The 72,089-nt window shown below is 41.2% G+C and overlaps 1 protein-coding gene across 1 annotated transcript; it reads right to left on the bottom strand.

Annotated features, from left to right (window-relative positions):
* Positions 1-14,505: 14,505 nt before the first annotated feature.
* Positions 14,506-68,994, bottom strand: LOC128058061 (signal-regulatory protein beta-1-like). The gene is given in 7 exon segments (XM_052650433.1): positions 14,506-14,606; positions 18,319-18,648; positions 19,290-19,605; positions 19,840-19,847; positions 27,846-28,199; positions 35,066-35,419; positions 68,907-68,994. Coding segments are annotated over 7 exon segments (1,551 nt in total).
* Between the last annotated feature and the right edge of the window lie 3,095 nt (positions 68,995-72,089).

The raw sequence follows: 72,089 nt of genomic DNA, 5'->3' as shown, positions 1-72,089 counted from the left end.
GCTTTATTTATACTTGCAAAAACTTGAAAACAACCCTGATGACCTTCAGTAGATGAATTGATAAAGAAATTGATAAACCCAAATAGTCAAATATTATTCAGAACTAAAATAAAATGAGCTCTCAAGCCTTGACATAATGTGGAGGAATCTTAAACACTATTAATAATTGAAAGCAAAAACCTACATGCTTCATGATTCCAACAATGTGACATTCTGGGAAAAGGCTCTACTTTCATGATCTAATTCTTTCCCAAAGACACACTGCTGAGCACCATCACCTCAGGGATCATATCTCAATATGTGAACTTTGAAGGGACACAAACATTCAGCCTATACCTGACTTCCTTAAGTTTTCCATAAGTCCTTGTCCTTTCCAACATCCCATGCTGGATACTGTACGCATTTACTTGTCATGTCTCCTTAGGTTATTCTCAGTTGTGACACCTCTGACTTTCCTTGTTTTTGAATGAATATTATTCAGATGTATTATCAGAAATTTCTCTAGTATTAGTACAATTTGTCCCATGCATTGCTCATAATTAAACTAGGGTTAAGGGCTTTAGGGAAGAAGATCCCAGAGGAAAAGTGCCATTTTTTATCAAATCTGTATGATTTATGCCTATTGATATTGATTTTTGATTGGTGATGAACTCTTGATGACCTGGCTAACTTATTTTTGTTAGATTCCCTACCTTGAAGTTACCTTTTTACTCTTTTCTTTCTGTCTTCTTTGAAAGGGAGTTACCAAGTGTAGCCCATACTTCTGGAGTGGTGAACTTGATTTTCCCTTATTTAGACTGAAGTATCTATTTGTACATAAATTTCTTGGGATTTTCCTGCACAGAAAACTTTTGGAGAGGGAGGTGGGGGGGGCGTTCAGGATGAGGGGGACACATGTATACCTGTGGCCGATTCATGTTGATGGGTGACAAAAAAATCACAACATTGTAATTAAATTTACAATTTAATTTTATAATTAAAATTCATTAATAAAATTTCCTTCATTTATTAATATATTAAATTATTTATTTATACCAACATGGGCTCATATATATTTCTTTTATAATTTGGGCTATAATCTGTCTTAGTCTATTTGAGCTGTTATTACAAAATGTCACAAGGCTTCCCAGGTGATTCAGTGGTAAAGAATCCACCTACCAATGCAGGAGATGCAAAGGACTCAGGTTCGATCCCTGGTTCAGGAAGATCCCCTGGAGTGGGAAATGGCCACCTCCTCCAGTATTCTTGCCTGTAAAATTCCATGAACAGAGGAGCCTTCTGGGCTATAAACCATGGGGTCAAAACGAGTCAGACCTGACCGAGCACACACGCACAGAACGAAACATCTCAGACTGAACAGCTCACAGCGGAAATTTATTGCTCATAGTTATGGGGGCTTGAAGTACACGATCAGGGTGGCAGCATGATTGGGTGAGGGTCTTCCTGGATGTCAGATTTCTCATTGTTTCTTCACATGGCAGAAGATGCTAAGATGCTGGATGTCTTTTTCAGTGCTGGGAGCCAGCGTGAGGAATCCCACCGTGACAAGGTCATGAGGAAGGAAGCCTGGCAAAACACAAGGATGTGATCAGGCTTCAGGGGTTCCCCCTGGAATTTCCTGAGCATCCACCCCCCAAGACCAGTCTGCTTTACTGTGTTATGTTTTCCATCTACTCTTCTGATATTAACAGGGGACTGTCCCCCCACCACCTTTTTCTGGAAAAGAAAAAAAAAATAATTTAGAGCTTTTAGATAATAAATCTCCTGGGCATAATACGAGTGTTTCAATCCAAAAACCCCTCTGATGGCTTTCTAGCCTGCCTGCAGGACTCGTAGAGCTGCGCATGTGATTGTTTGAGGCCTCCCGGCTGTGGGAGGCATAGGAAGCTTAAAACATCCTAAGAATGTAGGGGCTTCCGAGGAGTCAAAATCATTAGAATAAGACTGATTAAAGGTTTCATTTGTTGAGCCAATACTTGCTGCCAAATTTTCATATCCTTTATTTGTATAGATAGTTGGTATATAGAAAAACAGGTAGTAGCCCTGGTATTAGCAACATTAGATCTTTGAGTTAAGAACTTTCTTTGTTATAACACACTACACCTTTGTTCTACAGGAATGAAACTTTATTTAGTACTTTGAGGGTGATGCAGAGTAAAGAAAAAACACTTCTAGGGAAAAGGAGTTTTCTGGCTGATAGGCAGTTATCCAGGAAGAGAGCCATAAAAACATTATCAGGCCTCTTGGCCAGAAGATAATGGGAGGGTATGCAAAAAGAAAGCCTTGTCTCAATGAGGGTCAGGACTGCTGCCCCTGCATAACTCTGCATATTCCATGATTTCTTTATGTACAACTTGGGGTATATAAGCTGATTTTGAAAGTGGAGTCTTTGGAGTCTTGCACCGATGCTGGGCTTCCCCATGTCGTTCTTTTCTTCCCTTTTTCGGCTGAATTCCCATCTGAAGCGGGGAGGCTCGCCATGTCTACTTACTTGTCCCGGCTTCTAAGATCCGTAAGAGAGAGAGCCCAAGGCGGGGCACTCTCCGATATTCAAACGGACGCCGGTGGCCTAACGTAGATGGTGCAAGTTCCTTGTCTGGAACTTTATTCGCTTTCCATGTAAATCAAGTTATTCAGCCTCCTTTTCTCCGCCTAAATTTCCTACTATACCATTTCTTCCTAATCTAATCTTATATTTCTATATTAATAAATAAATAAGTTTCTCCTTGCCAATGCCGTCCCCGCTTCAAATTCCCTGGATCCACCCGGGCTGGACCCCAGCATTTCAGTTCAATCACTCAGTCGTGTCCGACTGTTTGTGACCCCATGAATCGCAGCACACCAGGCCTCCCTGTCCATCACCAACTCCCAGAGTTCACTCAAACTCATGTCCATCAAGCCAGTGATGCCATCCAGCCATCTCATCCTTGGTCATCCCTTTCTCTTCCTGCCCCCAATCCCTCCAAGAATCAGAGTCTTCTCCAATGAGTCAACTCTTCGCATGAGGTGGCCAAAGTACTGGAGTTTAAGCTTTAGCATCATTCCTTCCAAACAAATCCCAGAGCTGATCTCCTTCAGAATGGACTGGTTGGATCTCCTTGCAGTCCAAGGGACTCTCAAGAGTCTTCTCCAACACCACAGTTCAAAAGCATCAATTCTTTGGTGCTCAGCTTTCTTTACAGTCCAACTCTCACATCCATACATGACCACTGGAAAAACCATAGCCTTGACTAGACGGACCTTTGTTGGCAAAGTGATATCTCTGCTTTTGAATATACTATCTAGGTTGGTCATAACTTTCCTTCCAAGGAGTAAGCGTCTTTTAATTACAGGTATCAAAAACAAACTTAAGCTAAGCAAAGGGGAAACGTAGAGGAAAGAATAAACCAGGAGCTAAGGATTAACACACACTGCTGTACACAAGACAGATAGCCAACAAAGACTTACTATATAGCAAAGGGAGCTCTACTAAATATTTTGTTATAACTTATACGAGAAAAGAATCTGAAAAGGAATGAATACGCGTATAACTGAATCACTTTGCTGTACACCTGAAACTAAGAGAGCATTGTGTATCAACTACACTCCAATAAAATTTTAAAAATAAATTACAGATCTAGTAATACCAGAAAAGATTATTGGGCACACTGAAAAAAAGAAGTATTGCACACGGCACCAGAGATTCTCTGGTTCAGCTGGATTTGTATCCCAGAAGGTTTGGTACTGATCTTTGGGGTGGGGACAGTTAAACAAAAAAACGGAAAGAAACATCCATTGAAATTACCCCTGTCTGCCTGTCCTCTGTGTCTTCTTTTCCCAGGAACTGGTCACAAGTTCTCTCACTCTCAAAAGAAAACCTTTCTTCTTTGATGTTTCAAAGTAAGGCAAATAGAGCTAAACATTATTAATTAAATACAGGTATGAGTATTAGAGCCTCACTTTCTGTATCCATAATTTTTGGGAAGGGGGTGAGTTGTGTTTTTGTTTTTATTTATCTCAAAGTATTATCTAAGTTTCCTGATGATTTCTTCTTTCATATATAGGTTATATGTTTAATTTCCAAATATCTTTGATTTTCATGTTCTTCTTTTTCTGCTGCTGCTGCTGCTGCTAAGTCACTTCAGTCGTGTCTGACTCTGTGTGCCCCCATAGACGGCAGCCTACCAGGCTCCCCCATCCCTGGGATTCTCCAGGCAAGAACAGTGGAGTGGGTTGCCATTTCCTTCTCCAATGCATGAAAGTGAAAAGTGAAAGTGAAGTCGCTTGGTTGTGTCTGACTCTTTGCAACCGCATGGACTACAGCCTACCAGGCTCCTCTGCCTATGAGATTTTCCAGGCAAGAGTACTGGAGTGGGGTGCCATTGATGTGTAATTTCATTCAATTGTAATCAGAGAAGATGCTTTCTGTAATTACAATATTTTAAAATTTGTTGAGACTTATTTTGTTGCTTACCACATGGTCTATCCTGGAGGATATTCTATGTGCACTTGAGAAGAATGTCTATTTGGCTGTTATTTGGTGGAATGTCCTGAACACGCCTGTGATGTCCAACTAATCTAGGTGTGTGTGTGCTCAGTTGCTCAGTTATTTCCAGCACTTTGTGATCCCACCAGGCTCCTCTGTCCATGGAATTCTCTAGGCAAAAATACTGAAATGTTTTGCCATTTCCTACTCAAGGGGATCTTCCCAACCCAAGGATTGAACCCACGTCTCTTGTGTCTCTTGCACTGGCAGGTGGCTCCTTTAACACTGCATCACTTGGGAAGCCAATTAATCTATAGTGTTATTCAAGTCCTCTGTCCTTATTAATATTCATTCTGGTTTTTCATTTATTATGGAAAATGAGGTATTAAAATCTCTTTCTAGTGTTTTATTTCTGTCTAGTTCTCTCTTCCATTCTGGCACAGTTTGCTTCTTATATGTAGAGGACTGACATTTGATGTACCACCATTAATATTTTCTTGGTAGAACTGATCTGTTGACAGTACATAATGTACTCTTTGACTGTTGTATCAGTTTTTTAAGCTCAATTCTATTCTATCTACTACAGGGATAGTTCTACCCCCTGCTATATTTTTGTTACTATTTTTATGAAGCACATTATTCTTTTCTTTCACTTTCAGACTATGTATGTTCATAGATCTAAATTTAGACTCTTACAGATACCATGTGCTTGTATCCTGGTTGCTTTTTCCCCATTTAGTCAATCTATGTCTATGTATTAATGTATTGGGGAACTGAATCAATTTACAATTAAAATAAGTACTAATAGGACAAGAAGTCAGAGAAGGCGATAGCACCCCACTCCAGTTCTCTTCCTGGAAAATCCCATGGACAGAGGAGCCTGGTAGGCTGCAGTCCATGGGGTCGCTGGGGGTCGGACATGACTGAGTGACTTCACTTTCATTTTTCACTTTCACGCATTGGAGAAGGAAATGGCAACCCACTCCAATGTTCTTGCCTGGAGAATCCCAGGGACAGGGGAACCTGTTGGGCTGCCGTCTATGGGGTAGCACAGAGTCTGACACAACTGAAGGGACTTAGCAGCAGCAGCAGCAGCAGCAGCAGCAGCAGGGCAAGAAATGAAAGTAGTAGTCACTTAGCTGTGTCCGACTCTTTGCAACCTCATGGACTGTAGCCCCGCCAGGCTCCTCTGTCCTTGGAATTCTCCAGGCAAGAATGCTGGAGTGGGTAGCCATTCCCTTCTCCAGGGGATCTTCCTGACTCAGGGATCCATGTCTCCCACATTGCAGGCAGATTCAGGTGATCTGGATCTATGTTTATACATTGGTGTATTGAAGCACTGAATCAGTTTGCATTTAAAATAATTACTAATGGGGAAGGACTTACTATTGTCCTTTTGTTAATTGTTTTCTGTGTTTCTTGTATCTTTCCCCTCCTCCCTTCCTCTCTTACTGCCTTCTTTTGATTCACATTGCTTTTGTTTATCTCTGCTCTAATTTTTCACATTCTTCCTTCTGCTGGCTTTGTGTTCAGGACAGAAAAACACACTCATCTCAATATATTTCACAATATTAGAGCAGAAGGTGGCAAGGAAACATTGGTTGTTCCCATAGAATGAAAGAACAACAGACCTTAGGATACAATTCTCAGAGCAGACCAGGGAAAGGTCAAGGGTCAGGAGTCTGATTTAACCTCTCCTGGAAGAATTTTGTAAACAAAATCTGGAACTGAGTGACACTACTCCTTCTAGTCTCATGATTCCCCAGAGCGAATTCTAGCCATAGTAAGGAGGACATACCCATTCATTGACTTCCTGTGTAGGGGATGAGGTCCCACACTGAATTGTGGTGGCCCTCCAGGTAACTGCCACAGGCCCCAGTTATATTCCAGTTGGAAATGGGTGAGTGGAATTTGCAGACTGGAAGAGATTCTGCTCGCTTACAGATTCCGTTGCTTTGGCTCAGTTGATATTAGGAATCTAGGGGCAAACTTCACCCATGTTGAGATTTCATCCTAAATTCAGAAGTGAAAATGTAGCTACTAATGTCTGTTTCTGATATTCTGGGTCAGTAAATAGGTCATAAGAGAGGCAATAAATATTTTGGATCCCAGATTTGTCTAAAACTTCAGAATGACTTCTCCTGGTGTCTCAGCGGTAAAGAATCTGCCTGCAATGCAGGCGACCTGGGTTCAATCCCTGGGTTGGGAAGATCCCCTGGAGAAGGGAACGGCTACCCACTCCAGTGTTCTGGCATGGAGAATTCCATGGACTGTATAGTCCATGGGGTTACAAAGAGTCGGACACAACTGAGCGACTTACACTTTCACATTTTAGAATGACTTGTTAGCCATCCAGGTCTCAGTTTTCCAACCTTTTGGACCCTACAGTGCACACATTTAGTTGCCTTTTTCCAACCTCTATTTTTTTTTTTTAAATTAGGAATGTCCAATGTCATATTCAGGTTTTAATTGGGAATGCCCAGTGTCTTATGTTTGGGTTTTAATTGGAATGTCCAGTGTCTTAAGTTGGCCATCACAGAAAGGCATAGCATCTCAACCTGGCTTGAATCAGTATTGGACACAGGATTCTTGAAAGAATAACCAGAAGGGCCATCATCAGGATTCTAGCCTGTGGGGTTGTTTGTGAATGAAGGAGCACAATATCCAGTGTGTGATAATGATTTAGTGCACACTGCATAAAAAATTTACTTTTACCAAGCAAAGGGATGTAGTTTATCAGATTATCCTTACCATTTGTGAACACTTAGTTGCCTGAACAAGATATGTGGGCTTCTCAGGATGCCCTTTCGTTAACTACACACAGGGTTGGTGTCACATCCCGTGTGACGTGTCACTGATGCAGATGAAATCTATTTAGCTCATTGGTCACTGTGTTTGCCAGTTGGAATAGTTGTGGGAATTGCCTTCCATTGAAACCATTAATCAGTTATCATTCTGGCCCAGTCCCAACTGAACCACCAGACAAGACCTCCTGGGGACTGAGAATGCACGTTGCAGCCCTGGTTGCAGCCTCTCCAGCCTTGACTGACACTAGACTCTCAGGCTGGTCCACCTGGAACTCTTTATCTGAAGTTCTTGAAAGAAATGTCGCCTCATTGCTCATGTTCCTTGTCTTGCTCAAGACGTTTTGAAGTTCCGGTGTCCATCAAGGTGAGATTTCATTCCACATTCTTTCAGCCACATATACTGGCACCAAAGTATAAAAATTATAAATGTGGTCACCACCTGGGTTAGAAGAAGGGAACCAATGCATAGAAAGGAAGATGGCACCTCTCTTCTCCATTAGGATATAAGGATGGCCTGGAGCATAGTTCAGTTCAGTTCAGTCGCTCAGTCGTGTCCAACTCTTTGCAACCCCATGAATTGCAGCACACCAGGCCTCCCTGTCCTTCACCAACTCCCGGAGTTCACCCAAACTCTTGTCCATCGAGTCGGTGATGCCATCTAGCCATCTCATCCTCTGTTGTCCCCTTCTCCTCCTGCCCTCAGTCCCTCCCAGCATCAAGGTCTTTTCCAATGAGTCAACTCTTCTCATGAGGTGGCCAAAGTACTGGAGTTTCAGCTTGAGCATCAGTCCTTCCAAAGAACCTAGAACTGATCTCCTTCGGAATGGACTGGTTGGATCTCCTTGCAGTCCAAGGGACTCTCAAGAGTCTTCTCCAACACCACAGTTTAGAAGTATCAATTCTTCAGCACTCAGTTTTCTTCACAGTCCAACTCTCACATCCATACATGACCGCTGGAAAAACCATAGCCTTGACTAGATGGACCTTTGTTGGCAAAGTAATGTCTCTGCTTTTGAATATACTATCTAGGTTGGTCATAACTTTCCTTCCAAGGAGTAAGTGTCTTGGTGGCTCAGAGGTTAAAGCATCTGCCTGCAGTGCGGGAGACCTGGGTTCAATCCTTGGGTTGGGAAGATCCCCTGGAGAAGGAAATAGCAACCCACTCCAGTATTCTTGCCAGGAAAATCCCATGGATAGAGAGCCTGGTGGGCCATACCCTATGGGGTAGCAGAGTCAGACACTACTGAGTGACTTCACTTTCTTTTCACTACAACAAGGACAAATACATTGTGTCCGACTCTTTGTGATCCCATGGACTGTAGTCTACCAGGCTTCTCTGTCCATGGGATTTTCCAGGCAAGAATACTGGAGTGGGTTGCCATTTCCTTCTCCAGGGAATCTTCCTGACCCAGGGATGGAACCCAGGTCTCCTGCATTGCAGGCAGACGCTTTACCCTCTGAGCCACGAGGGACTCCCTTCTAATAAACAAGAAATGTCATATAGAGTCTGTGTCAGACTCTGTATGTTTTGGGATCAGAGATAAGGCCTCAGGCTAAGGACAATGTGATCTTAACAAAACAAACAATATTCAGAGAGTTACCTGGAGAAAAAGCCACCTTCCATTTTCCACAAGTTCTTTTATGGTACAAAAGTCAACTTATCCCAATTCACAAAAATAAATGTTAATTCTTGTTTTTCTCCATGGAATTGATATTATTCCTAATGGGTGAAAACTGTGAAATTCTGAACTATGACTGTGGGAATTCTTAACTATGTCTGTGAAAATTCTTAACTATCAAGGTGTTTCATGTTAATCAATGCTCACCCTAGCCAACGAAATGTTATTCCTTAGTAGTTAATTGTTCTTGGATGTGTTCTTGGGTGGTACATAAGCAGCACTGTCATGAAGTTCACAGAAGTTACGCAGAGTGCTTGCCAGAGGAGTTCTAGGAAACTATGGAGGACTTCTTCTTGATGGACTTTTCAGTTTCAGTGCATGTTTTCTGTTGCTTAATGACATGTTACCACAAGCATAGTAGCTTAAAAAACACAAGTCTATTATTTCATACTGGTGTGAATCAGGAGTTCAAGCACAGCTTAGCTGTCATTCACAGAAAGATGATGTTGTGAGACAGATGGAGCATATCTACAATCCAAGGGATATTTGAGGTATCAGGAGAGAGCCCTGGAAAAATATTCTCCCTAAAGTTCATAGCAGCTTTATTCATACTTGCAAAAACTTGAAAATCAGCTAGATGAGTTGGTAAAGAAATGGGTGAATCCAGATAATCAAATATTATTCTGGACTAAAATGCAATCAGCTCTCAATCCTTCAACAGATGTGGAGGAATCTTAAATTGTTTTTAATAACTGAAAGCAAAAATCTACATGCTGCATGATTCCAAATATATGACAGTCTAGGAAAGGGCTCCACCCTCAAGACTTAACTCCTTCACAAAGACCCACCTCCAAACACCATCGCATCAGGGATTAAATTTGAACGAATGAATTTTGGAAGGACACAAACATTTGGGCCATAACAGATGTCCTTAAATTTCTCATAAAGCCCTTGTCTTTTCAATGACCCTGTGCAGGATCACATGGGATGTGTACCACACACATTTACTTGTCGTGTTTCTCCTTGGGCTCTTCTCAGCTGTGATATGCTTCCTGACTTTCCTTGTTTTTGATGATTTTGACAGATCTGATAAATACTTCTCAAATTGACCGTAGGATGTCCCTCTACTACAACTTTTCTGATGCCTTTCTCGTAATTAAACTATGGTTATAAGTTTCGTGGGAAGAAGATCCCAGAGGAAAAGTGCCATTTTCATCAGATCTACATGATTTATGTCTATTGATATTGATTTTGATTATTGATGGACATTTAATGACCTGGATAATTTGTATTTGTCAAATGTAGTTATCCGTAAAGTTATCCATTTTCCTCCTTCCGTTCTGTCTTCTTTGGAAATGAGTCACCACATTGCAGTCTATACCTCAGGAGTGGTAGTGAAGTATCTCCAAAATCACTGCAGATGGTGACTGCAGCCATGAAATTAAAAGACGGTTACTCCTTGGAAGAAAAGCTATGACCAACCTAGATAGCATATTCAAAAGCAGAGACATTACTTTGCCGACTAAGGTCTGTCTAGTCAAGGCTATGGTTTTTCCAGTAGTCATGTATGGATGTGAGAGTTGGATACTGTGAAGAAGGCTGTGCGCCAAAGAATTGATGCTTTTGAACTGTGGTGTTGGAAAAGACTCCTGAGAGTCCCTTGGACTGCAAGGAGATCCAACCAGTCCATTCTGAAGGAGATCAGCCCTGGGTGTTCTTTGGAAGGACTGATGCTGAAGCTGAAACTCCAGTACTTTGGCCACCTCATGCGAAGAGTTGGCTCACTGGAAAAGACTCTGATGTTGGGAGGGATTGGGGGCAGGAGGAGAAGGGGATGACAGAGGATGAGATGGCTGGAAGGCATCACCGACTTGATGGATATGAGTTTGAGTGAACTCCGGGATTTGGTGATGGACAGGGAGGCCTGGTGTGCTGCAATTCACGGGGTCGCAGAGTTGGACACGACTGAGAGACTGAACTGAACTGAACTGATCTCCATAAAATTATTTAGGACTTTCCTATACAGAAGATTTTTAAAAATTCTGCTCCATTCATTAATATATTCAATGATTTATTTACATCAATATGGATTCACAGATATTTATTTGATATTTGAAGTTGTAATCTTAGCTTATTTTGGCTGCTATAACAAAATATCACAGACTGAGTGACAGAAAACAGAAATTTATTGCTCACAGTTCTGGAGGCTCAAATTCCACTATCATAGTAGCAGCATGATTTTGGATTGATCCAAAATCCTTCTTTTGGATTGTAGATTTCTCATTGTATCCTCACATGACAGACAGAACTAGGAAGACCTTGTGGGTCTCTTTTGGAAGGTACTAATCCCATTGATGACAGAGGATCCCTTGTGAACTAGCTGTGCTCCAAATGCACCAACTGGAAGCATGGTACATTGGGCATTAACATTTTAAATATGAATTTTGAAGTGACAAAAGCATTACATCCAATACTTAATATATTTGTTGCTCCAATTGTTCCAGCTTTGTCCACTGGGGCCTCTTTCAGTTGTTTCCTGAGCCCCTTTGACAAACTCTAGTAAATGTCAGTTTTTGCATTTTGGTTTTGTTTTCTTTTGGCTTTTCACTTCCTTATATTCCAAAGGATACTGAAGTTTTGATAGGACTTCTAAACACAAAGAGGAGAGTTTAGCCTTTAATGAAAGGACTTTAGAACACAAGAGGCAGGTACTGAATTAGACAATTTTTATTTTGAAATCCAACATTTAGTAAAAACTAATTCACTCATTTATTAAACGTTAATGGCCTGGTATGTGGCAGTCAATGTTCTGGCAACTGAGGATTCAGTCTATTCTCATAAATCTGACATCTTGTTTGAGGAAGAGACAACATACGTCGGAATTCATGTTGCATGGTGCATTAGTTTCAGTTTAGTTGAGTAACGTCAACCCCCAACACATGGTTCAGATTTCAGTTATCACAGGAAATTTACTGTGAACAATTGCATGCAGTCCAACTTTGCTGCTAACTCTACGTCGGTCCACAAATCACTATGTACTAACAGATGCTCATCACGATCAATAACCAAGCCTGTTAATTCTTCGAAAGTCTGCAGGATTGGTCACTGTGACTCTGTTACTCTGTTTTGGGCACAGACAGAAAAATAAGTAGCTGTGTTGTCTCCGTTCTCCCAGTGATGGACTCATTTGTTATTTACAAGGTGAACAATTGTAAAAGGGAATTGGCAACAAATAAAAGTGCAATGGAGAGACAAAAAGTGATGATGCCAGAAGTTATATTCAAATTGAATGCAAATGGATTACAGAAAAAATAGTTAACGCTGTAAGAAAGATTCCAGATATGCAGTCAGAAGAACCTAGTGAAGGCCAACTTACCACATAAATGAGGAAACTGGTGGTGAGAAAAGGGTGAAAATGACCCAGAGAATGTGACAGCAGCAAAAATTTCAAATCAAAGGAAGTTTTGCAAAGATTCCGCAACTTCGAGAGAATAAGCACAAAATGTCGGAAACTGATCCAAACTTACCAAGGAGCATAATTCACCAAGTTGGAAAAAAGATGCTCTTATATTGTAAATTATACAAGAAAAAGAAAGCAGGCACTGTTCAAACAGTTCAGATAAGTTTTTATAAAGCAATTAATTGATTTAATACTCAGTGTTTCTACTTTGTCAAACTATATATTGTTAGTAGCTGACAATCAGAGAGTTTCTAATGCTTTAAAAACAAATTTTACAAGTCACAAAACAATCATTATTCATCCCACCTTACTGAGGTCAGATTCCATATTCCATTTACACAGTAATTTTTATAGTCCTTTTCTACCATTCAAAGTGAGAGCTGCCTATCTTTTATGTCAGATGGTGATAAGTGCCCAGGAAACAAACTAACCAGGTTAAGAGCTCATGGAATGCCATGGTGAGAGCGGAACTGAAACTTTATACAGTGTGGTATATGGAAGGTGACTTGGTAAAGTGACATTTGAGCAGAGACTGCAAGGAAGGAAAAGAGTGAGCCAAGCAGACATGTTGGAGGAAGAAGGTGAGGGTAGAGATAGGATTTGACTGACATTCCGAGAATCACTGTGCCAGTTAGAGACCATAGCAGTGGTGCGGGAAGGGATGATGGTGTCTGGGACCAGGGAGTGGTGATGGGCGTGAGAGTGTGCAGATTATGGACAGAGTTCAGTGGTGAGCTGTGAGAGGCTTGGACTGGCTCAAGAGAGGCAACATTTACATTTTCAGGAATTTTTTAAGTTGCCAAATGGTTGTGAACTTGAAATTGACCACATTGAAAGCATTTTACATCAAGAATTTGACATGTACCAACAATTAGGCTTATTTTTTCTTTTTTAACAGTTGTTAAATTATGCTACTGGACATAATTACTTTAAAGACAGAATTGAATATGTGATATAAAAGAAAGAGAAATCAAGGATGACTCTAGGCTTCTGGACATAGTGTATTTACCATGAGCACCAGGGTTAGGAAGGATGCAAAATGATAGAAAGACTACTCTTCCCATCACAGAGACAGGAGGGAACACTACTCTGTGGGTTTGAAAAATAGGCTACTGAGACAATGAGGAAGGAAAATAATTTTTCTTAAAACCAAGATAGGGCATCATTTATACTCAAAGGGTGAGGAGTCCAGTGAACAGAAGACAGAATAACTTCTCTGCAGAGAACATTAGTGTGAGCCAAGTCCAGGGTTACAGATGAGAGATAACCTGACCTGTGCTGATTTGACTTATTTCTCACATTCCAGGGATATGTCATGAGTCAGTCCCCAGAACTACTTCCCATGACCCCCACTCAGGACCAAGTATGAAGACACAACTCTGGGGGCTTCAGGAACATGTGAGCAGGCAGATCTCCATGGAAGGGAGGCATTTGGAGAAAAGTTGTGGGAGCTTCTAGCTGGGTTCTTCTCCAAGGCTGGGCCCTTCAGGGAGGGAAGGAGGCAGCAGAGACAGAGGGTGGCACCAAGCAGGTGGGAAGGATGGAGCTGCGGGAAAATGTCATAGTTATGTGCTCATCACTCAAGAAACGTTTCATGAATCCCTCTGATGTACCCAGGTGTTCTCCTCCTAGGATACCTGTCCTGAGAGGATGGGCAGCTCCTGAGATAGGACTTTACCCGCTCAGTCTCCTTCCCTCCTCCCCAGGTCCTGTGCCCCTGGTGCCCCTTCCTAAGCCTTTCTCCTGTTACACAGAGGATCAGAGTAAGATCAGAACAGCTGATCCAAACTTCTCAACATTGCCCTAAAATATGGATTTCTTTTGTCCCAAGAAGTCCCAGATTTTAAGTGAACCACCTGCTCAGGTATTTCTCATTCAGCACCCTCTGCCCACTTCCTCTACAGAACCCCTAAGACTCTGTGGACACCCTTTGAAAACCCCTGATCCGGCCCATCTCCTCTAGGACCTCACACACCTGCTGAGAACTGGGTAACGCTGAGAGGGAAGCAGGGTCTCCTGTGGGGATTGAGGGAGCTACTTCACCTTCTCTTAACTCCACGTGGGCCCTGACCTTGTGTGGTCTATGAGTAGCCTCCCTAAGCTCTAGGACAGAACTTGTCCTGCCCTCCATCCCACCCCAACTTACATTTATGCTCAAAACTTCTTGCAGATTAGGATGATGGAGACACCAGCCAACAGCAGCATCTTGGGGCCTAGGAGGAAAACTACCAGGAGAGGCGAAGACTGTTCTGGGCCTGGAAATCAGGTGATAAGAGGATTGATTAGAAGGATCACAGAGGAACCATTCCCAGGGCCTCCACTTACTCCATCTGAGGCCACCTGGGCCCACCAACACTCTGTGGCTTTGACCTGCCTGCTGGCCTCAAGCTTGAGGCAGACATTAGGGCACAGGAATCCCTCATCTCACACTCTTTTCTCAGGCTTCAGTGGTCTTATAAGTTGAAGAGAAAATTCCAGAAGTGAAAATAACTGTGAGACAAGAGAAAATTCAGCAAGTCCTAGCGCACAGTCTCTCACTAGGCTGCAACTCCATCCTCAGCCATTAGAAAAATTCCAGGAGAAATAGTCAAGTCTGGTAAGGTTAGGAATCTAGATATTTGAAAATAACATCACGAATGTGAAATTTACCTAAACTTTGAAAATATTAAAAAAAAGTGTCCTGCAGAACAGTGCATAGATCACAGGAAAGGGTTTCAACCTATTCTTGATTTAATATGGTTGGCACACAATCCCCCAAATCTGCGCATAGATTACCATATGTGTCAAAAGAGGTGATCAGTAGTGATCAAGTTAAAGATCTTAAGATGGCACATTATCTTGGATTTTCTGAGTGGAGCCCACGTGATCATGAAGATCCCTACAAGTAAAAGATGGAGGCAGGAGAGTCAGAGAAGGAGGTGCGATGTCAGAAGCAGAGGTCAGCGTGACGCGGGGCCCTTTGCCAAGGAGTGTGGGCACCTCTGGGAGCTGGAAAGGGCAAGAAAATGGATTCTCCTCTAGAGCCTTTGGAGGGATCACAGCCCAGCCACCATCGTAGACGTCTGACCTCTACAACTATATTAAGCATATTTGTGTGTGTGTATATATATGTATTAATATGCTTGTATTAAATCACTAAACATGGTAACTACTTACAGTGACTATAGGAACCTAATTCAAGGAGAGGCACATTTTAAAATGCTTAACTTCTGCGTGTGCATGCGTGCTCAGTCACTTCAGTCATGTCCGACCCTTTGTGCCCCCATGGACACCTGTGACCCCTGCCAGCCTCTCTGACCATGAGATTTTCCAGGCAAGAATGCTGGAGTGGGTTGCCACGCCCTCCTCCACAGGATCTTCCTGACCCGGGAATCTAACTGTGACACCTATGACTCCTCCATTGCAGGCAGATTCTTTACCCACTGAGATACCTGGGAAGCCCCAGCTTCTAGGTGAAAAAAAGGAAAAAGTACTGTTTGGCTATTGAATGGTGAAGGGAAAATGGGAAAAAGGAAAAACACAGTGGAAGGGATTTCAGGATTTACGTTCCTGAAAGATGAAAGAGAACCAAAGAATGAGAGGACTCACAACCTTTCTCCCTCTATGAAAACCAACTAACCAAAAACTCCTTTAAATGTTAGATTATTCTGTGCTGAGAGAAGAGAGGCTAGAAATATTGTAAGATATCTCAGTCCTGTAAGAACAAACAATAAGATATGCATCCTCACCCTAGACCCACTGGACCCAGGAGTGCAATGGCTGGAGCCCTCAGATGCTCAGGGTAGGCTTTGGGTCTGGGTGGAAGGGTCATATCAGCATTTTTCACTTCTCTTCAGCCTGCCAACCTAAATGTTTCAAAAAATGCTTCCAGCCTTACTCACTAGCAACCTTGATGGGAGAGCCCAGAAGTACCAACCCTGGTTGAGTCCAAGCAGGAGATGGAAGATTAGAAAGCATTTCCAAGCCACTGTAGACAAGATTGCATGAACTCTTCTCTCCTACACTCCCTGTTAAGTACAACTTGAACCCTAGAAATAACACAGAGGATAAGCATAGGAGAACTCTAGGTGGAAGAAGAGGTGAACAGGCTGGAGACCTGAGGATTGGAGGAAAAGCACAGCAGCCAGTCACCCAGGTCCGCTCTCCTAATTCCCTAGCACAAAAAGAGACCCAGATGTGGCACTAGACAAAAAGAAAGTCTAAACCAATAATCTAAATTTCTGCTTCAAGAAATTAGAAAATGAGGAGCAAGATAACCTAAGGCAAAAGGAAGAGAGGAAATAATACAGAAATAAGAAAAATAAATGAAATCAAAAATGGAAAAGAAAAATCAATGAAACTTAAAACAATAGAGAAAATAACTGAAACAAAAAGTGTGTTCTTTCAAAACACCATTAAAATGAAATGCTTCTAATAAATAAATAAATAAGGAGGAATGACACATTTCCAGTAACAGGAATGGAAATGGAAGACATTAGTACAGACTCTGCAGGTATCAGTGGATAATAAGAGACTTTTATGAACAACTGTACAGACAGAAATTTGAAAACTCAGAGACAATGGAAGAAATAACTCAAAAAGCACAGCCTACTGCAGCTCACACAATATGAAATGAATGTTCTGAATAGTCTTAAGCAATTGAAATTTTGCTTCAAATTAAAAAAAAAAAAAGATTCTCATGACCCACATGGTGTCATGGGAAAATTTTGTCAAAAACTTACAGATGAATTAAAAACAATTTTGGTGAACAAAAAATAATTATAAAAGATATTTTGAAAAATTTGAATTTATATTCCACTTTAAATGATATTGGGAATTAGTATTGATTATATTAAGTGTACACTGGTACTAGTTTTCTAGAAAATAATGTCCCTAATGAAAAGACCACACAATTGCAGACACCATTGACACACATAAGTTGTGGACACAATTATGCAACTTCTCTATATCACTAGTTTAAAGGAAGTTGTTTGTTCTCTCTTTCCTCTCTTAATTCTTCCAGCAGGCAGGGACATGGACACTCAGTGACCCAGCATTGACCCAATAGATGAGGACAATACCATAGGGCATGTTGGAAGAAATGTGGGCCTTTGAAAGGTCTTCTGGAGAAAGATTTCTGGAAACCTGACTTGACCCTCTCTTCATGTTACATGACAGCCTACGAGATGTTTTATTTATATAAAGTGGGGGTGCTGTCATTGGAACAAGTCCAAGCTGTGGGAGAACAAGCCTGTAATTAGCATGCATCTCTTGTGCAGGCTTGGGATTCCTGTCCTCAGGAACTCATTCACCTTGAGTACTTTAGCCCAATGCCTTGGACTAAAGGCAACAAATCTTCAACAACACAAGACCCACCCCCATCCCCACTGCTCCCTGAATCCCTTCTGTAAACTCAAAGCCCACTGGGTGGCTGATGCAGAAAAGGAGATGAACTGACAGTTGCATTTAGTTAATGTGCAGTGAGCGCTTATGATCATTTCTGGCCCACTGTCGCAAATCAAAGGACAAAGGAGCCCACGCAGTGGCCACTCATGGTCACCTGGGTGCCTGGGGCAACTCATGGCTCCCCTTCCAGACTTTCACAGAGTAGTAAGTACAGACATTTACTGGCGTGATGTTCCGGATATGGATGGAAAAGTCTAGGCTGAAGAGAGACCAGGCAGAGGTTAGAAAGAATAAGGAGGTGGCAAGTGGGCAGACATGGAATGGTGAACACAGAAACAGTTATTTGAAGAAAGAAAGAGGCAGGACACTGAACAGGATGACATTCTTCCTTCCTCTCTTTCTTAATGCCATGGATGTTTATGTCAAAGGATCTATAAAGAATATACCATACTCTTACCAGTGGTCAGGAGGGAATTCACTTTAAAGTTCTAGTTTATATCTATTGACTTCTAGATTGTTCGATAAAGCATGAAGTACTCCCTTCACTATAAACAATTGGGTCAGTTGGAGTGGAGTCCTCACCAGGGAGTTTGTGGGTGCCCTGGTCCTTCTGACGAGCAGAGACCTCCAGGGTATGATTTCTGCTGACTGCCAGCTGCTTGTCATGCTCCACCTGGCAGGTGAGCACCACAGCCTCCCTGTGGGCAGAGGAGTTCACCAGGAGCCAGCTCGTCCAGTTAAAGGTTCCATCCTTGTTTTCTATGAGGGTTAAGGTCACTTCTGTTCAGAATATGATTCCATTCTCCAACCAGGTCAGCTGCAAGTCTCTGGGGTAGAACTTGTTCACCTGGCAGGTAATGACATTCACCTGGTTCCCCATAGGGTGTTGTGTAAGCTCCAAGGTGGGTAAAACTGAAAGAGCAAAGAAGAAGCTCTGACAATATGGGACAGGTCATAGCACCCAGGTCAGAGCCAGGTGGGCAGCAAGTGCCCAAAGGGTCTCTCTGCATAGCAATGAAATCACTAAGCACAGTGCAGGGCACACAGTGGGTGCTCAAAAACTGATAGCTCCTATTAGGGTTATAATGTTTGCAATCAGCAGGGTCAGTCCCTGTCATACAGTAGGAACACAATAACTGCAGCAAAACAAATGAAATCCCTAGGCGCATAAGGGCCTGGCTTACAGGTCACCTAGTCACTCAGTCGTGTCCGACTCCTTGCGACCCCATGGACTGCAGTCCGAGAGACTTCTGTCTATGGGACTCTCCAGGCAAGAACGCTGGAGCGGGTTGCCATTTCCTTCTCCATGGCTTATAGTAGGTGCTCAGTAATTGGAGAAGCCATTGATAAAGTAAAGAAAACTATTTAGCATAGTGTTTGGCACAGGTATCCATAGAAGTGAGTGAAGAGCTCAACTAGAAGCCTGGTGTTGGGCAGGAATGTCAGGAAGTAGATTCCAGGCAGTTCAAGCCATGGAGCAGAAAGCAGGCGGGAGAAGCTAGCTGGGGTCTTGGGGGCAGGTGTGGACTTGAGCTAACATGAGAGGCACCTACCTTGGATAGTCTTGGACAAGTTGGCAGTCCCAAGGAGAGGAGGGCCCCCCTGCAGGGTGACGTGGGCCACCTCGCAGATGACCTGGGAGTGAATATCTCCCGGGGCCCACAGCACCTTGGTTGTGCTGGAGATGCTGTAGGAAACACTGTCTCCCTCTGGATCCACACTGGTTTAGGAGGCTGAGAGCTCACTGCCATTTTTGAACCATTAAAGGGAGATGTTTCTGGGGGAGAAGCCGTGGGATGTGCAGGTGAAGTTCACTGTCTGCTTAGGTGTAGCCCTCACTGTAGGGCCAGATACCATGGGCGGGGAGGGCTTGGATACAAAAGGAACATTTATAAACAATGAATATGATTATGATTATCACCACTAACAAAAACTTGTGACAATGTTAAGAAATTGCAAATATATTATTTTTAAATTCTTCAAATAATTCTGGGAGGGCAGTGTTACCATCGTCATGTTAAGGGGAGACCTACAGGTTCCCAGGGGTGACTTTGAATCAGCGGCAGGGCTGACTGGAATTCCAGACCTGAGTTCAGAGTCCACCTTCTTTCCTCTGCCAGGGGATTTCCCGCCAATCTGGGCACAGGAACAAAAGTACTTTTGGGGCTCACTCTTTTATTAACTATTCCTGACTGGGCTCGCCTGGAAAACTTAACTAACTTCAGAAAATGCATTTACAGAAGGAAATGCGGGGAAGCAGGGGCACAGCAGGACCACACAGAAGCTGAAGCAGGGTGGCCAGCGGATGAGAGGTGTGGTTGTGGCACCTTCTAGCTCCTCATCTATGAAAGAGGGCGGCTGGCATTATCCTGCCCAGGCTTCAGGGAGAGTTAAATCCGGTGCTGGAAGTGTTTTTGCTGGGAGTAAAACAAGATGCTTCACTAAACTAAACAAATACATATCTCTCTTTAACCTGGACTCTTTATGTTCAGAACTGTCTTTCAGGTAGTTACTCTTCCCACAAAAATGCCAGTAGGGCTAGTATATCAATCCCTGAATTTCAAAGGAGGCTGCAAACAGGCCTCTTTCTGAGTCGGGTTTTTCTCTTGGGTTAGTTTTGGGTTGAAAAGAAAGATCACTGAGTGCTGAGAAGCCACAGGTGCTTAGCTTCTTAGCTGGTATTAAATCCACAGAGACACAGACATAGGCCTACAAAACACCCAGATTCACACAAATCAGCAAGTCAAATGTGAGGGTCCCTGTAGAGGAGTCCCGTAGGGTGTCTCTCAATTGTTCATTATTACCCAATACCTCCTGTAAAAGTCTGTAGACAGCAAACATTACAGATATTTGCATTTCTAAATATTTAGCTTGCTTCCTAAAACTCATCAAACATTTGAGGACATACATAGCTTTATGTTCCTCATATTAGCTACCTTAATATGTCAAATTGTATAAACACCAGCATCCTGGACATCCCTAAAGGGGTGAGGTACTGTGATCAGTTACTACTTATCCAGAGTTTCCTCAGAGCCTAAAGATGGCCTGATCTCTTGATCACCCTCAGCTCTCTAATCCCCCCTACAGCTCTGAGAGGAAGGCTCAGAGCTGTATACAGGACAAAATTCAGGCCCCATATACAGGACAAAATTCAGGGAGAGTGAAGCTGTCCAAGGACATGCGGCAATTAAGGTCAGAGTTCACCTCACTGCACACAGGACTGATTGATTTTAGTGTCGCAGTTCTTTACCCTTGAGCCTCACTGTTTCTGGACAAAGTGGATACAAGCACCACCTGGTAAGATGAGGATGTATATAAAACTCAGAGCTTGGCATACAGTAGGTGCTTAATCAATAACATTCATGATCTTATCATAAAAGAAAAGTGAAAGTGTTAGTCGCTCAGTTGTGTCCAACTCTTTGCGACCCCATGGACTGTAGCGCTCCAGGCTCCTCTGTCTATGAGATTCTCCAGGCAAGAATACTGGAGTGGGTTGCCATTTCCTTCTTCAGAGGATCTTCCTGACCCAGGGATTCAACCCAGGTCTCCAGCATTGTAGGCACTTTCTTTACCATCTAAGCCACTAGAGATGCCCTTGTTATCATAAGATCTGGTCATTCTAGCTCTGAAGCCAAAACAAAAGCACAACTGAAGCACCAAGGAGAGTCATATTCTGCTCCAAACAGCTGCCATGCAAAAATCGACATTAAAAAAAAAATAGTAGAAACACCAAATTATGAATCTGTCCCCAGTTATAAAAAAAATCCCATCAGAAATAAGTTTGGGGAATTAGCTTTCAAAACACACAAGAGACCACAGGCATTTTCCTGCAGATTAGTTCTTTATAGAAGCTAGAAGCACTCTGAAAGGAGAGATGACAGATTTCATCAGAGTCACTGTGGTTGTTGAGGCCGGAGGGCTCCAGGCTGAGAAAGGAGTGTTTGCAGGGATTCCAATGCCTGTTTAGGCACACAGGTGTCTAAAGATGGGAAGATTTCCCCAGTGATGAAGCTCTGGTCTGAACAGGACGGTCTGAGTGAGTAGGAAGGCCCTCTCAACCCAGGTGAGCTCTGTTGGGGTGTGGGTCTGCTTGCCACTCTGCTCAGGCTGAGTTTCTTGGGCCTCCTAAGATCTGTCACCATCACAGGTTATTCTGAAGCGCTCACACCTGGGAGAGCTGTTCTTATAACCCAGGCACAGCAGGGGACTGACCTCTATCAGGGAAAAACCACAGCCTTCCCTCTTGGTGACCTCAGAGAACACACAGCTCAGGCTTCTCTGCCCTAGCTGGGCACCAGCATCCTCCACAGGAGTTAAGACACTCAGCTGTCCAGGCCATGTCTGTGCACTTAAATCAGGATTTCTATAGTATAGCCAGGGTCCTGGGATCTTGTCACCATCTCCTAGGTGATTCCAATGAGCAGCTGAGGTTGAAAGGCACCCAGCTCCACAGTAACTCAATGGTACTCAGTCCTGGAGGAAAAGTGACCCTGTCTGAGGTCTTCTGGCTCCAAAACATCAGGGCTCATGTTAGTGGAGCATGTATCACATGCCAGGGTCTGCTCTAAGCTCTTGACATGTGTCCCTCATTAAGTCCTTTCAGCTGCTCTGTAAGGACAGGGTTATCATTGAGGGATGAGGACACTTAGGCCCAGAGTGGGGAGAGATTCAACAGAGGTCCCAGCGCTGGGACGGGGCAGAGTTGGGATGAGTTCCCAGGCAGGGGTTTGGCCCAGGCTCTCAGACACTACACTGAGCTCAGGAACACCCTAACCACCTCCCACCCCACCCCCCTCCCCGCGCCCCAATCCAGAGCTTCCTAGGCCCTCTCCAGTCAATCACAGACCCTGAAAGTTGTGTGATCACCATCATTTCGTAGATGGGGAAACTGAAGACAAGAGGGAACTGAGACGTGCCCAGGACCCCACAGCCTGGGAGGCCAGCACCATCGCTCACTGAAGGACTCTCCTTTCACCAGGTCATTCTGCCCTCAGGACACCCTGAAAAGGTTGTGTGATCATCCTCTTTCTCCAGGTGAGGAAGGGGGTGCCCAGTACAGGGAACTGTGCTGGTGATTTGGACAGAGCTCCTCAAATCCTTCCAACTCTCCTGAAAGACATGATGACCACCATCGTGCAGATGAGGAAACTGAGGTGGAGAGAAATGAAGGGTCTGTCTCCTCTCACCCCCTGACTGTGTCCTGGTATTTCCTGTCAAGTCCAGGCTTTCAGGTCCATCAGCAGAGCAACTGCCCACCTTCAGGAGCCCCTACACTGACCACCACCCCGCCTTTTCCCTCAGATTCTTGAATTCAAATGACTACAGGGAGGAGTAACCTCTCAGGGCCCAGCCCTGGGGACCCTGGAACAACAAGGGAAGACATGGGCTCCCGACACCTGAGTCTAGAACAGGAACTCTTGCTCACATGGGCCCTCATTACCCTCTAGGGAACACCTCCCCCTCCTCATCCTCAGTCCACCGAACCAGGAATGGGCGTGCCTGGTGCTGCTGGGATTGCAGTGGCCCCTCTGGGCTCTGTCCACACCACCCTTCCCAGACCTGTTCCAGAGGGGCCTGGTGAAGGGGCAACATCACATCAATGGGGAGAAAATCTCCTGATGCTTTTAACAGTGTTGATCCCTGTCATTGTGGAACTTTTCAGCACATCATGTGACACCGAATGATCTGTCTCATCTGGGTTGTAAAACTGGACTTGCCTCCCTTACAGGGCCTTTTAAAATGTTTATCTCTAAAGAAAAGAATGAAATATGATTTTAAGAGGACAGGGCTGGAGTCTTCTCAACACTTTGACAAGCACAGTGGGGTGTGCAGAGAACAGGGCTGGGTGACTGTGAGTGCCTGGGATTCGATCTTGGCTCCTCTACCAGTTCACAAATCAGGTTCCCTCTCTGAGCCTCAGGGTCCTCATCTGTAAAATTGGTAAACAGACAACCTTTCCTTCTGAACACTGTTTATAATGAGGAAATGCCTAAGGAGGAGTCACCATCTGACAGGCTGCTCCTCCCCTCCCCTCCCTCCTTTCTCAACCAGGGAATCATCTGGGCAGGCGGCCTGCAGAAGAGGATGAGCAGCCCCGGGAGCCAGCAGATCTGAGAGATGGTGGAGCCACTTACTGGCTGTACTGAGACTGAGCAGGGGACCCACCATCTGGGAAGTTTAGTAATATCTGAGAAATCAGGAAAAAACACCTGCCCTGCTGATGTCTAGATGTTTGGGGAGATTATTTGCTACCAAGACTAGGAGGGAAATTAGGCAATATCATCACACAAATTGAAATCCACATACTGTCTGAACTGGTGGCTGAGTCCCTGGTGGCTCAGAGGTTAAAGCGTCTGCCTGGAATGCGGGAGACCTGGGTTCGATCCCTGGGTCGGGAAGATCCCCTGGAGAAGGAAATGGCAACTCACTCCAGTACTCTTGCCTGGAGAATCCCATGGAGGGAGGAGCCTGTTAGGCTACAGTCCATGAGGTCGCAAAGAGTCGGACACGACTGAGCCGCTTCACTTCATTTCATGTCTGAACTAGCAATGCCACTTCCAGTGGGTATTTCTCCTCTGAGTACAGTGACACTTGGAAAACTTATCCACCTTAGCACTGTTTGAGTAGCCCAAGGTTAGGAACAACTTAGTCTCCATCAACAGGAGACTGTGAGATAAATGATGCTGTCTCCATATGCTGAGTGTTAAGTAGTTGTTGAAAACCAGGGCAGCTCTAGGTGCTGATATGGAATGAAGGTTTTGGGATCATGCGGGTGAAAGTAGGAAGAGTTTTCTAGTCACCTCAGGCTCAGGGTCTGAATGTGAGGGACCTTCTGAACCTTGGGGAAAGGAGTGAAAAGAGCCTGTTCCTTGGTTAATTCAAGGAGATTTTGGGTGGTGGTGGTTTACTCACTAAGTCGTGTCAAACTCTTGCGACTTGGACTATAGCCTGCTGGACTTCTCTGTCCACGGTTTCTCTAGCAAGAATACTGGAGTGGGTTGCCATTTCCTTCTTCAGGGGGTCTTCCTGACCCAGGAGTTGAATCTGGGTCTCCTGCATTGCAGACAGATTCTTTATTAACTGAGCTCTGAGGGAAGCCCAAGGAGTTTTTATTCTGCAACTTCTATGTGCCAGGCCCTTCCAGAAAACTAGTGCCAATGCCAGTGAAGGAAGGATCCTTGCCTGGAGTCAGATTGAGTTCCTTTTTTTTTTAATGGAAAAGAAAAAATATATAAACATAGTGAGACATATTAACATTTATCTGAGAATATTTTATCAAATGCAGAAAAAATAAGAATAGGAATATCTTGATGTTATTAATAATTTAAATATAATTGAATTATATTTAATTAGTTTATATTAATCATATCCTACACAATATATTTAAAATTTTGTATCTCATACATTGTTGTTAGATGTCCATAGGACATTTTAAAAAACTGGCAAAAAGATGCTACTGCTACTGCTAAGTCACTTCAGTCGTGTCCGACTCTGTGCGACCCCACAGATGGCAGCCCACCAGGCTCCCCCGTCCCTGGGATTCTCCAGGCAAAAACACTGGAGTGGTTTGCCATTTCCTTCTCCATCTGATATGACTAGGCCCAGATATCTAACTGTTGACAACTAATTGATACCTAACTGTTGATAACTAATTGTTGACAAAGCTGAGCCTTTTCTCTTGATGCCTTGTAACCGCAGCCTGCCAGAAAGTTTAAGAAATCTTCTGAGGCTCGCAAACAAGCTTCCTCTGTCTCAGCACAGAGCAAAATATCATCTACATATTGTAACACCACCGCTTCAGGGCTATTAAGGTTTTGTAGATCCCGTGACAAACTTTGTCCAGATAAGTGAGGACTGTCACGAAATCCCTGGGGCAAAACTGTCCAGGTTAACTGAGAAGCTGGCTGCATAGGATCTTCAAAGGCAAATAGAAATTGACTTTCTTCCACCAAAGGCACTGAATAGAAGGCATCTTTTAAATCAATTACTGAGAAATATTTGGCTCGTTCAGGAATTTCAGACAATAGAGTATAAGGATTAGGCACCACGGGGTGTAAAGGAACTGCAGCCTCATTTATGATACGTAAATCTTGAACTCGTCTCCATTTACCATTTGATTTCTTTATACCCAAAATAGGAGTGTTGCAAGGACTGTTACAGGGAATTAATAGTCTCTGTTCCTTTAAATTTTCAATGAGGGGTTTTAACCCTTCCTTAACCTCAGGTTTCAGTGGATACTGATTCTTATGTGGAAATAATTGCGGATCTTTGAGCTTGACAACTACAGGAATAGCATTTTGTGCTCGACCCACAGATTTTCCATAAAGGGAGAGAAAGCAAGGGCTCCATATTCATGAAAACAGAGGCATGGACCTTGCTCAGTATATCCCTCCCCAAAAGGGGTGAGGGAGATTCTGGCACGATCAGAAACTCGTGTGAAATTAGCACAGAATCCCAGTTGCAAGACAAAGAATAACTGAAATAATACCTTTTGGCAAAAAGATAAACATAACTAAATCTCAAAAAGTAGAATTATTTTGTGTGTGTGTGTGTGATTCAGTTATACATATATACATATGTTATTTTTGAAATTATTTTCCATTATAAATTATTATAAGATACTGACTATAGTTCCCTGTCCTATATAGTGAACTTTTGTTGCTTATTGCATATCTATATTTTTAAACTAGATATCTAGCATTCTATTAATACTAAGTCAAACAAGTAGAATCAAAATATCATATTTTTTTAGTTAGGTAAAAATTCATAAGTTTTCTAAAATATATATGTTATATATAATTTATATATATGTATACAAAAGCTTTTCTACTATACTTGATAAAGGTTTGAGAAATGAACATCAACAAAAAGAAGAGATGGAGAAACTGGAAAACATAAACTAAATGAAATGGGAGCACTGAATATGAAATAGAAAAACTGGAACAGACTAAATAAAAGTAAAAGATCCTCATATAGTCCAGCTGTTTTTAAACATGGCTTCTCATTAGAAACATATTGGAACTCTGGCCAAAAAAAAAAAAAATCAATACTCTGGTATTTGTATTTGTATTCTGCAATTTCTACGCACTAGGCTCTTCCATGAAACAAGTTCCAATACTGGTGCAGGAAGGAGATTGGCCTTGAATCAAACTGGGTTCTTGATGGATCCTTTCACTGACTATGTGACTGTGGTCTGGGCCCCTGTCACCTCCTGGCCTCAGGGCCCCATCTGTACATAGGAGGTTGGGAGGATGATGCCTAAGGCCCACCCTGTGCTGAGAGTCAAGGATTCAGGGTCTTTGTCAGAAAAATCTAAATGAGCACCTTTGCTGCCTCAATGGCACTGCTCCTAAGTCACCCACATGGAGAACTGCTTCCCTGAGGGGGGACATTCTGAGATGAACCAGCTCTGCTGGGAGCCTTTAGTGACTGTGTGAGTCAGTCCCTGAAGGACAGAAGGAAACATCCAACCTCTTGGCATTGTCTCCGAGCAGGGCCATAAAAATAAACACTGAAACTGCATCTCTTGGAATTTCTTCCCAGTTTAGGAAATTCTGAATAGGAAATAAAGAATAACACATCTCCCCTCCCTGCCCTGGCTGGCTTTCTCCTCTTTGGGAGGAAGCGGACATAAGCTTCATGGGAGAAGAGCCCTTGCCTGCTTTGCTCACTGCTGCTTCCACAGCATCCAGGGCAGGGCCTGGCACACAGGAGGTGCTCAATAAGTGCTGAATAAAGAGAAGACTCAGCCACACTGAGGGTGCACTCTCCAGAGGCAAGAAGTGAGGCCTGGCCTGTCAAGGAGCAAGTCACTCACTTTCATTTCCCTTATCCCTGGAATCAAAGGACTGAATGAGATGGAAAAGACAAGGACTGTGGAACCAGGTAGACGGGGATCCAGACTTTTCCCACGTTTACCAGCTGTGGGGCCTTGAGCAAATAGCACAGCCGTCATGGCCTCAAATACTCTGATTTGTAGAAGGGAGTAAAATCAGATCATGTCCAGATCACTGTTGTACTGGGTTCCTTTTTTTGCTCAAAGAGTGAAGGGCATTCTTGTTGACTTGTCAGAGACCAGGGGATGAGGACACCCAGGCCATACTCACCACTCACAGTGAGATGAGTGCCTGGTCCAGACTTAAACTCCACGTCGCCCTGTTCTCCTTTCCGGAACTTCACACAGTGGTAGACACCAGTGTCTGCTGGGGTGATGTTACTGATGCGGATGGAAAAGTCCATGTTGTATCTCTTTGTGGTAACTGCAACACTTGTTACTCTGGGGGAGACACCTCCGTTTTGACTGTAGATTAACTCGCGACCTGGCCCAGTTCCCCTGAACCACTTGATGGGCCCCACGGGGCTCAGGGAGGTCACAGTGCAGTGCAGAGTGGCCGTCTCTCCTGCTGCAACTGACACTGACCTCTCAGGCTGAATCACCTGCAGCTCCCCCTCACCTGCCGCTCCTGGAGGAAAACACAAAGCAGTTATGCATTCATCCTCATGTGATCCTGTAGGTTTCCTCAAGTGTTTATCAACAATCAACAACAGCTTTCATTGTCTGACTGCACCATGAATGGGCCTTACACTCAGCACACTGCATATACATTGCATGAAGCTTGCACAACAAGCCTGTAATGTAAGACGCTAATACAAGAGAGGAACTGAGGCACAGAGGTCAGTGATGTGGCAGAGACGGGGACTGAGTACTTGAGCCCTCTCTGGAAGTGTCATGATCGACCCAGTATTCCTGGGTGTTCACTGTGTGTCCTCAGGGAGTGCTGCATTCTGTCCTTTGCATTAGGTGGGACCACATGATCTCTTATTTGGGCTCCAAAATCACTGTGGATGGTGACTGCAGCCATGAAATTAAAAGACATTTGCTCCTTGGAAGGAAAGTTATGACCAACATAGACAGCATATTTAAAAGCAGAGACATTACTTTGCCAACAAAGTTCTGTCTAGTCAAGGCTACGGTTTTACCAGTAGTCATGTATGGATGTGAGAGTTGGACTATAAAGAAAGCTGAGTGCCAAAGAATTGATGCTTTTGAATTGTGGTGTTGGAGAAGACTCTTGAGAGTCCCTTGGACTTCAAGGAGATCCAACCAGTCCATCCTAAAGGAGATCAGTCCTGGGTGTTCATTGGAGGGACTGATGTTGAAGCTGAAACTCCAATACTTTGGCCACCTGATGTGGAGAGCTGACTCATTTGAAAAGACCCTGATGCTGGAAAAGATTGAGGGCAGGAGGAGAAGGGGATGACAGAGGATGAGATGGTTGGATGGTATCACCGACTCAATGGACATGGGTTTGGGTTGACTCTGGGAGTTGGTGATGGACAGGGAGGCCTGGCGTGCTGCGGTTCATGGGGTCGCAAAGAGTCGGACACAACTGAGCGACTGAACTGAACTGAACTGGACTGAACATGACCTCTTAGATCACTGAGTTATGAGGAGAAGTGATGCATGTATTTTGTATGTTATTCATTAAACTGCAAATACCTTTATGGACCAACTTCACTCCTCCCCAGGGATCCACACACTCATGATGCAATTTGCTCCAACAACCTGGATACTTGAGTGACAGTGATATTCAGAGCTTCCAGCACACAATGAACATTTAGTTTATGAAGAAAGTAAAACATTGTTTCAACTCCCTGGGACTTTTTCCAAAGGCACAGTGACAGTGTGTCACAATGACATATGTTATACTAGTTACCTAAGGATGCTGTAATAAATTAACAAAAATTTAGTGACTTAATGATAGTTTTATTATCTTATAATTCTGGATGTGAAAGGACCAAAAACAGTATTGCTGGACTAACATCAAGGAGTCATCTGGGCTACGTTTCTCTAGAGGCTCGTATCGTTGCCTCTGCAAATTCTTGACACTGTCTACTTTCTTCTTCTCAAGGTTTCTATCTTCTTATTGTGCTTCCATTGTCACCTGTACTCTAACTTTGGATTTCTTGCCTCTTCTAATAAGATTATATTGGGCTCCCATTTATAAGCAAGGATAGTCTCCCATAGCAAGAGCCTTAATCGCGTTTGCAAAGTTTTTTTTTCCATGTAAAGTAAAACATTCACTAGTGAGTATGAGGACACGGATCTCTTTGGGGGGCTATGTTTTGTTTACTTGATTTATAACTCGTTTTAATTGAAGTGTATTGATTTACAATGCTGTATTAATTTTGCTGTACAAAATGTGACTCAGTTATACAGATTTTAAAATATATTCTTCTCTGTTATTGTTTATCATGGGATACTGGATACAGTTCCATCTGCTGTACAGTGGGACCTAGGTCTTTATCCTTTCTATATATAACAGCTTGCCTGACCCCTACCCCATTACCTTGACAACTGCAACTCTGTTCTCTATGTCCTTGAGTCTATTTCTGTTTCATAGGTAGGTACATTTGTCTCTCTCTCTCTTTTTCTTTTTTAGGCCACATCGTGTACCTTGAGGTTCTTTGGTCCCCTACCAGGAATTAATCCCAGGCCCCTGCAATGGAATTATGAAATCCTAACCATTGGACCATCAGGCAACTCCCTGGGTCATTTTTTGGATTCCACATACAAGTGATATCATATGGTATTTGTCTTTCTTGTTCTGACTTACTTCACTTAGTATGATAATCACTAGTTTATCTATGCTGTTGCAAACGGCATTATTTCTTCATTTTTTACAGCTGAGTAGTATTCCATTGTATATATGTTCCACATTTTTTCATCCATTCATCTATTGATGGACATGTACTTTGTTTCCCTGTCTTAGCTATTGTGAATAGTACTGCTATGAACATAAGGATGTATGTATCTTTTTGGAGAAAGAGATATATGCCCTGGGGTGGGATTGCTGGATCATATGGTAATTCTATTTTTAGTTTTATGAGGAACTTCCATAATATTTTCCATAGCAGTCACATCAATTTACATTCACACCAATAGTATAGGAGGGCTCCTCTTTTCTCCACATCCTCGTTAGCATTTGTTATTTGTACAACTTAAAAAAAAATATTTATTTTAAATGGAGGATAATTGCTTTACAGTATTGTGATGGTTTTGCTATACATCAATATGAGTCATACAAATTTTAATGATGGCCATTCCGACCAGTGTGCAGTGGTGCCTCACTGTAGTTTTAATTTGCATTTCTCTAATAATTAGTAATGTTGAGCATCTTTTCATGTGCCTTGGTCATTTGTATTCCTTCTTTGGAAAAATGTCTACTTAGATCTTCTGCCCATTTTTCAATTGGGTTGTTTGTTTTTTGGAATTTTTGAGTTGTATCAGCTGTTGTATATTTTGGAAATAAAGCCCTTGTCAGCTGCATCATTTGAAAATATTTTCTCCCTTTCTGTAGATTGTCTTTTCATTTTGTTTATGGTTTATGGAGGTCCTCTGTTTGTGGCATATCAGAGCCCACATTAATGGAACACGTATCACATGCCCGGCTCTGCTCTAAGCTCTTGACATGTGTCCCTTATTCAGTCCCTGCAGCTGCTCTGTGAGGGCGGGGCCATCACTGAAGGACGAGGACACTGAGCGCCAACTTGGGAGGGACTCGTCAGAGGCCCCAGAGTTGGAATAGGAGCCCAGGCAGGAGCTCAGCTCAGGCTCTCAACTGCTGTGCACTGAGCTCAGGAACACCCTAACCCACTCCATCCAGGGCTTCTTAGCCCTCTCCAGTCATCACAGACTCCTGAAAGGTAGTGTGATTACCATCATTTCAAAGATGGGGAAACTGAGGACTAGAGGCTCAGTGAGGACCACACAACCTGGGAGGTCAGCACCATTGCTCTCTGAGGGGCTGCCTTGTCACTGGGTCATGTGCCCTCAGTACATTCTGCAAACATTACAGGTGAGAAATGGGGACACAGGGAATTGGGTCACAGCCTTGAAATAATACCCCACTTTGGGTGTCTCTACTCTGCACTGGTGATTTAGACAGAGCACCTCAGATACTTCCAACTCTCCTGAAAGGAGACAGTGATGATTACTATTTTACAGAAGAGAAAACTGAGGCTGAAAGAAATGAAGGGACTAAGTCTTCATCCTTCCCTCCACTGCTGCTGCTGCTGCTGCTAAGTTGCTTCAGTCATCCGACTCTGTGCGGCCCCATAGACGGCAGCCCACCAGGCTCCTCCGTCCCTGGGATTCTCCAGGCAAGAACACTGGAGTGGGTTGCCATTTCCTTCTCCAATGCATGGAAGTGAAAAGTGAAAATGAAGTCGCTCAGTCGCGTCCAACTCTTAGCAACCCCATGGACTGCAGCCCACCAGGCTCCTCTGTCCTTGGTATTTTCCAGGCGAGAGTACTATGTCCCAATATTTCCTGTCATCTCCAAGCTTTCATTTCTATCAGCAGAGCAAGCACCCACCTTCAGGAGCCACCACAACGACCACCACTTTCCCCTTTTCTCTCAGATTCTTGACTTCAAGTGACTACAGGGAGGCGTGGCCTCTGAGGGCCCAGGCATAGAGACTCTGAAGCCACAAGGGAAGACACAAGCTTCTGACACCTGAGTCTAGAATAGGAACTCTTGCTCACACGGGGATCCCACCACCCTCTAGGGAACACCTCCCCCTCCTCATCCTCAGTCTGCAGAGCCAGGAATGGGCATGCCTGGTGCTGCTGGGATTGCAGTGGCCCCTCTGGGCTCTGTCCACACTAACCTTCCCAGACCTGCTCCATAGGAGCCTAGTGAAGGGGCAACATCACAGCAACGGAGGAACTCTCCTGGTGCTGCTAAGTGTGCTGAGTGCTGCCATTTAGAAGAGGTTCAGCCCATCCCATCAAGAGACACTGCAGTATCTGTCTGGTCCAGGTTGTAAAGGTAAACTTACCCCCCACAGTGGACTTCTCTTTAGTGCCACTGCTAAAGAACAGAACAATACAAGGATTTCAGAGGACAGAGCTGGAGATTTCCCCCACACTTTGACAAGCACAGTGGGGTGTGCAGAGAGCAGGGCTGTGTGTCAAAGTGCCTGGGGTTCAATCTTGGCTCCCTTACATGCTCACTAAACAAGTCCCTTCTCTGAGCATCAGTGTCCTCATCTGTAAAGGGAAAACAGACACTCTTCTTTCTGAACACTGGTTATAAGGAGTAAACATCATGAGAAAGGTTCAGTATCTGACAAGCTGATGCTCTCTGGCCCCCTCGCCTCCCTCCTTTCTCATCCAGGGAATCACCTGGGCAGGCAGCCTGAAGAAGAGAATGATCCACCTTCCAGGAAGCCGCATATCTGAGTGGTGATGGAACCACTTACTACTTGTGACCGAGGTTGAGCAAGGGACCCACCATCTAGGAAGTTAAGTAATATCTGCAAATCAGGAAAAAACCATCTTCCCTACTGATGTCTGAAGGTTGAGGAGGCTCAGTTGCTACCATGACTAAGAGGGAAATTTAGCAATATCCACTCAGATAATCGTACATATATCCTCAGTCACCTACAAATTGACACTTGCTTTCTATCTTTACAAGGGTTAAACTATGAGCCACTGTAGCTGCTGACCTTCAACACGTCCTGAAAGAAGATCAAAAATGAGGCACTCTGTGATCTGGAAAAACCTGGCAGATCAGGCCTTCAGATACTTAGATATTTTCTGAGATGATTTTATGAGCCCAATTCTTGCATCTCCTCATATCTAGAAAAGCACCAAAATCTTTCATGGTGACATCTGTTCCTTGTGACTAGCATAAACCTTCTGCAAAAAACGTGTGCTTGATTGCATGTTCTCCCTTCACCAGAAGCACATGTATATTGCCCCCCCACCAACTTCTTTGGAGCAATCTCTCAGAGCTATCTGAAATTCTGTCTCTGAGGCTACAGTCCTCATTTTGCTCCAAATAAAACTAAACCCACAACTCTCACATTGTACATTTTTTTCCAGTCTACCGCTGCAACCTAGCAAAGCCACTTCCAGTGGTTACCTCCCCTTTGAGGAGAGTGACAGATAGAAAGATTATTGACCTCAGCACTGTTTCAGTAGCCCAAAGTTAGGAACAACTTAGTGTCCATCAACAGGAGACTGTAAGATGAATGATGCTGTCTCCATATGCTGAGAGTTAGGTAGTTGTTGGAAAACAGGGCAGCTCTAGGTGCTCATATGAAATGAGGGATTTGGAATCATGCGGCTGAAAGTAAGGAGTGGTTTCCAGTCACATCAGGCTCAGGGTCTGAATGTGTGGGGCCTTCAGAAACTTTGGGAAAACCATGAAAAGAGCTTATTCCATGATTAATTCCAGGAATTTTTATTCTGCAAATCCTGTGTGCCAGGTTCTTCCATGAATTGAGTTCCAGTGCCAGTGCAGGAAGAAGACTGGCTTTGAAATAGATTGGGTTCTGGAAGGATCCCCTCACTGACCATGTGACTGTGGTCAGGGCCCCTATACCTCTTGCTCTTAGGCCCCCATGTGCACGTGGGAGGTTGGGAGGATGGTGTCTAAAGGTCCTTCCTCTGCTGACAGCCCAGGATTCAGGAATTAGAAAGAGGATCCAGAGTTTTGGTCAGAACACTCTAAATGATCACCTTTGCCACCGCAGTGGGGCTGCTCCTAAGTCACCCACATGAACCTCTTCCCTGGGGAGGGACATTCTGAGATGACCCAGCTCTGCTGGCAGCCTTCAGTGACTGTGTGAATCAATCCCTGAATCACAGGAGGGTCTTCTTAACAGATTCCCAGGAAGCGCCCAACCTCTAGGCATGTCCTCCAAGCAGGCCTATCAGAGCAAACACTGAGCCTGTGCTATAGGAATTTCTTCTCGGTGTGATGCTTCTGAAGAGGAAATAGACAAAATTTTCACTCCTTGCCCTAGATGAATCTCTCTTCTTTCAGAGGAAATTCATGGAATAAGAGCCCTTTTCTGCTTTGTTCACTTCTGCTTCCATAGCATCTGGACCAGGCCCTGGCTCACAGTAGGTGTTCAGTATGTGTGAATAAAGAGAAGACTCAGCCACATTGAGGTGAGCATTCTATGGAGGCAGGAATGAGGTCTGGACAGTGACGGGGCAAGTCACTCAGACATTCATCTCCTTTATCCCTGGAACCAAAGGGCTGAATGGAGTGAAAAAGCCAAGGGCTGTGGAGCCAGGCAGACAGGGGACTCAGAATTTTCTCACTTTTACCAGCCATGGGGCCTTGAACAAATAGCACGAACCCCACAGGCCTCAACTCTCCTGATCTATAGAAGGGAGTGAAATCTGATCATGATCCAGATCATGATATAAGCACCCACTGCTGTACATGATTGTGTTTTTTGGTTCAAAGGGTGGAAGGCATTCTTGTTGACAAGTTATCAGAATCCAGGGGACAAAGGCTGTACTCACCACTCACAGTGAGATGAGTGCCTGGTCCAGACTTAAACTCCACGGCGCCCTGTTCTCCTTTCCGGAACTTCACACAGTAATAGACACCAGTGTCTGCTGGGGTGATGTTACTGATGCGAATGGAAAAGTCCATGTTGTATCTCTTTGTGGTATCTGCAACACTTGTTACTCGGGGAGAGACACCTCCTTTTTGACTGTAGATTAACTCCCGACCTGGCCCAGTTCCCCTGAACCAACTGATGGGCCCCACGGGGCTCAGGGAGGTCACGGTGCAGTGCAGAGTGGCCGTCTCTCCTGCTGCAACTGACACTGACCTCTCAGGCTGAATCACCTTCAGCTCCCCTTCACCTGCCGCTTGGAGGAAGACACAAAGCAGTTATGTATTCATCCTCATGTGATCCTGTAGGTTTTCTCCACTATTTATCAACAACAGCTTTCGTTGACTTTGTACTCCGTGATCCAGCCTTGAACTCAGCCTTTTGCATGTATGTTGCATGTACATTGCATGTAACCCCAATCGGCCTGTTGTATGAGACCCTTATACAAGAGAGGAACCTAGGCACAGAGAGGTCAGTGATGTGGCAGAGACTGGATTTGTGCATGAAGCCCTCTCTGGAAGTGTCGTGCTCCACCAAATATTTCTGTCTGTTCACTGTGTGTTCTCAGAGAGTGATGGATTTCTATCCTTTGCATTAGGTGAGACCACACGACCTCTTAGATCACTGAGTTGTAAGAAGTGATGGATGTATTTGGCATGTTTTTCATTTAACTGTAAAAACCTTTATGAAGCAATGTCCCCCTTCCCCAGAAATACACGTTCTCATGGTGGACTTAGCTCCAACGACCTAGATACTTGAGTGACAGTGATATGCAGGGCTCCCAACACACAATGAACATGCAGTTTAAGAAGAAAGTAAAACAGGTGCTTGGAATTTTTTTCCAATGACATGGTCATGTTATATTAGTTACCTAAGGCTCTAAGAGAAATTATCAAACATTTAGTGGTTTAAAATGACAGTCTCATTATAATGCTGAATGTCAAAGTACCAAAAGTTGTATTATTGGAGTAAAATCAAGGAGTCAGTGGGCTGCGTTTTTCCTGGAGGCTGTGATCATTGCCTCTCCAAATTCTTGAGACTGTCTACACTCCTTTTCTCATGGTTTCCATCTTCTTATGACTCCAGTCTTGCTTCCATTGTCACTTGTGCTTCTTTAACTTTGGCTTTCCTGCCTCCTTTTTATAAGGGTATATTTGTCCACACTGATAATCTAGGTTCTTCTCCCCAAAGCAAGAGTCAATCACTTTTACAAAATCTCTTTGGCCATGTAAAATAAAATATTCACAGATGAGTATTAAGACATGGATCTCTTTAGGGGTGTTTTCGCAAATTTGTTTACTTGGTTTAAAACTTTTTTATTGAACAATAGTTGATTTACAATGTTGTGTTAATTTCAGCTATACAGCACAGTGATTCAGATATATACATGTATATGCATATGCATATTCATTTTTAATATATTGCTTTCCATTATAGTTTATCATAAGATACCGAATATAGTTCTCTATGCTATTCAGTAGGACCGTGTTGTTTATCTATCGCATATACAATAGCTTACATCTGCTAACTCCAACCTTCTACTTTGTCCCTCCACCTACCGTCTCCCCCTTAGCAATCGAGAGTTTGTTTCTGTTTCATAGACATGTTTGTGTCGTATTTTAGATGCCTCATTTAAGTGATATCGTATGATATTTGCCTCTCTCTTTTTTTACTTCACTGAGTATGATAATCTCTAGCTTCATCCATGTTGCTGCAAATGGCATTATTTCATTCTTTTTTATAGCCGAGTTATATTGTGTACCACATCTTCTTCATCCATTTGTCTGTTGATGGACATTTGGATTGTTTCCAAGTCTTGGTTACAATGAATTGTGCTGCTATGAACATAAAGGTAAATGTACCTTCTTGGAATAGAGTTTTATCTGGATATATGCCCTGAAGCGGGATTGGTGGATCATATGGCAATCCTTTTTTTATTTTTCTGAGGAACCTCCATGCTGTTTTGCATAGTGGCTATATCAGCTTACTAATATATTCCCGTCAACAGTGTAGGAAGGTTCCCTTTTCTTTACATCCTCTCCAACATTTGTTATTTTTAGAGTTTTCAGTGATGGTCATTCTGACTGGTGTGAAGTGGTACATCATTGTAGTGTTAATTTGTATTTCTTTAATAATTGAGGCTCCCCTGGTGGCTCAGACTGTAAGGAATTCTCCTGGATTGTAAGAGACCTGGGTTTGAGTCCTGGGTTGGGAAGATCCCCTGGAAAAGGGAATGCCTACCCACTCTAGAATTCTTGTGTGGTCCCATGGACAGAGGGACCCCGTGGGCTACAGTCCATGGATTTGCAAAGAATCAGACATGGCTGAGTGACTAACACTTTCACTTTTCTCTAATAATTAGTGATTTTGAGCACCTTTTCATGTATCTGTAGGCCATTTGTATTTCTTCTTTGGAGAAATGTCTGTTACATCTTCTGCCCATTTTTAAGTTGGATATTTTCATTTATTGTTGTTGAGTTGTATGAGCTGTTTGTATATTCTTGGACATTAAGTCCTTGTAAGTCAAATCCTTTTTGAACATTTTCTCCTATTCTATAAGTTGTCATTTTGTTTTATGTATTGTTTCTTTTGCTATGCAAAAGCTTGTAAGTTTAAGTCTCATTTGCTCGTTTTTGTTTTTTATTTCTATTGCCTTGAGGAATTGAACTAAGAAAACATTGGGACAATTTATGTCAGAAGCTATTTTGCCTATAATCCTTTCTAGGAGCTTTATGTTGTTATTTCTTATGCTTAAGTGTTTGAGACATTTTGAGTTTATTTTTGAGTGTCATGAGAGGGTGTATTCTAACTTCACTGATTTATATGCAATTGTCCAACTTTACCAACACCATTTGCTGAAAGACTTTTTCCCATTGTATATTCTTACCTTCTTGTCAAAGATTAATTAACTATAGGTGTGTGGGTTAATTTCTGAGCTCTCTATTTTGTTCCATTGAGTCATGTCTTTGTTTCTGTGCTAATACTATTGAACTCATTCAATACCAATGAGGCAGAAGTAGATGTTTTTCTGGAATTCCCTTACTTCCTCTGTGATCCAACTAATGTTGGCAATTTTCTCTCTGGTTCCTCTGCCTCTTTAAAACCCAGTTTGTACATCTGGAAGTTCTCAGTTCAAGTACTGCTGAAGCCTAGCTTGAAGGATTTGGAGCATTACCTTGCTAGCATGTGAAATGAGCATATTATATGGTACTTTAAACATTCTCTGGCATTGCCTTTCTTTGGGATTGGAATGAAAACTGATCTTTTCCAGTCCCGTGGCCACTGCTGAGTTTTCCAAATTTGCTGGCATAATGAATGCAGCACTTTCACAGCATCATCTTTTAGGATTTTAAATACCTCAGGTGGAATTCTGTCACTTCCACTAGCTTTGTCAGTAGTAATGCCTCCTAAGGCCCACCTGACTTCGGACTCCAAGATGTCTGGCACTAGGTGAGTGACCATACCATCATGGTTATCCGGGTCATTAAGAGCTTTTTTTGTACAGTTCCTCTGTATATTCTTGCCACCTCTTCTTAATCTCTTCTGCCCCTGTTAAGTCTTTAGCATTTCTGTCCTTTATCATGCCCAAACTTGCATGAAATGTTTCCTTAATATCTCCAATTTTCTTGAAGAGATCTCTAGCCTTTCCCATTCTATTGCTTTCCTCTATTTCTTTGCAATGTTCATTGAAGAAGGCCTTCTTATCTCTCCTTGCTATTCTCTGGAACTCTGCATTCAGTTGGGTATATCTTTGCATTTCTCCCTCGCCTTTCACGTCTCTTCTTTCCTCAGCTATTTGTAAAGCCTCCTCAGACAACCACTTTGCCTTCTTGCACTTCTTTTTCTTGGGAATAGTTTTGGTCACCACCTCCTGTACAATGTTACAAACCTCCATACATAATTCTTCAGGCATTCTGTTTACCAGATATAATCCCTTGAATCTATTTGTCACTTCCATTGTTTAATCATAAGGGATTTGATTATATCATACCTAAATGGTCCAGTGATTTCCCCCACTTTCTTCAATTTAAGCCTGAATTTTGCAATAAGGAGCTCATGATCTGAGCCGCAGTTAGCTCCAGCTCTTGTTTTTGCTGATTGTATAGAACTTCTCCATCTTTGGCTGCAAAGAATATAACCAATCTGATTTTGATATTGACCATCTGGTGGTGTCCATGTGTAGAGTTGTCTCTTGTGTTGTTGGAATAGGTTGTTTGTTATGACCAGTGTGTTCTCTTAACAAAACTCTGTTATCATTTGCCCTGACTCATTTTGTACTCTACGGTCAAACTTGCCTGTTATTCTGAATATCTCTTGATTTCCTACTTTTGCATTCCAATCCCCTATAAGAAAAAGACTTTTCTTTTTTTGGTGTTGGTTATAGAAGGTGCTGTAGATCTTCACAGAACCAGTCAACTTCAGCTTCTACAGCATCAGTGGCTGGGGCATAGACCTGGATACTGTGATGTTAAATGGTTTGCCTTGGAAAGGAACTTGAGATAATTCTGTAATTTTTGAGATTGCACCCAAGTCAAGGCTGTATATTGTCACCCTGCTTATTTAACTTATATGCAGAGTACATCATGAGAAACGCTGGGCTGGAAGAAGCACAAGCTGGAATCAAGATTGCCGGGAGAAATATCAATAACCTCAGATACGCAGATGACACCATCCTTATGGCAGAAAGTGAAGAAGAACTAAAGAGCCTCTGGATGAAAGTGAAAAAGGAGAGTGAAAAAGTTGACTTAAAGCTCAACATTCAGAAAGCTAAAATCATGGCATCCAGTCCCATCACTTCATGGCAAATAGATGGGGAAACAGTGGAAACAATGGCTGACTTTTTTTTCTGGGCTCCAAGATTGTTGCAGATGGTGATTGCAGCAATGAAATTAAAAGACGCTTACTCCTTGGAAGGAAAGTTATGACCAGCCTAGACAGTATATTCAAAAGCAGAGACATTACTTTGCCAACAAAGGTGCATCTAGTCAAGGCTATGGTTTTTCCAGTGGTCATGTATGGATGTGAGAGTTGGACTATAAAGAAAGCTGATTGCCAAAGAATTGATGCTTTTAAACTGTGGTGTTGGAGAAGACTCTTAAGAGTCTCTTGGACGGCAAGGAGATCCAACCAGTCCATCCTAAAGGAGATCAGTCCTGATTGTTCATTGGAAGGACTGATGTTGAAGCTGAAACTCCACTACTTTGGCCACCTGATGCGGAGAGCTGACTCATCTGAAAAGACCGTGATGCTGGGAAAGATTGAGGGCAGGAGGAGAAAGGGACGACAGAGGATGAGATGGTTGGATGGCATTACTGACATGGGTGATGGACATAGGTTTGGGTGGACTCTGGGAGTTGGTGATGGACAGGGAGGCCTGGCATGCTGCGGTTCATGGGGTCGCAAAGAGTCTGACATGACTCAGTGACTGAACTGAGCTGAACTGAACGGCATTTCAGACTCTTGTTGACTATGAAGGATACTCCATTTCTTCTAAGTGAGAGATATAATGGTCATCTGAATTAAATTTGCCAATTCCCATCCATTTTAGTTCACTGATTCCTAAGACGCTGATGTTCACTCTTGCCATCTCCTGCTTGACCACATCCAGTTTACCTTGATTCATGGACCTTACATTCCAGGTTTCTATGCAATAGTATTCTTTATAGCATCAAACTTTACTTTCACCACCAGCTGCTGCTGCTTAGTCACTTCAGTCATGTCTGATTCTTTGCGATCCTATGGACTGTAGCCTGCCAGGCTCCTCTGTCCATGGGATTTTCCAGACAAGAACACGAGTGGGTTGCCGTGCCCTCCTCCAGAGGATCTTCCTGACCCATGGATCAAAAACATGTCTCCTGTGGTTCCTGCATTGCAGCCAGATTCTTCATGGCTGAGCCACTGGGAAAGCCCTTCACCACCAGACACATCCACAACTGAGCATCGTTTACACTTTGACCCAGTTACTTCATTCTTTCCGGAGCTATTAGTAATTGCCCTCTACTCTTTCCCAGTAGAATACTGAACACCTTTCAGTCTGGGAGGGTTCATCCTCACTTCCTTACTCAGATTTATTTCTAAGTATTTTATTTTAGGGGTTGTAATTTTTTAAAAGTATTGTCTTTTTTTTTAACATTCCCTTTCTGATATTTTGTTGTTAGTATAAGGAAATGCAGCCAATTTCTCTGTATTAATCTTCTATCCTGCTAAATTGCAGAATTTGTTGATCAATTATAGTATATTTTGTGTGGAATCTTTAAGATTTTCTGAATACAGTATTATGCCATCTGCATATATTGACATTTCACCTCTTCTTTTCCAATTTGGATACCTTTTATTTCTTGCTTGATTTCTGTGGCTCGGACTTCCAAAAGTATGCTGAATAGAAGAGGTGAGAGTAAGTATCTTTGTCTTGTTCTTGATTTTAGTGGAAAACCTTTCAGCTTTTCATCATTGAATATTGTATTAGCTGTGGGTTTGTCATAAATAGCATTTATTATATTGAGATATGTTCCCTGTATATCCACTTTGGTTAGTTTTTATCATGAACGGATGTTGAATTTTGTGAAATGCTTTTTCTGCATCTATTGAAGTGATTACATGGTTTGTCTATTATTTTGTTTATGAAGTATATCACACTGATTGATTTGCATATGTTGAAGCACACTTGTGAACTTGACATGAATCCAACTTAGTTGTGGTGTATGATCTTGTTTATGTGTTAGATTTGGCTTGCTAATATTTTGTTGAGAATTTTTACATCTATTTTCATCAAAAAACTGGGCTGTAATTTTCTTTTTGGTGTTATCTGTGTCTGGTTTTGGTATCGGAGTGATGGTGGCTTCATAGAGTGCCCTCAGTGCTCTTTCTTCTTTAATTTTTTGGAAGAGTTTGAGAAGAATTAATGTAAGTTCTTCTACATATGTTTGGTAGAATTTGCCTGTGAAGCCATCTGGTTCCAGACTTCTGTTTATAAGGAATTTTTTTTTTTCTTAATTACAGATTCTACGTCACCTCTAGTAACAGGTCTGTTCAAATTTTCAATTTCTTCTTGATTCATTTTTGGTGGGTATATGTTTCTAGAAACTTGTCTGTTTCTTTTAGGTTGTTAAATTTTTTGGCATATAATTGTTTATAGTATTCTCTTATGGGCTTTTGCATTTCTAAGGTATTGAGTATTATGTCTCCATTTTCATTTCTTATTTTGTTTATTTGGGTTCTCTCTCTTTTCTTCTTGGTGATTCTGGCCAGAGGTTTATCAATCTTGTTTACCCTTTCAAAGAACCAGTTCTTGGTTTTATTGATTTTTTTTCTCCTTTTTTGAAAAATCTCTATTTTATTTATTTCCTCTCTGATCTTTATTATCTCCTCCCTTTAGGTTTTGTTTGTTCTTCTTTTGGGGACAAACTGACTCTGGGTTTTGTTTGTTCTTCTTTTTCCAGTTCTTTTAAGTGGTAGGTCAGGTTGCTTATTTGAGATTTTTCTTTCTTTCTTTTTCTTTTGATGAAACCCTGTATTGCTGTGAACTTCCCTCTCAGGACGGCTTTTGCTGCACCCCACAGATTTTGTGTGGTTGCATTCTTATTGTCATTTGTCTCAAGGTGTTTTTTGATTTCCTCTTTGATTTCATCACTTACCCAATTGGTTTGTTAGTAGCATGTAGTTTGTTCTCCATGTAATTGTTCTCATTTCTTTTTCTGTGGTTCATTTCTAGTTTCATGCTGTTGTAGTCAGAAAAGATGCAGGAGATGCTTTCTGTACTCTTAAATTTGTTAAGACCTGTTTCGTGTCCCAGTATGTGATCAGTCCAAGAGAATGTTTCATATACACTTGAAACAAATTTTTTTTTAAAATTTTTTATAATGTCCTGAAAATATCAGTGAAGTCTAACTGTTCTATTATATCATTTAGGATCTCTGCTGCCTTATTGATTTTCTGTCTAGATCTGTCCATTGATGTGATGGTGTGCTAACATAGCTTATGATTATTTTATTCCTATCAGCTTCTCCCTTTATTTCTGTTAGTATGTGTTTTGTGTATTTCAGTGCTCCTATATTAGGTGCATATACTTTGATGAGTATTAAAACCTATTCTTATATTGACTCTTTTATCAACGTATTGTGGCCTTGTCATTTATCTTTATGGCCTTTGTTTTAAAGTCTATTTTGTCTGATATGTGTATTGTGACCTCTGCTTTCTTGCCATTTCTGTTTGCATGAAGTATCTTTTCCCATCCCCTTACTCTCAATTTATGTGTGTCCTTTGCCCTAAAGTGAATCTCCTGAAGGCAGCACACTGTAGGCTCTTATTTTTTTAAATACAGCATGCCACTCTGTGTCTTTTGATTGGAGCATTCATTCCATCGATATTTAAATTAATTATTGATAAATATGTATTTATTATCACTTTATGCCTTGTTTTCCCATCGATTTTATATTTCTATATTGTCTCTTTCTTTTCCCTTTTGTGGTTTGATGATTTTCTTTTATATTATACTCATGTTTTTGGTTTTTGTGAATCTATTGTATGTTTTTGATATGCAGTTACCATGTTTCTCAAGTATGTTAACCCCATCATATATCTACTTGCCTTAAACTGATAGTTATATAGTTTCAAACACTTTCTAGGAAATTTTTTGAAGGTACATTTTCCTACTCTCCTTCCCTACATTTCATCAATATGATTCTGATGTCCCCTTTTACATCTTCATATTAATCCTTTTGCCATTCACTGTGTTTATCATCACTTTCATAGAATTTTTATTTTAAAATATATGTATTAGCTTATTTAGGTGATTTGCTTTTCAATTGTGACTTTCTCTTTCCTGTGTGTTTGTACTCCTTTTCTAGGTAGTGAAGACTTTTCAATGTTTCTTTTAGAATAGGTTTAGTATTGATGTTTGCTTTTAACTTTGCTTGTCTGAAAAATTCTTTATCATTCCTTCTACTCTAAATGAATATCTTGCTGGGTAGAAGATCCTAGGTTGCAGATTTCTCCCTTTTAGGACTTTGAATCAATGTCTTGCCACCCCCTCTGGCCTGCAATCTTTCTGTAGAGAAATCTGCTGGTAGCCTTTTGAGGGTTCCCTTGTAATTAACTCTTTGTTTATCTCCTGCTACCTTTTAGAATTCTCTAACTTTTGCCATTTTTTATTTTAATATGCCTTGGTATAGATCTGTTTGGGTTTATGGTATTTGGGACCCTTTGAGCTTCTTGTTCCTGAATACCAGTTTCCTTCTTTAGATTTGGGAAGTTTCTAGCCACAATTTCTTCAAATTTTTGACTCCCTTTTCTCTTTCTTTCTTTCTGGAATCCCTATTATGTGTAGGTTTTCAAGCTTTTTGTTATCCCATAAGTCTCTTATATATATATTTTTTATTGCTTTTATTGCTTTGGTTTCCTTTGTTTGAATGTCTGTCTACTGTCCTGATGCAGTGGTTTTCCTTACTCTGTCTTCCAGATTGCTTTTTTGTCCTTCTGCATTATTTTTTCTGCTATTCATTGCCTTTAGTCCACTTTTCATCTCAGCAAATGATTTTTCTAGTTCTTTTTTACAATATTCTGCATGTCTGTTGATAACCTGCTTAATTTTTTTTAGTATTTTCATTATTTCCTTTTAATTTTATTTTTACTTTACAATATTGTATTGGTTTTGCTATACATCAACATGAATCCACCACGGGTATACACGTGTTCCCAATCCTGAACCCCCCTCCCACATCCCTCCCCATTCCATCTCTCTGAGTCATCCCAGTGCACCAGCCCCAAGCATCCTGTATCCTGCATCGAACCTAGACTGGCGATTCGTTTCTTACATGATATTATACATGTTTCAATACCATTCTCCCAAATCATCCCACCCTCTCCCTCTCTCACAGAGTCCAAAAGACCGTTCTATACGTCTGTGTCTCTTTTGCTGTCTCACATACAGGGTTATCATTACCATCTTTCTAAATTCCATATATATGCATTAGTATACTGTATTGGTGTTTTTCTTTCTGGCTTACTTCACTCTGTATAATCGGCTCCAGTTTCATCCACCTCATTAGAACTGATTCAAATGTATTCTTTTTAATGGCTGACTAATACGCCATTGTGTATATGTACCACAGCTTTCTTATCCTTTGAAAGGATAAATAAAATTGACAAACCATTAGCCAGACTCATCAAGAAACAAAGGGAGAAAAATCAAATCAATAAAATTAGAAATGAAAATGGGGAGATCACAACAGACAACACAGAAATGCAAAGGATCATAAGAGACTACTATCAGCAATTATATGCCAATAAAATGGACAACGTGGAAGACATGGACAAATTCTTAGAAAAGTACAACTTTCCAAAACTGAACCAGGAAGAAATAGAAAATCTTAACAGACCCATCACAAGGATGGAAATTGAAACTGTAACCAGAAATCTTCCAGCAAACAAAAGCCCAGGTCCAGACAGCTTCACAGCTGAATTCTACCAAAAATTTCGAGAAGAGCTAACACCTATCCTACTCAAACTCTTCCAGAAAATTTCAGAGGAAGGTAAACTTCCAAACTCATTCTATGAGGCCACCATCACCCTAATACCAAAACCTGACAAAGATGCCACAAAAAAAGACAATTACCGGCCAATATCACGGATGAACGTAGATGCAAAAATCCTTAACAAAATTCTAGCAATCAGAATCCAACAACACATTAAAAAGATCATACACCACAACCAAGTGGGCTTTATCCCAGGGATGCAAGGATTCTTCAATAGCCACAAATCAATCAATGTAATTCACCACATTAACAAATTGAAAAATAAAAGCCATATGATTATCTCAATAGATGCAGAGAAGGCCTTTGACAAAATTCAACATCCATTTATGATAAAAAACTCTCCAGAAAGCAGGAATATAAGGAACATACCTCAACATAATAAAAGCTATATATGACAAACCAACAGCAAACATTATCCTCAATGGTGAAAAATTGAAAGCATTTCCCCTGAAGTGAGGAACAAGACAAGGGTGCCCACTCTTACCACTACTATTCAACATAGTCCTGGAAGTTTTGGCCACAGCAATCAGAGCAGAAAAAGAAATAAAAGGAATCCAAATTGGAAAAAAGAAGTAAAACTCTCACTGTTTGCATTATTATTTCCTTTTTCAAATCAGTGTCTATTAGTCTAAAAAAGTCTGTGTCATTGTTTGTTCTTTCAGGGGAATTCTCTTGGTCTTTTAACTGAAACTGATTCCTTTGCTTCTTCATTTTACCTATACTTTTCTTATTCTGTGAGTTTAGAAGAAAAGATGTCTTCTGTGGTCTTGGAGGGCTATTTATTGTGGGAGCAGCCCTGTGTAGTTTTTGTGGGTTTAATATTTTGGGGGAGAGGCTATTTTTAGTGTGGATGCCTGCCACCTCTTCCCTCAGTGTGGGTTCACCTTTATTCCCTGGAGGGGAGTGTGCAGATGTGGTGGCCGGTGCCTAGTTCTTGGGTTCATGGCAGTGGTGGTCACTCACGCATGCCTTTGGAGCTCATTATGGGAGTGGACATAGCTCTGGACCATTCCTGTAGCCCCAGGGCACAACAGTGCCCTCCTGAGTGCAACTGCTCCTCAAGACTGCTCCTAAACAAGGGGTTGGCAGGAGTGACTGGTGATACCTCCTGGAGCTGTGTAGGCAGTATCTTGCCACCTGAGAGCAGAGAAAAAGGCTGCAATGGTGCGTCCTACCCCTCCCTGTGCACACCCCCGAAACAATACACCCTCAGTTCAGTTCAGTCGCTCAGTCGTGTCCGACTCTCTGCGACCCCATGAACTGCAGCACACCAGGCCTCCTTGTCCATCACCAACTCCCGGAGTTCACTCAAACTCATGTCCATCGAGTTAGTGATGCCATCCAGCCGTCTCATCCCCTGTTGTTCAATTCTCCTCCTGCGCCCAATCTCTCCCAGCATCAGAGTCTTTTCCAATGAGTCAATTCTTCGCATGAGGTTGCCAAAGTACTGGAGTTTCAGCTTTAGCATCATTCCTTCCAAAGAACATCCAGGACCGATCTCCTTTAGAATGGACTGGTTGGATCTCCTTGCAGTCCAAGGGACTCTCAAGAGTCTTCTCCAACACCACACTTCAAAAGCATCAATTCTTTGGCACTCAGCTTTCTTCACAGTCCAACTCTCACATCCATACATGACTACTGGAAAAACCATAGCCTTGACTAGACGGACATTTGTTGGCAAAGTAATGTCTCTGCTTTTGAATATGCTGTCTAGGTTGGTCATAACTTTCCTTCCAAGGAGTAAGCATCTTTTAATTTCATGGCTGTAGTCACCATCTGCAGTGATTTTGGAGCCCCCCAAAATAAAGTCAGCCACTATTTCCACTGTTTCCCCATCTATTTCCCATGAAGTGATGGGACCAGATGCCATGACCTTAGTTTTCTGAATGTTGAGCTTTAAGCCAACTTTTTGACTCTCCTCTTTCACTTTCTTTGTGTGTGCGTGTGTGTGTGTGTGTGTGTAATAAAGTTTTATTAAAGTATAAAGGAGATAGAGAAAGCTTCTGACATAGGCATCAGAAGGGGGCAGAAAGAGTACCCGCTTGCTAGTGTTAACAATGGAGTTATATACTCTCCAGTAAATCAAAAGAATGTCTGGAGGTTGTAAAGACCTCATCAGACCTACTCCCATAATTTACATTTTAAGATAACGGAATTAGCCGAAAGGTTTAATCCAGAGACTGTCCTCAGGCAGAATACATAATACATTGTTGTTATATAATCCTAAGGAATGTAGAGAAGGAAAAAATTTGTCCTTTCTTCCTCCTTGAGAATTCCAGACCCCTCTCTCCTCGGGGACCCCTAGACTTCTTATCAACCTGCCTAGGAAATGACTCTCTCATTCCCTCCTTTTCTTTTAGGAGAATTATGTTGCTTAGGGAAAAGGGGCGTTGTTCTCGTTCCATAACTACTTCCGAGCTGAGAAGGGGTGTTGTCCCTAAACTGGGGAGGCAACATATTCTCCTAATCCTCATATTGAGGATATCTGATCCAGGGGCCCCAAATAGTAGTTGGAGGAAGTTGCAGCAGTAGCAGGAGTTTGAGCAACCATTTGGAACTTAAAGGCTTTCATGCGGCTAGAAACAAATCCAGTTACACAGTTACAGATGCAGGGAGCAAACAGTAAAAACAAAACAATCAGAATCAAAATTAAAAGTCACATTATGTCCATAGTTAAAGTACAAAGCATTGCACTAGTCCATTTTAGGGTTGGTAGATGTCATCAGATGAAGAAGCGGCATCGCATGTGATTGTTGTCGAAGGTATTCACAGACTTGGAGAAAGTCCTTTCCTTGAAGTGGAGATGTCCACCACGGGAAGCCTTCCACTGATGAAGAGAATCTTTATAACCTCCTTAGCCTGTTCACTACAGAGAAAACCTCAATCCATCCAGTAAAATTATCTACCCAAACTTATAAGCAAGAATATCCATTAGCTTTTGGCATATGAGTAAAATCAATTTCCCAGTCCTCTCCAGGATACTTCCCACTTCGTTGTAATCCAGATTTTGCTTCCAAAACCTGTTCAGCAGTCACCATGGCATAACCTGCTTTACGCTTTCCATCCGGAACAAAAGAACTGCCATCTTGTCGTGAAGGATCCCAGACGAGCCCCCAAGATGAAAGGTTGTTGTTGAATCACGACGCCGGGATTCTTGGCCCCCGGAGGAGAAGAATTCAATCCGGGGCCAGAGACGAGGCTTGATCGCTCAGAGCTTTTGTGTAGTAAAGTTTTATTAAAGTATAAAGGAGATAGAGAAAGCTTCTGACATAGGCATCGGAAGGGGTCAGAAAGAGTACCCCTCCTCTTTCACTTTCATCAAGAGGCTTTTTAGTTCCTCTTCACTTTCTGCCATAAGGGTGGTGTCATCTGCATATCTGAGGTTATTGATATTTCTCCTGGCAATCTTGATTCCAGCTTGTGCTTCTTCCAGCCCAGCGTTTCTCATGATGTACGCTGCATATAAGTTAAATAAGCAGAGTGACAATATACAGCCTTGACATCCTCCTTTTCCTATTTGGAACCAGTCTGTTGTTCCTCAGGTGAGGTCATATCAGGCTCCTGCACCTTCAGGCTATTTCCACACAATCCTTTGCCAGGGTCTGATCTCTGAATCCTGAGCTACAAGCACCCAGCTCCCACCCAATGGGCCCATGATTTTCTCAGGCTGGGGAGTGCTGATCAATGGCACTGATTATCTGTGCAAGTCTCTCTCTGGTCTAACTACTGCAAACCAGGTGTTGTATTCTCCTCTGAGACTCTGAAGCTCCCCCTCTGTCCCAGCTTATATCCCTACTGGTAAGGAGTCTTCCTGGGGTGCAGGAACTTGTCTCTTTCACAGTTCCCTGCAAGGTGTGCAGGTCCCCTCTTGATTCCTGTCTTACTTTCTTCTTTTTTCTTTTGTCCTATCCGGTTGCATGGAGATTTTCTTGCCATTTCAAAAGTTTAAGTTCTGCCAGTGCTCAGTAAATATTGTGAAAATTGTTCTGTATGTAAATGTATTTTTGAAGTATTTGCGTACTCCACACATAGGTGTCCTCCTACTTCACAATTTTGATTGCTCCTCCTATGTTGGGGGATTATTTTCTATCACCCATATCTGTCCTGACAGTTACAGAAACCAGTTGCCATAACAAAAATCTATGTATGTGTCATTGTCACGCAGGATGAATGATAAGGCAAATTAATGGAATCTGAATGAGGGTTACTCAAGCAGCTCACCAGTCAAACAGTTTGAAAAATCAAACTAGATCAATAACAGAAACAGAAATAAGATATTCACCAATACATAAAAATCAAGCAACATTCTCTTAAGAAATCAGTAGGTAAAAGATGAAATCACCAGGGGAATTAGAGAAGGCCTGGAGACAAATGAAAGCGTAAACACATAATGTAAATACATGTGCGGTCCACAGAAAGCAACTGGAAAGGGAAATCCTACCATTCAGCAACAAAATAACAAACAACCCAACTCAAAAATGATCAGAAGAATTGAACAGGCATTTATCTGAAGAAGATATATAGACAGTCAACATGCATATAAAACAGTGCTCAGCATAACTACTAACTGGAAAATGCAAATTAAAATCACGGTGAGATAGCCCCACATATCCTCTAGGATAGCTATTATCAAAACAAAAAAAACCAAAAAAAACCCTGAAAATCAGGGTCATCTAAGATGTTGAAATACTGAAACCCTTGTGCATTGCTGATAGGAGTACAAAAATGGTGGAGTCTCTGTGGAGAAGGAAATGGTAACCCACTCCAGAATTCTTGTCTGGAGAATTCCATGGATAGAGAAGCCTGGCAGGCTACAATCTGTGGGGCTGAAAGTGTTGGACATGACTTAGCAACTAAACTATTTTACTACTACTGTAGAAAACATCAGTGTTTCTTTAAAAAAAAACTTTTAATTCTTTGTTAGTTTTTTTAAGTTAAACATAGAATTTACCATCTGATCTGATAATTCCCTCTTAGTTATACATCCCAAATAGTTAAAACCAGGAATTCAAGAACACACTTGTTTATCAACATTCATAGCACCATTATTCACAATACCAAAAGGCAGCAGAAAACCCAAAATGTCATCAACAGAAGAATGGATAAAGAAAAAAATATATATCAAGAAAAAAATATATATATATAAAGAATTACTACTCAGCCTTTAAAAAGTATGAAACTTTGTCATTTACAGCAACATGGATGAACTGAGAAGACATTATGAAGTAAGTCAAATAGAGATGAAAAGATAAATACTGTATGATATCACTTACAGGTGGCATATAAGGAATACAACAAATTAGTTAATTTAACAACAATGAAACATAACACTCAAAGATAGAGAACAAACTATGGTTACCAGTGGAAAGAGAAAAGGTGGGAGGGTGACTATAGCTCAGGGGATTAAGATATATTGCACAACACCAGTAATACAGCCAATAGTTTATAACTATAAATGAAGTATAGCCTTTAAAAAGTGTGAATCACTATATTGTACAACTGTAACTTATATAATAGTTTACAGCACTTACACTTTGATTATAAAGAAAGGTAGTAGAAATAATCTAAATTCTATCAATGGATGAATGGGTAAATAAAATGTGAGATGCATATATATATATATATATATATATATATACATATATATAATTGCATACATACAATAGAATATATATAAGTCCTAAAAAGCAATGACTATCTGACACCTTCTACAGCATGGATGAACATTAAAATTATGCTTGGTGAAATAAGCCAGATATAAAAGGACAAATAAATGATTTCACTTATATGAAATACATAGAATAGGCAAATTCACAGAGAAAAAGTAGAACAGAGGTTACCAGGGAGGCAGAGAAGGAGTTATAATTTAATGAATAGAGTTCCTGTTATAGAGGCTGAAAAAGTTCTGGAAATGCAGACTGGTGAGGCCTCCACAACATTGTGACGATACTTACTGGCACTTTGTGTCCTTAAAAATAGTGAAACTGGTAAATTTTGTGATATGTGTATTTTACTGCAATAAAAATGAAACAAAGTGACTGTCCCATGTAGAGCCTTTGAATTGAACTCCATGACTCAAGGAAAAACAAAATGTCTGGTTCTAACTGTTAATACATTTGAGGGACCTGTAGATGAACTGGGAGAGAGAACTATAGGGGCAAGAAAGCAAGGAAACAATAAACTCCAAAATAGTGTTTTGAAAAGAACATTGGGTGGTTTTAATACATTTGAACAATGAGTTATGAGTTGAAGGGACTTGAGTCACCATTGAGCCAATTGTTTAACTACAGGTACAAATTTTCAGGGTTAATTTCATTGCCTCACTGACTATCTAGTTTCAGGAGATACAGAGAAGTACAAACACATTCTTTCTTATCTGAAATATCCTATTAAACATGCATGAGCCTAATTGCTGGGATGTAAATCAAAAGAACAAGTTGTTTTGTTGCCACAAACAAATCCTGTTTGTTTGCTTTTTCTATTTCTTCCCTACTTCTTAGACAGAACATGTGTGGTTCACCTGAGCAGAGTGTGAGCTGATAACTCCACCCACTAAGCACTATTTGGGGCTTCCCTCATAGCTCAACTGGTAAAGAATCTGCCTGCAATGCAGGAGATGTGGGTTGGGAAGATTCCCTGAAGAAGGGAAAGGCTACCCACTCCAGTGTTCTGGCCTGGAAAACTCCATGGACTGTATAGCCTGTGGGGTTGCAAAGAGTCAGACACAACTAAGTGACTTTTGCTTCAGCACTATTTGTAACCAATTATGCCTCCTAACAAGAGTGCATCCTATTACAGGGAAGGTCCTGTGATGTACCAACATCATCAAATGGTTTAGTTTTTAAAGTCTGAAACAGAAGACTGAGGTTGGGGAAGGTGAACTGCTAAGACAAAAACGGTAAGAAACATGAAAAAAAGTTGGAGAGAGAAATGGAGGGAGTAGAGAAGAGGGATCAGAGAAACAAGGAATAGGGGGAAAAAAATCTCTACAATCATGAATCAATAACTTTTAAATTTACATCTTTTGCCCAGGTCTTTCCTCTGAACTTGCTTGTCCAACTATCCACTTGTCATGTTCTTTGGATAGAAATAAATATCTGACAGTTAACAACATCTGAAACCAAACTGAATCCCCACCCCCCACCCTCTGTATCTCAGCTGAGCCACCATACTTCTTCTAGATGCACAAATCTCAAAGCCATAGTCTTTCCTCCCACCACAAATCCTATGCATCAGAAAATCCTCTTCAGCGTGCACCCAGAACCTGAATTTTTTTCCCTCTTATCTCTACTAGCTACTGTCCAGGTGCTAGCCATTTTTAAATCTTCTTTTTTTGCATGTATCATAACCTCAAATGTTCTAGTTGCTTCTATGTCCTCAATAGTCTATTGTCAACCAAATGCCAGAATAAATATATGACTTGGGGAAAAACAGAAGTGACTTGTATGTATGCAAGAAGCAGAAGAGCCCAGAAGAAGAAAACCACAAACCCTCTTCCCCACACTCTCTGCTTTGCATACTTACTGACAGAAGTGGCTGAAATCTCATGATCATGAGATAAAAGCAGGGCCACAGCATCAAGAAGACTAAAGTTAAACTCATGAGCGCTAATATCAGATTGCTTGAATTTAAATCATACCTCTACCATTTACCACTGAATGACCTTGAACTTCTCCTTGCTCTGTTTTCTTCTCTGTAAGGTAGGGGTGACCAGAGGCTCTAGTTTGGATATAATGTCACATGAGTAAACAACTGTGAGCATTTTCAACAGTGTCTGGCACATGATGAATGTGCAAGAAAATGAATAGTTATTATTCAATAGATTTCCTGAGACTTGGAGGCTTCAACCAGCATTAGATGATATAGAGTCTTATAAATATGGATATAAATATAATTACAGATATGGATATGAGTATATAGATCATATAGGCAAGAGTCTCTGTGTCTTTAATCCCCTCCTTTCTTCCTCACCCCTATCCAGCACAAAAGAGGGGACTCCAAGATGGTTATGCACAAAATTCTACCCATTTACCAAAAACCAAGTTTTCTTAAGAGTTTGAGGAAGGGTAAGCCCTGGTGGCTCAGACAATAAAGAACCCGCCTGGGATGAAGGAGACCTGGGTTCGATCCCTGGGTTGGGAAGATGCCCTGGAGAAAGTCATGGCTACCCATTCCAGTATTCTTGCCTGGAGAATTCCATGGACAGAGGAGCCTGGTGGGCTGCAATCCATAGTGTCTCAGAGAGTCAGACCCAACCAAGCAACTAACATTTTCACTTTTCCAAGGGATAAATATATAGAGAAGTTAAAAAGAGAGTTGTTGCTGAAAGACAGCAGAAATTAATTATCTGTCTATGTCATTTCACATAGAGTGAAAAATGATTCATGGGAAAAATAAGAAAGTCTTTTTGAAATCTCATATCTGAGAACACTTCTTCATACCCACTCATTCACATATATAAACATGCACATACATAAATACATGCATCCACAAACATGTATTAAAGTGTAGCCTAGCATGATAGTGTACAGGCTGGTTTGAGGATCAAACAGCATTATAACAGATGTTTAAAGCCCAGTTAAAAAAAAAAATTAGCAGATAGGGACCATCTAACACATCACCGACAAAAGTTTGGGAGTACACACTGCAATATTTTAAAATGAGTAGCATGATGTGTGATGACTTACCTATTATTTACTTCTCTGTTTTCTGATTTTTATGCAACTAAGCTCCTCTGAGAAGCTGAGCAGCACAACATGGCTCAAAGAATCAATTCTGCAGCTGGACATCCTGGATTTTAATCCTGTGCTCTACTGCCTTAGATGACATTGTGACATTGGTCAAGTTACTCTCTGCCTCAATTTCCCCATCTGCAGTTCACTGTTAATAGTTATCACACTGGGACATTGTGAGAATTAGATAATATGCACAAATCTGTCATGGTTGGTGTTTGAAGTATCTGTTTGGAAGCCTCTGGTAATAGGCTGCAGGTGATGGATCCACAGAGAAAACACTCAGATCCCCGATTTCATGCCCTCAGATAATGTCCACCCCTTGGACTTCTGTAGCATGGATTGAACACTCATGTTTACATGGAGACCCTAAAAATACTGGGGCAGTGTAAGGTCCAGAGGGCAGGATAAAGGAGACTCTACTCAAAGGAATACTTACTTGTGAGTCCCAGCAGCAGAGTCAGCAGCAGGCAAAGAGGAGGAGGGTGGACCCAGAAGGCAGGGATGGGCATCATAGAAGCCTGAGGAGCCTGCTCTGTCCAAATGTGTCCTAGGGAAAACCCAAAGAACTGTGCTTGGTGGAGAGGAGAGAAGCCCCACCACCCATGATGTAAGAGGAAGTGCCTATGATGATGTGAAATGTTTGTGAAATTGCAATCTGCTTCTACATTCTAGACAGTTTCTGCTTCAGATGGTGAAATAGAATTCAGACAGAGAAGGCTCATGGAGAGTGAGGAGTTACTTATCTGCTGGGGCCCTGCCCCGGTTGGATCCAGGGTATCCGAAGTGTGATGGTGTCAATGAAGAGATTTAGAGAGAGATAAAGAAAGAATGTTGCAGATAAGAAAATAGAGGAGAGAAAAGAGGCTGATATTCCTTGGTTTACATAGAAAGCCAATAAAGTTCCAGACAAGGCACTTGCTCTGTTCATGGAGGCCGCAGGCGCCCTCCCGGTCTCCCAAGGGAGTGAAGACGCAGCGCGCCTTCCTGTTCAGGTCTTAGAAGCCCAGGCATGAAAGTGAACACAGAGAGCCTCTGTGCTCCAAGGGATCAGCCTGAAAAAGAGAGTAAGAGAGAGAAAGAAAGAAAGACATGGGGGAACCAGGCTTTCGTGGAACTGATCCTGGTCCGTCACTTTATTTTTCAGGGAAGCTTTTATACCTTGACTTGTACATACAGGGAAATGAAAGATGCAAAGTCATACAGAGTCAGCCCAAACATTACATCTATTTTGTCTTTATTGAAACCAGGATTTTTTCTGCATACCTTTCCCATAAACAATGTTGTGTACATTATCTTCTGGCCTTGGAGGCCTGTGGACATTTTATAACCCTCTTTTGATAAAGGCTGCTCAACCAGAAAACCTATTTTCCCTTGAAATGTTTTTTCTCTATATTTCTAATCTATGTCAGCCTCAGAAAGTATTAAACAGAGTTACATTCTCATGGAGCAAAGGTGCAGTGAGTTACAACAAAGAAAGGACCAATTAGCTCAAAGGTCTGATATGGTTAATTCCAAGGCTATTGCTTGTTTTTCTTAAATTCCAACTGCATTAACTATTGCACCCCCAGGTGGATAAGAGATATGGGAACTTAGCAGCAAGCATTGGCTCAACAGTGAAATCCTACACCAGCACTGCTCTAATAGTTTTTAACTCAAAAGACTCTATATTTTTAGAATGTTTTAGGCTTCCTGTGCCTCTCACAGTTGGGAGGCTGTGAATAATCACATGCGTAGCTGAAAGAGTCTGGATAAACCTGTCAGACAAGCTAGAAAGCCATCAGAGGGGTTTGATTTGAAATATTCCTCTCATGCCCAAAAGACTTATCAACTAGCCCTAAGTTGATTTTTTTCCAGAGAAAGGTGGTCGGGGATAGGCCCCGGTTAATGTCAGAAGAGTTGGTGAAAGGCACGAAATAGTAAGACAGACAGATTCTGGTTTTGGGGTATGCTCGAGCAGGTCCATGGAGTCCCTCGAGTCCTGATCTGCCTTGCTCGTCAGGTCTCTTCCACATGACCTTGTCATGGGTGGGATCTCCTGTGCTGGCTCCCGGCACTTATCTAATGTTTTCGGAGAGATTGAACAAGCCTAATAGGAATAAACTTGCTCCTCACTTGGCTAGAACTTGGGGCACTGTTCTCTCCACTGGGCCCCTGACCCCACTCATGATGAACCCCAGTTTGGGAGCCCTAGGCAAACTCACAGACCCCAGGAAGAATCTATGGCTGTGGGCTTGTCCCAAAGTACCAACTCCAGGACCCTAGGATGTGGCTGGCTTGTAGTCTCATTTTACACCTGCCTCAACCAAAAGAAGTTTCTCCAGGGCCTCTCAACCCTGTGGAATGGAAGCAGGTCTGCTCCTGTAATGATTTTCTACTCCAATCCTTTAATGATGTAATTAGTAAAACTTAGCCAATTTCACGGTGCAATGTGGACCTCAGAACTTGTATGACCTGCCTCCAAAAGAGGAATGACTTCTTATTTCTTTCACAAAAGGAAGTGCATTATATGACCCAGAAATTATGCTCCCAGACATTTATTCAGAAAAATGAAAACTGCCTCCACACAAAACCTGTGCATGAATGTTATAGAGGACTTTTCTGTAAAGTAAAAAACTTGAAAAAAAAAATCTACCAAATGTGTACAATTTAATAAACTGCATCCATAACAGGAAATACTATTCAACAGCCCAAACGATGAGTTTTATATATGTGTGTGTGTAGCAATTTTAAGTTTCTTGAAGGTATCAGGTTGAGTACACAAAGTCAGTCTCAAAATATGAATTCCACAGATATAGCACACTTGAAATTATATGGAAAGAAAATACAATGGCATTTGCCAGAGGTTTGGTTTGGTGGAGATGTATGTCATTGTAAAGGGCTATCATGTGAGAGACTGTGTGGTCATGTGATGCTGTTTATCCTGATCATGGTGCTGGTTATACAAACACACAGATGAGAGGATCAACACAAGCCAAAACCAGGAATGTTACCAAGTCAGATATAAATAGCAACCTCAGTCACAATAACATAACATAGACACTACTAAGTTATTCAAAATTATATTCAGTTCAGTTCAGTTCAGTTCAGTCACTCAGTCATGTCCAACTCTCTGCGACCCCAGAGACTGCAGCACACCAGTCCTCCCTGACCATCATCAACTCCTGGAGCTTACTCAAACTCATGTCCATCGAGTTGGTGATGCCATCCAACCATCTTGTCCTCTGTCATTCCCTTTTTCCTCCCTCTTTCAATCTTTCTCAGCATCAGGGTCTTTTCCAATGAGTCAGTTCTTTGCATCAAGTGGCCAAAGTATTGAAGTTTCAGCTTCAGTATTAGTCCTTCCAATGAATATTCAGTACTGACTTCCTTTAAGATGGACTGGATGGATCTCCTTGCAGTCCAAGGGACTCTCAAGAGTCTTCTCCAACACCACAGTTCAAAAGCATCAGTTCTTCAGGGCTCAGCTTTCTTTGTAGCCCAACTCTCACATCCATACATGACCACTGGAAAAAACCATAGCATTGACTAGATGGACCATTTCTGGCAAAGAAATGTCTCTGCTTTTTAATATTCTGTCTAGGTTGGTCATAGCTTTTCTTCCAAGGAGCAAGTGTCTTTTAATTTTATGGCTGCAATCACAATCTGCAGTGATTTTGGAGACCCCCAAAATAAAGTCAGCCACTGTTTCCACTGTTTCCCCATCTATTTGCCATGAAGCAATGGGACCAGATGTCATGATCTTAGTTTTCTGAATGTTGAGTTTTAAGCCAACTTTTTCACTCTCCTCTTTCACTTTTATCAAGAGGCTCTTTGGTTCTTCTTCACTTTCTGCCATAAGGGTGATGTCATCTGCATATCTGAGGTTTTTGACATTTCTCCTGACAATCTTGATTCCAGCTTGTGCTTCATCCAGCCTGGCATTTGCATGGTGTACTCTGCATATAAGTTAAATAAGCAGGGTGACAATATACAGCCTTGACGTACTCATTTCCCAATTTGGAACCAGTCTGTTGTTCCATGTCCAATTCTAACTGTTGCTTCTTGACTTTCATACAGATTTGTGATGAGGAATCAGATGCATCTGTGTGGCATGAAGTCAGGAGTAACAAAACATTACATACTTATCTTCCATAGAGTCATGTCTATAAATAATGCCTAAGAGTGAGAAAACAAGAAGTTGCTATAGAAGCATGCTATATGACATGTGCGTGCATCCTCAGTCACTTCAGTGGTGTTAGACTCTCTATGACCCCATGGACTGAGACTGTCAGGCTCCTCTGTCCATGGGGATTCTCCAGGCAAGAATACTGGAGTAGGTTGCCGTGCCCTCCTCCAGGGGATCTTCACAACCCAGGGATCAAACCCATATCTCTTATGCCACCTGCATTAGCAGGCAGATTCCTTACCGCTAGCACCACCTGAGAAACCCATGCTATATGATATTTGGCACTAAAATCTAATAATCAGTTAAAAGAGTTGAAAGTGGTTTTCTCTCAGAGGTGGAAATTGGCAGGAGGTTAGGGAGGCTCTAGTTCTCATATGGAGAACTTAGAAATGTTTGACACATAAAAAATTTGCATATGAGTCATTATGAAATATAAAACTAAGTTGGAAGATTGGATTAATGTTAACAAAGTTACACATTTAAAAAAAATGCCTTTGCTTAGTCGGGCTGTATGAATCGCAAGCTGGAATCAAGATTGCTGGGAGAAATATCAACAATTTAAGATATGCAGAAGATAGCACCCTAAGGGCAGAAAGCAAGAAACTAAAGGGCATCTTGATGAAGGTGAAAGAGGAAAGTGAAAAACCTGGCTTAAAACTCAACATTCAAAAAACCAAGATCATGGCATCCCATCACATTGCTTCATGGCAAATAGATGGGGGGAAAATGGAAACAGTAACAGACTTTATTTTTAGGGGCTCCAAAATCACTGCAGACAGTGACCACAGCCATGAAATTTAAAGATGCTTGCTCCTTGGAAGAAAAGCTATGACAAACCTAGACAGTGTATTAAAAGTTCAGAGACAGCACTTTACTGACAAAAGTCCTTCTAGCCAAAGCTATGGTTTTTCCTGTGGTCACATATGAATGTGACAGTTGCACCATAAAGAAGGCTGAGCACTGAAGAATTGATGCTTTTGAACTGTGATGTTAGAGAAGACTGTCAAGAATTCCTTTGACTGCAAGGATATCAAATCAGTCAATCCTAAAGGAAATCAACCCTGAATATTCATTGGAAGGACTGATGCTGAAGCTGAAGCTCCAGTCATTTGGCCATCTGATGCAAAGAGCCAACACTGGGAAAGACAGAGGGCCAGGAGGAAAAGGGGGCAACAGAGGATGAGATGGTTGGATGGCATCAATGACTCAATGGACATGAGTTTGAGCCAACTGTGGGAGACAGTGAAAAACAGAGAATCCTGATGTGCTGCAGTCCATGGAGTCACAAAGTGTTGGACATGACTCAGCAACTGAACAACAACAACTCTTAGCAATGGTAAAAGTTTTGTAGCTTGCTGGAATAACATTTATGATATACCACAATTACAATCATTAGACAAAACTGTTGAAAGCAGTATTAGTAACATTTAAAGATTCCATGAACAAGACTTTCAGGTCTTACATTTAACCCTCTTAAATCCATTATGAGTTTATTTTTGTGAGTGGTGTTAGAAAGTGTTCTAGTTTTCATTTTTTTACACCTAGTTGACCAGTTTTCCCATCACCACTTGTTGAAGAGACTGTCTTTTCTCCATTTTATATTTTTGCCTCCTTTGTCAAAGATAAGATGTCCATAGGTGGGTGAATTTATCTCTGGACTTTCTATTTTGCTCCACTGATCTATATTTTTGTCTTTGTGACAGTATCATACTGTCTTGATGACTATAGTTTTGTAGTATAGTCTGAAGTCAGGCAGGTTGATTCTTCCAGTTCCATTCTTCTTTCTCAGGATTGCTTTGGCTATTCAGGGTCTTTTGTGTTTCCATACATATTGTGAAATTATTTATTTTAGTTTCTATGAAAAATACATTTGGTAGTTTGATAGGGATTGTACTCTTGCCTGGAAAATCCCATGGACAGAGGAGCTTGGTAGGCTGCGGTCCATGGGGTCCCTAAGAGTTGAACATGACTGAGCGACTGCACTTTCACTTTTCACTTTCATGAACTGGAGAAGGAAATGGCAACCCACTCCAGTGTTCTTGCCTGGAGAATCCCAGGGACGGGGGAGCCTGGTGGGCTGCCGTCTATGGGGTCACACAGAGTCGGATACGACTGAAGCGACTTAGCAGCAGCAGCAGCAACACTGAATCTATAGATTGCTTTAAGTAGTATACTCATTTTCACTATGTTGATTCTTCCAATCCAAGAAAATGGTATATTTCTCCATCTATTTGTGCCATCTTTGATTTCTTTCATCATATTTTACAGTTCTGTATATACAGGTCTTTTGTTTCTTCATGTAAATCTATTCCTAAGTATTTTATTGTTTCTGTTGCAATGGCAAGTGGGATTGTTTCCTTAATTTCCACGATTTCCAACTCTTAAAGGAAAACATGGGCTTCCCTGGTGGCTCAGAGGTTAAAGCATCTGCCTCCAATGCAAGAGACCCGGGTTCAATCTCTGGGCCACGAAGATCCCTTAGAGAAGGAAATGGTAACCCACTCCAGTATTCTTGCCTGGAGAATCCCATGGACGGAGAAGCCTAATAGGCTACAGTCCACGGGGTCACAAAGAGTTGGACACGACTGAGCGACTTCACTTCATTTCACTTCAAAGGAAAACATAGAACATTCTCCAACATAAATCATAGCAAGATCCTCTATGATCCACCTCCCAGAGTAATGGAAATAAAGACAAAATAAACAAATGGGATCTAATTAAAAGCTTTTGCACAATGAAGGAAACTATAAGCAAAGTGAAAAGACTGCCCTCAGAATGAGAGCAAATAACAGCAAATGAAAAAACTGACAAAGAATTAATCTCCAAAATATTCATGCAGTTAAATACCAGAAAAATGAACAACCCAACCAAAAAGTGGGCAAAAGACGTAAACAGATATTTCATCAAAGAAGATGTACAGATGGCTAATAAATACATGAAAAGATGCTCAACCTCACTCATTATTAGAGAAATGCAAATAAAAACCACAATGAGATATCATCTCACACTGGTCAGACTGGCCAACATCAATAAGTCTACAAACAATAAATGCTGGACAGTGTGTGGAGAAAAGGAAACCTTTTTACACTGTTGGTGGGACTGCAAACTGCTACAGCCACTATGGAGAACAATGTGGAGTTTCTTTAAAAAACTAGGAATATAATAACTCCATCCCCGAATATCATGACACTGGGGATTAGGCTTCAATCTGTAAATCTGATGAAGGGCTAAAGCATGAGGGGTGGGGAGAGGATGCAAACATTCATCCATAACAAGAAAGGAGGCAATACTGCAAAAAACAATTTTATATAGCATGCCAAACAGGATTCCAGAAAGATGATACCCATTTATGTTCCTAGCTAGTTTCTTTTTTTAAAGATCTTTTTTATGTGGACCATTTAAAAAATCTTTATTAAATTTGTTACAATATTGTTTCTGTTTTATGTTTTGGTTTTCAGGCTCCCAAGGCATGGGAGATCTTAGCTCCCCAACCAGGAATCAAACTTGCATCCCTTTGCTCTGGAAGGGGAAGTCATAACCACTAGACCACCAGGAAAGTCCCTGTTGTTTGTTCTTTAAGTTCTTGCCCTGAATATCTCTTTTCATTGCAAAGCTCTATGTTGATTTTCATTATTTTCTTCACAAAATCATCAGCTGAGAAAAGTGACATGATATTAAAAGAGCAAATAAGAAAATACATTTGTCTGTCTCCTACTTTTGGGTCTCTCTTGAAGCATGACAGGGAATCAGATGATTGGGAGGCTCTGTGTCCACAGCCCACCTTGCAGGTTTCCAGGTCAGTTCTTGGTGATCCATTCAGGTTCATGTGAATGCAGAGAACAAAACCCAAAGCCATTTCTCCTCCCTGTGGTTTCCCATGGAGCTCCCTGCCACAGGTCAAAACTGCAGTTCTTTCAAATTACCACTAAGTGTCAGGCAAAGAATAGTCAATCGCACATGTTTCAATGACTTTTTTTTTCCCCAGGCTTGCAGCTTCAGTGTTGAGTGAGAAAGCACTTTAGAAAGCACGCAGTGAACTTTCTGATCCACTCTTCTTTCCATCCCAAGAAGAAAACAATAATCTGGTGCTTTTCTCTTGAAATTTTTTTAAAAAGATCATTTTTTGGTTCACAAAAAAAATGGACAACAACAAAAAACCTGGAAATAGAACTGCCATATGACCCAGCAATCCCACTGTTGGGCGTATACCCTGAGGAAACCAGAATTCTTGGGATCTATTTCACAGCAAGGTGATTATAGTTGATGATATTGTACCGTGTACCTGAAAGTTGCTAAGAAGTGAAGTGAAAGTCATTCAGTAGTGTCTGACTCTTTGCGACTCCATGGAATTCTCCAGGCCAGAATACTGGAGTATTAGCTTTCCCCTTCTCCAGGGTATCTTCCTGAACCAAGAATCAAACCAGGGTCTCCTGCATTGCAGGCGGATTCTTTACCAACTGAGCTATCAGGGAAGCTATCTGGGAAGGTGTTAAGAGGATAGAGGATAGATCAAATGTTCTGACCAGAAAAAGAAATGGTAATTATGCAACATGATGGAGATGTCAGCTAACACTAAAATGGTAATAATTTTGAAAAATATAAATGTGTCAAATCAACATACTGTATATCTTAAATTTATACAGTGTTATATGCCAATTATATTTCAGTAAAGCTGGAAAAAATAAAAAAAGAAAGAGACACATGTACCCCAGTGTTCATTGCAGCACTGTTTACAATAGCTAGGACATGGATGTAACCTGAATGTCCATTGGCAGATGAATGGATAAGGAAGTTGTGGTACCTATACACACTGGAATATTACTCTGCTATAAAAGGGATGCATTTGAGTCAGTTCTAATGAGCTGGATGAATCTGGAGTCTATTATACAGACTGAAGTAAGTCAGAAAGAAAAAGACAAACACTGTTATTAATGCATATATATGGAATTTAGAAAGATGGTACCAATGATCCTACATGCAGGGCAGCAAAGGAGACACAGATGTAAAGAACAGACTTTTGGACTTAGTGAGAGAAGGAGAGGGTGGGATGATTTGAGAGAATAGCATTGAAACGTGTATATTACCATATGTAAAATAGACGACCAGGGCAAGTTCAATGCATGAAGCAGAGCACTCAAAGCCTGTGCTCTGGTACAACCTAGAGGGATAAGGTGGGGAGGAGGTGGGAGGGTGGCTCAGATGGGGAGGACACATGTATACGTATGGCTGATTCATGTTGATATATAGCAAAAACCATCACAATTTTGTAATTATTCTCCAATTAAAATTAAATAAATAAAAAATTTGAAAAAAGTATATTATGCAATGAAAAAAGTCAATGGGTCAATAAAGAAATGAAAGGGGAAATTAAAAAATTTCATGAGATAAATGAAACAAAAACACAATTTTTCAAAATCTATGGGATGTAGCTAAAGTAGTTTGAAGAGGAAAGTTTATGGTGATACAGGCCTACATCAAGAAACAAGAAAAATCTCAAATAAACAACCTCACCTACCATTTAAAGGAATTAGAAAAAGGAGAACAAAGGCAAAATTCAGAAGGATGAAAAAAGTAATAAAGATCAGAGAGAATGTAAAGAAAATAGAGACAGAAAACAATAGAAAAGATAAATGAAAGCTACAGTTGATTTTTTGAAAAAACTAATGAAATTGATATACCTTGAGCCAGGCTCAAAAGTAGAAAAGATAGTGAACTGAAATAAACAAAATAAGAAATGATGAAAAAGATTTTCAAAACACCTAAAGCCTGATAAATTCATGTAAATCTTTTATTTTAATACTATTTGTAATAAAAACAAAAGGAAAAAACTTAAAGGAGCAGAAAAAAGAAAGAAATGATGAAAGAGAAATAACTGATATCACAGAGATACAAAATATCATGGTAATATTATGAACAGTTATATGCCAACAAATTAGACAATCTAGAAGAAAGTGACAAATTTCTAGAGGCATACAACCTTCCAAGACTGAATCAGAAAGAAATAGATAATCTGAGCACTGATCGTGGGTAGTGAAATTGGCTTTGTAATTTTAAAACTCATAGCACACCTAAAGTCCAAGACCAGATGGCTTCACGTGGGAATTCCATCAAAAATATAAAGAAGAGCTAATGCTATCCTTCTCAAACTATTCCAAAGATTAAAGAGGATGGAATACTTTTAAATTCATTCTATGCAGCACAACACACTGGACAGGAAAATGCAACAAACACAGTACAAAAAAGAAAATTACAGTCCCATATCCATGATAAATATAGAGACAAAAATATTCAACAAAATATTAGCAAATGATTCAACAATATATTAGAAAGATCATATACCATGATCAAGTGGTATTTATGGCAGGGATATGAAGATAGCTTAATATTCACAAGTCTATCAATGCAATATACCACATAAAAAAGGAAGGATAAAAATCCCATGATCATCTCAACATACAGAGAAAAAGCCTTTAACAAAATTTAACATCCATTCATGATAAAAGCTCTTATCAAAGTTGGCATAGAGGTAATATATCTCAACAAAATAAAGGCCATTTATGACAAACCCACAGCTAACATCATACTCAATGGTGAAAAGCTGAAAGTCTTCCCACTAAATTCAGGAACAAGACAAGGATTCCCATTCTTACCAGTTCTATTTAACATAATATTGGAAGTCCTAGCCACAGCAATTGGAGAAGAAAAAGAAATAAAAGGCATTAAAATGAGAAGGAGAGAAAGAAAAATTGTCATTATTTTCAAATGACATAATACTATATAGACAAAACTAAAAAAGTTATCAGTAAAGTTTCAGGATACAAGATTAACATGCAGAAATACTTTTGCTTTTCTAGACACCAACAATGAACTATCAGAAGAGAAAAGAAAACAATCTCATTTAAAATATCATCAAAAAGAATGTAATACTTAGGAATAAACTTATACAAGGAGATGAAAGATCTTCACTCTGAAATCTATAAAACACTGAGGAAGGAAATTGAAGATGATGCAAAGAAATGGAAAGATATCCCGTGTTCTTATATTATAAGAATTAATATTGTTAAAATGTCCATACTACCCAATATAATCTACAGATTTAATGCAATCCTTATCAAAATATCTATGACATTTTTCACAGACATAGAAAAATTATCCTAAAATTTATATGGAACCAGATAGATCCTGAATTTCCAAAGCAATCTTGAGAAAAAAGAACAAAGCTGGAGGTATCATGCTTTTTCACTTCAGACTGTATTACAGATTGACAATAAGCAAAGCAGCATGGTAATGGCATAAAACAAACATATAGATCAATGGAATGGAATAGAGAGACTAGAGATTAAACTATGCACTATGGTCAAGTAATCTATGACAAAGAATGCAAAAATATACAGTAGAGAAAAGACAGTCTCTTCAATAGATGGTACTGGGAAAATTGGATAGCTACATATGAAAGAATGAAATTAGAACATTCCTTCATACCACATATACAAATAAACTCAAACTGGATTAAAGAACTAAATGTAAAACCTGAAATCATAAAATTCCTAGAGGAGAATATAGTACACTCTTTGACATAAATTGAAGCAATATCTTATGGATCTATCTCCTTCAGGAAAAGAAACAAAAGCAAAAATAAAAAAAAAACTGAGTCCTAAATAAAATTAAAAGCTTTTGCACAGCAAAGGAAATCACTGAGAAAACAAAAGGATAGCCTATTAAATGGAGGAAAATATTTGCAAATAATATGACCAATAAGGAGTTTTTAATCTATATTTAATACAGTTAATATCCAAAATATGGGTTTCCCTGGTGGCTCAGCTGGTAAAGAGTCCACCTGCAATGCCAGAGACCTGGGTTCGATTCCTAGGTTGGAAAGATCCCCTGGAGAAGGGAAAGGCTACCCACTCCAGTGTTCTAGTCTGGAGAATTTCATGGATAGAGGAGCCTGGCAGGCTACAGTCCATGGGGTTGTAAAAAGTAGGACATGACTGAGTTACTAAGACATGCACAATATCCAAAATATGAGACCATACAGCTCAATATAAAAAAAAAAAAAAACAACCTACTTAAAAGATGGACAGAAAATCCGAGCAGACATTTTTACAAAGAAGACAGACAGATGGCCAATAGGTACATGAAAAGATGCTCAACTTTGCTAATCACTAGAGAGAAATGCAAATTAAAACTACGAATGCTTATTTATACTTGTCAAAATGTCCATTACCCCAAATTCTACAAATAACAAATGCTAGTGAGGATGTGGAGGAAAGGGAATCAGAGTACACTCTTGGTAGGATTGTAAATTGATGCAGCCATTATGAAAAACAGTATGAAGATTCCTCAAAATACTAAAAACAGAACTATCATATAACCCAGCCCTTCCACTCTATCTGAATGGAAAATAAATACTAATTGGGAAAGATACATGCACCCCCAATGTTCATAGCAGCATTATTTATAATATCTCATATATGGAAGTAACTTAACAGATGAATGGATAAGAAAGATGTGGGATATATATACATATATATATGTATATATATGTATGGAATGGAATATATGCACTATACATATGTGGAATATTCCTGGAATGGAATATTACAGAGTCATTTAAAAAAAATGAAATTCTGCCATTTGCAACAATGTGCGTGGACCTGCGGGGTATTGTGTTTAGTGAAGTAAGTCAGACAGAGAAGGACAAATACTCATACATGGAGTCTAAAAAATAAATGAATGTATATGACAGAACAGAAACAGACTCACAGATAAAGAGAACAAATAGTAATTACAAGTGGGGAGGGGAAGGCGGATGAAGAGTTGTGAACTACTATGTACATGATTAAAAAGTAAGAAGGATATATTGCACAGCATGAGAAAATATAGCCATTTTTGTAATTTTAAATGGAATATAAGCTACAAAGTCTTGAGTCACTATGTTGTACACTTAAAACTAACATACTATTTTAAATCAAGTATACTTCAATCTCTAAAAAGCAGAAAATAAAGTAAAATAAAATGTGTTTGGGCCAAAAATAGCCATGACAGTTTTGAATAACAAGAAAAGGTGGGAAGGGACTTCCCTGGTAGTCCACTGGTTAAGAACCTGCTTGCAATACAGGGATGTAGGTTCAATCCCTGGTCAGAGAACTAAGATCCCATATGCCACAGGGCAACTAAAGTCACATGCCACAACTGCTGAGCCTGCCTACTCTGGAGCCCATGCTTCACAAGTAGAGAAAGCCTACATGCTGCAGTGAAGACCCCATGTGCCACAGCTAAGACCCAGTGCAGCCAAAGAAAGAAAGAAAGAAAGGAAAGAAAAGGTGGGAAGATGTGCCCAGCCAAGGCATTAAAGCTTATGAAGCTATTCTAGGGTAGTTTGGTCAGAGAAATAGACAAGTAGCACAATGGAACAAAATAAAATCAGTAAAAGAACCAGAAATTTATGGGAACTTGATATATGGAAAAGGGGCAGTGGAGATCAAAAAAATATATATGTAAGATCCCAATAATATCCCCACCTGTAATAGACACACACACACACAAAATGAGATCAAAGGCATAAATAGAAAGAGCAAAACTTGATCAAGATTTGAAAATGTTTTTTTTAATGTATAACAAAAGCTCCAAATGATACCAAGAGTCCACTTTATGGACACACCAGTCGAAGAGGAACTCTCCCATATATGCCCAAGAAACAAAGACAAAAATATGTGTGCAAAATTCTACTAGCTAGACATTACATAAACATTTAATATCCATCACAAGAAAAATCAATACATTGTGGCATATTGTCACAGTAGAACTTATAAAGCAGTGGAAATTAATAAAATTAAGCTACATAAATGAATGTATAAATTCATTTATGAATTTATGAATAAAAAAAGCTGTGTTGAGTATAAAAAACTAAAAGTTCCAGCAGACTGTATACAGTATAATAACATTTATACAAAAGTTAAAACATGCAAGTAATGTTATATATTGCTTAAGGATTTATACATATGTTTAGAAGCATAAAATCATGATTGAGATTATGAATACAAAATCTAATACAGTAATTTTCAAAGGAACAACAGATCACAATAGCAAAATGTTAACGGTCTGCAAACATAGCATGGTAGGTAGTTATGCGGATATTTTTATATCATAAATTTCAGAATAGAAAAATCTTATTCAACTTAGTGATTTAAAATACATGTGTGTTAAAATGAAATCACAATTGCAAAAGCTCTGGATAAAAGTAAAAGTGCTCTGAAAATTAAGGGTTCATGAGCAGGGGCACAATGGAAACCTGTTTTCTTGATCTACTTGATTCTCTTTGGGGTGGAGGCAGGGCCAGTTTGAAGCTCAGTGCATCAGGGTCCAGACATTCTGGATCAACATGACCAATGTCCATCCTTGACTCAATTCCAAAGGTCAGAGAGAAGGCACATAGGAGAATGTGTGGAAGGGAGTGTGTTCATGTTGGAGGTGGGGAAAGCAGAGTGAAGGGTGGGAAATCTTGAGTCATCTCCAGTCCTTATAGCTTCTTTCCACTTGAGCCCCTTGCACAGGGAGGGAGGCAGTGTATCACAGAGTATGTAGGACCTGTAGGGAAAAACATTCATTGATTCCACAAGTGTGTTTGAGCACGTATGGTATGGGAGGCACTTTGCTTGGCCTGGGTTCATGGTGCTGATGAGGAATGAAGCCCCAAACACCTCTTTTTGACTTCTGAACTCTCTCCCATACCCACATCCATCTGTATTATTACACAGCACATCAAAGTCCCCAAGATAGGTTCCATAAGTTGATTTTAGTAATACTTTCCTTATTCATTCCAAGGATAGACCACGTGATAACGTAATATACAACAGTCTATGGAAGGGCTCTTTGGAGTCTGGGTCTCAAAACTTTTTTGACTGTGGACCCTCACCTCCAGGGTCCTGCATACCTTGGACTCTCACCTGCAGGGTCCCAACTAACTTAATTGTAAAAACTTCATATTCCTGGGCACAAAATAATGAGAGTTGGAAGTCTCTGGAATTCCAAGACACATTTGGAGAAAATAAGTCTGTTCCCATCTCTCCCTTGAAGCTGGATTGCCATATGACTTTTGAGCTTGCTCTGACTCCTCTTGCCACCCCAGGAAGGTGGCTCTGGTCTCCCTCCCTAAAGAATAAGACTGCCACCACCTCACCTGTTACAGGTTCCACCACCTGTGGAAATAGGTGGCTATGAAACTGATCACCAGCACCACTTTGAAGCCCAGGAGGAAAGCCATCAAAAAGGCAGGCATCTCTGGACCTAAGGGACAAGGGGCAGAGGAGATATCAAACGGGACTCTGTGAGTTAATACCTCATTCTACTTGGAGACAGAGGTGACCCAGTTGCTCACAGGTGTAGAGGTAAGCTTACCTGTGCTCCCAAGGAGTTTGTATGTGTCCTGCACTGCTGCGGACAGTATGAGGCTGGCCTGGATGGGAGGCTGGGTCTCATGCTGCACTTTACAGGTAAGTACACGTTCAGACTCCCACACTGAGGCATTCACCAAATGCAAGCTTTCCAAGGTATAGGTACCGTCACTATTCTGCTTGGACGAGGGTTGCACAGCTCTCTTGAATGTATGGCAGTTCTCCAATCAGCTGAGATGCACATTCTGTGGATAGAATCTCTGCACATGGCAGGTAACTGCCACCACATCCAAGGAGTGTGAAGACTGGGACACAGTCACTGTAGGGGGAACTGTCACAGCCCAAAGAAAGCAGACAATTACTATAGGAAGTTCACCATGGGAACTGGCAAGCTCCCTAAAGATAGGGGTCCTCTGCCCAGGGCCTACAATAGAGGAGTTAGGTGTTGGTTAATAAATGCATTCATAAGTAAGTGCATGAGTGAATGTATGCTTGGACGGAAGCATGGAATGATGAAGTCATCTTAATCTTTCCTTTCTTTTCCACTGTGGACATTCAATAGGAAAAGGTGAACCTGGATTTCATTTAAGAACCTATGAATCAGTTGACTTACTCTATGACTTGATGAAGATTCCTAGCCTCTAATCTTCATGACTGTAGGATACTAATAGTTGACATAGAAAGGAGCTTACTTTTAGAGAAGTTAAGTATTTACCCAAGGTCACAAGTGGCAAAGCAGGGGTTCTACCAGAGACAGTATGTTTTAACATTTGCTATGCTGACACCCAAACTATAAGGCTATAATCATTTATGACTGCAGGCTCCTGGGAATTATGACCTAACAATTTCTAGAATTTTTTCAACCAGAGTTTTCAGCTGTGAAGAAAATGTATGCATACTAAAGAAAATTGGAGAAATTTAAAAATTAAAAAAAAAACACATTAAGGGTTTCAGTAGAATTCATAGGAATACACAGAACTAAATTAAAGTAAGGGATGTGAGCATCAGATTCTGGTCCCTGCACTGACACCGCTGGCAAATGCAAGACCTTGTGCCCGTCACCTTCTCTTTATTTCCCATACTCTTATTCGAAATTGTCTAAGCTTGAGGGGTCTAGTTATACAGACTTTGGCTCTTGGTCTAGGGTAGAGAAAATAACTCCTCATGTAGTACAATTTGAAAGAACTAAGAGCATGTTTGTTCCCCAAATATTATTTCTTTTATACTCAATTCACCTCGACCTATATGCTTGCATCTATGATGCTGCTCATGGGTGGAACAGCCAAGCAAGACACCATCCCCAGTATGTCCCTGTCACCATCCCTAGAATGTCCCTATCTCTTGTCAGTCTTTCCCCTTCAGCCCACAGGCAGGGATTCCTACCAAGCAAAGAGCAGAATCTAGAGAAGGGATTGTGATGGCCTAGTAACTAGGCAGTGCCTGTGGAGGACAGGCCAGAACAAGGTACCATCAAGCAAGTGCCATGGGGCTGACAAGGACCAATAAGAGCATGGAGGGTCTCAGATAGACCATTCTAGTCACCAGTGAGTTCTCTGGGCTGCAAGATATTCAGGACAATGTCGGGAGGACCGAGACCAAAACCCAGCTGATGATATTTGCTCCCATGTGCTGAGAACAGAGCTTGAGTCACTGTGCATGTGCTATTTATTCTTCACAACCAAATGGTATAAACACAAAGTGCTACTTGGTATCAGAAAAGACAACAAAAAGCCAGTAGAAGGACCCTACACAACTCAGGCCTCCATTTCAATGAAATTGTCAAAAAGGAATTGATTCAAACTTGAACTTGAAAAACATTTCAATTATACAAGTAATTTTATTTAATTTACCTTTTAATTAAACATAGAATATAATGACAACTGGGTTTCCCCACTGGCTCAGTGATAAAGAATCTGCCTGCAATGCAGGAGACAGAGGTTCAATCCCTGGGTTGGGAAGATCCCCTGGAGGAGGGCATGGCAACCCACTCCAGTATTCTTGCCTGGAGAATTCCATGGACAGAGGAGCCCAGCAGGTTGCAGTCCATGGAGTCGCAAAGAGTTGGACACAACTGAAGCAACTGAGCACAGCAGCAGCA

The sequence above is a fragment of the Budorcas taxicolor genome, chromosome 13, assembly GCF_023091745.1.
Source record: "Budorcas taxicolor isolate Tak-1 chromosome 13, Takin1.1, whole genome shotgun sequence".
NCBI classification, from domain to species: Eukaryota; Metazoa; Chordata; class Mammalia; order Artiodactyla; family Bovidae; genus Budorcas; species Budorcas taxicolor.
The sequence above is the reverse complement of the archived record's forward strand: the minus strand, read 5'-3'. Positions and strand labels throughout refer to the sequence as shown.